We start from the raw sequence: 67033 nt of genomic DNA, 5'->3' as shown, positions 1-67033 counted from the left end.
TTTGGGATGGTGCAAAATGCAGGAATACATAGTTGAATGGTCTCTACAGATTCTTTGTAAGTGAAAAGAATTTTTTGTTATGAAGGTAAATTGGCACATGAATTAAAAATTAACTTTGCAGATACCGCTCCAGATTGGACTTCATTAGAATGGGGCAACAGGTTTCAGCAGAAACACCACTTTTTACTGCAATATTTTTACTGATTTGTATTCAATTTGACAACTATCTTCAGTCCAAAGAAAGCAACAGGAGACATTAACTGTGTCATTTGCAAAACATATACTTTAAGTCAAGACGTTTTTCTTCTAATTTACTTGCTCTTTAATAATCAAAAGCAATTAAGACTCCTCAGTAACAAATTAAAACATTTTTTAGTGTGTGTTTTACTTCCTCAAGGACCATTCTTTTTAAACAGTGCTAATACTGCAGCAGATCCCCCCCCCCCCCCAAATAAACAAACAAAAACCCCAAACCAAACACCTGTTATCATCACCGCTTTGTCCAGCCAGAATGTCACTCCTGCCAGCAGGGTCAATGCATACTCACAAATCGTTAATTCCTCAGTATTTTGAAAGCAGTTCAACACAGTCAGTAACACAACATCTGTCTGGATTGACTGACCACATCCCAAGTACCTTGCGGTGTCATGCAATGATTTTTAAAATCATCTTTTGACTCGAAATAGCAAAGGTTAGGGTATTTTTTCCTTCTGGATTTGTAGCACGTCCTTCCAAATTGTTTAAAAGTTGGTGCGGGAGAATATAATTTTTAATCTGATCAGGAAAACGTGGGGAAGCCATATGGGGAGCAAGGGCAGGAGTGTGCGTGCAAGCACATGTGAATGCAGGCACACTCATCTCCAAAGAACTGTTTTCATCCTTGCCACCTCATAGCCTGTGGCTGAATCAGTCTTTAACTGCCTCAGGCACTTCTTTGACCTCCTGCACGCAGGTAATGCTATGTTAGGATGGAGGAATTTCTGACAGTTTACAAATCTGAGCCCGACAAAAACATGGCTTCCCCCCAACTCACCTTCCAACACTTGTATTTTTCGTGATAGCAAACGTTCCCCCTTGGGGTCATATTTGCACTGAATTGTGAATACAAGCAGCAGACTGCAGACACCCACAACCCTGTTCCGGCCCATCGATTTTGTTAGCGGTGGGTCATCAGCAGGTCTTGTGCCCTTTTCCCTTCAGGAATCTTTCCTTTGGGCAGCCGCAGCACGTGACACGTTCTCACCGATCAGCAGCACAGTGCTCTGCCCGCATGGACTGCAGTGAGGTGAGTGGTTTCTCCTCCCACTGCTACTAGGAGCCAGCCAAACCTGTGAGCTCTGCAGTGCAGCACACACCCCCCAAACGATGGACAACTAACAAAACTACTCCTAGTGTAAAGACTGTCCAGCCTTGCTTCTGAGCTGTGCATTCAGGGGAAGGAAGAAAGAATGTGTGGCAGTATGTCAGCTGCCAAGGAGAGCAGCTCCGGTTCTGGCACGTTCCAGAGTCTATTATAGACCACTCAACCAGCAAGTAAAGGCAGATTAAATATTCTGTAAGCAGCTGGGAGAAGTCTCACAATCGCTACCCCTTGCTCTTGGGGGGGACTTCAACTTACCAGAAGCCTGCTGGAAATACAACACAGCAGAGAGAAACTAGTCCAGGAGGTTCCTGGAGTGTGTGGCAGAGACCTTCCTGACACAGCTGGTGAGTGAGCCAACGAGGGAAGGTGCCCCACTGGACCGGTGGGCAATGTGATGGTTGGAGGCCATCTTGGGCACAGCCGTCATGAAATTGTAGAGTTTTTGATTCTTGAAGAGGTTAAGGAGAGGGGTCAGCAGAACTGCTCCCTTGGACTTTCAGAGGGCCTGTTTAGGGGACTGGTTGACAAAGTCCCTTGGGAGGCAGCACTGAAGGGCAAAGGAGTCCAGAAAGGCTGAACATGCTTTAAGAATGAAATCTTGAAGGCACAGAAGCAGGCTGCCCACATGTGCCAAAAGACAAGCTGGCAAGGAAGAAGACCAGCCTGTCTGAACAGAGAGCTTTGGCTGGAACTCAGGAAAAAAAGGAGAGTTTATGACCTTTGGAATAAGGGCAGGTCCTGCTTGACTAACCTGATGTCCTTCCATGACAAGGTGACCCGCTTAGTGGATGAGGGAAAGGCTGTGGACGCTGTTTAGCTGGACTTTAGTGAAGTCTGACACCATTTGCCACAGCATTCTCCTGGAGAAACTGTCTGCTCATGGCTTGGACAGGTATACTCTTTGCTGGGTAAAAAAACTGTCTGGATGGACAGGCTCAAAGGGTGGTGGTGAACGGAGTTCAGTCCAACTGGCGGCCCATCACCAGTGGTGCTCCCCAGGGCTTGCTTAACATCTTTATCAACAATCTGGATGAGGGGATCGAGTGCTCCCTCAGGGAGCTTGCAGATAGCACCAAGCTGGGTGGCAGTGTTGATCTGCTGGAGGGCAGGAAGGCTCTGCAGAGGGACCTGGACAGGCTGGATCGCTGGGCCGATGCCAGCTGTATGAGGTTCAACAAGGCCAAGTGCCGGGTCCTGCCCTTGGGTCACACCAACCCCAGCAGCGCTGCAGGCTGGGGAGGAGTGGCTGGAGAGCTGCCCGGCAGAGAGGGACCTGGGGGTGCTGGTCGACAGCCGGCTGGACATGAGCCAGCAGTGTGCCCAGGTGGGCAAGAAGGCCACCAGCAGCCTGGCCTGTGTCAGCCATGGGGTGGCCAGCAGCAGCAGGGAGGGGATCGTGCCCCTGTACTGGGCACTGGTGAGGCCGCCCCTCGAATGCTGGGTGCAGTTTTGGGCCCCCCAGGACAAGAGAGACACTGAGGTGCTGGAGCGTGTCCAGAGAAGGGCAGCGAAGCTGGTGAGGGGTCTGGAGAACAGGTCTGTGAGGAGCGGCTGAGGGATCTGGGGGTGTTCAGCCTGGAGAAGAGGAGGCTGAGGGGAGACCTGATCGCTCTGCAACTGCCTGAGAGGAGGTTGTGGTGAGGTGGGGGTTGGTCTCTTCTGCTGAGTAACAAGCAATACGATGAGAGGTGATGGCCCCAAGTTGTGCCAGGGGGTATTTAGGTTGGACATGAGGAAGAATTTCTTCATCGGCTGCCAAGCCCTGGAACAGGCTGCCCAGGGAAGTGGTGGAGTCACCATCCCTGGAGGTATTTAAAAGAGATGTAGATGTGGTGCTTAGGGACATGGTTTAGTGGTGGACTTGGCAGTGCTGGGTTAACAGTTGGACTCAATGATCTTAAAGGTCTTTTCCAACCTAAACAATTCTATGATTCTATGATTCTATGTCCTGCTTCAAAGACTCCACAGTTACTCTTCTTTTGCATTCAGGTTTAGGTGTTCTTTCTAAACTAACACTTGCAATTCTTGTTTTCACTCCAGTCCTCTGCCTGGAGAAGAGAACCTGTCTTCCAGGCTTTAAAGGAATTAGATGCTAGAATTGCAGTTTCACTTTGGTGTTCAAGTATTGGAGTGAATAGTATGCATGCATCTTAAAAAACATCTGATCAGGGTTTGGTTGTTATTAGTTGATTTAGTATGTAGCTAGAGCCTGCTGTCTCTCCTTAATGCTTCAACAATAATTCTCCAGAGATGGAAATATTTCTAGATGAGCATCTGCTTTAACCTGAACCTAGCGTCCCTTTTCTACCCTGCCAGAGGGCTGCTAGTTTTTGCATCTTAAAAGGCCTGTTTTGCACCTCAGTGCAACTTCCACTGTTATCAGTTGATCTGAACTTTTACTTACCAGATTCTCTTCCACTGTATCCATAATCCAAAAAAACCCTGTTCTATTCCTTTAGTAATGCCCGTGTATACACAACCTAATTTGGAGGTGCACCCAGAGTAGATGGCTCAGGTCTAGCTGTATTAGGCTTTGCCTGGGGAGAGAGAGAACGAGAAGTCAGAACACATCTTCATCCTGTAGGGGTAGGAGAGAGAAATGGAGTGGGGCTTTTTCATTTGTCCTTTCCTCCACCTCGTGACTGACCTCCTCCGCCACTTGTCCTTCCCCAACCCCTTGTCTTTCATTGAAAGCTTGCATTGCTCCTCTGCAGAAAAGCTGGATGTCGTTCGGATCTGCCAGCTGCTCTGGTGCAGCATGCTACATACACATAAAAGTTCCACCTTTCACGTGGATCTTCTGCACTGTGTTTTCCACAGCACCCAGACAAGCACTGAAGGCCAAATTCTATTTGTGTGTGGTTTTCTGGGAGCACTGGATACAGTGGTAGGGAATCCCGAGAGCTCCCTTTGGAACCAACAAGAAACCACAGCTCCTCCTTCCCTTACAAAGCAGCCAGCCTCCCTGCACGCTCCTGCAAAGTACTGTAGTGCAGCTCTTTCAAGCTCAGTGCACAGAACTACAGACAGCACAGGCTGTGGGTGTACTCACATGTGAAGTCAATTCAGCACCACACTCCGGTGTGGATTGGGGTAAACTTGCTTCCCTCAGCTGGTCTCAGGGGTACTCGTGATGCTTCAGCGGAAAAGGGGGTGACGGCCCTGTCTGACCTTATAAGAGGTACCCAGGATCATCCGCAAATTCAAGCCAGGGTGATGACGACAATGCCTCTGCAGGAAAGGTATGTTTTGTACCCTGCACCAAGCACGTTCATATGAACAGCAGCAGGGGACTGCCTAATAGTGGTGTTTCTCCACTGGCCAGTACCAATCCCACCTCCCAGTTGTTCTGCTGGGCTCTCTTTGGTTCCAGACATACTCACCAAGATCCTAGCCACAGTAATGACTCGCTATTGGAAAAACATTATCTCCCCACTGAGTTAGAGGATGGGTTGGTGTTAACCTCTGTTTAGCTTTGCTAGGGAGCTATTTTACCTTTGCAGGCTCCAGGATCTCAATAGAGGCTAGTTAGATCTCCGAGGCTACATCTGTACTAGAAAATGGCCAGGGTACAGGTGTCAGCGCACGTAGCATGACTGACTAACTGCTGAACTGTTCCCTGGCACAGTACTGGTCAGTGCCACCTGTAACCCTTCCAGCTACCCTCTTGGGTTATGTTTTGGGGGACAGCATGTGCCAATGACTACTGCTACAGTCTGAAGGAGCCACCCTATTTTGGAACAGAAAGTTTTAATTGTACTTACAGGTGCTTAACCATTGTGCCTAACTGGAGCCCTCACCCCACAGAACGCCTGTAGAGGGGCTGCAGGACAAGCATGTCTGATACTCATGGGACACACACCAATGCATCTTTATGGCTTTTTGCTAAGCTTGACACACAACCCTCCTGCAAACATCCATTCATATAATCCGTATGTCCAGACTGCTTTCATTCAGGGAATCCTCCTAAAGCCATCATTGCCCTACACAAATGCTCTCATGCTGTATATAAATAAATGGTGCCATATCTTCACCTCATTGAACAGTGATGGGAGCCTTGGAGCAGCTGTTCACACAGCTGGGAAGTTTCAAATCTGCCAGAAATAAAGGGGCCTCGTACAGTCATCCTGTACAACTGATAACCAGTACCGTGATGTCTTACAGTAGCAAAGAGGGCAACACAAGACATTTGCCCATGTCCTTTACTCCAGCACCTGATGGATCAGGCATCATGTTTATGCGTGTACAGTCTACCCGTTAGGAGTACTGCACAGCTTCCAATTCTAGAGTCAGCAGCATCTTCTCAATGACTATTTCCAGAGGCTAGAGATGTGCTGAGATTTGCCTGAGACACCAAAAGCGAATTCCCAGAATCATACCACCACCCTTTCAGCCTTCAGAAGCCTTCCTCATACCTTGAAATGTGGGACTGTATCCCTTGATCCTACACCATGTTTAGGGTAGGATGAGGGGCGTACTTGAACTCGTGAGTTTGCTAAATTCACGTTGTGATGTTGACTAAAGCCAACCCCAAAAGTCAGATTTCCTTTTTTCAGCTGAGTTGGGAATTGTTCATCAGCTTCATGAAAGCAATTTCCAACTTGTTGACCCCATTATTTTCAACTCCTTGTTTCCTTCCAAGAAGGTATACCCCAGTGGCTCTGAACCTTCACAAGTCCCTAGGGCTTAGGAAGTCCTTAGGGTACATCTGTGAACAGGTTGCTTCAGAAGCATTTACAACAGCACATTTTCATTAATATGTCTTTCATAGCCACTAGTTCTGCCTACAGAGTGAGAATCTGGCTTGCTCTCGGAAGATTTTTTCCACACCACTACTTCGCAAAGTTTCTTTATCATTATAGCAAAGCTGTTCTTAAACCACAAACTAAGCTAAGACATTTTTTGTTCTTGATCTCAAATATCCAGGATTCAGAAGTGGCCCGTATCAGGAAGACATGGCAGTCTTGACATCATACATTCTCAAGTCAAGGTCTTTCAAACATATCCTGAGGCTGTTTGCCTCTATTGTTGGGATATCCAAAGCCAAAACCACTGTACAGAAGCTAATTGGATAACGGGTTGTAAGATTACACTAAAATTTGCTGTGGTAGAGCTGATCTGAATAATTAAAGCATATACCACCGACAAAGCTTGAGCACTGGGGGCTTATTTACAAGCGTTTTACAAGATGGGCAGAATGCCCATCTTGACCCTCATTTTCACCCAAATAAAGCTTACAGAAATTCAAAAGAGCAGACATAAGACTGCTGTTCGTGCAAAGTGTTCAGATCCAGCCAAAGCTGATGCCACATATTGATCCACCTGAACTAGAAACGGACATTCAGACTGTTACTCAAAAGTTAAAAAAAATACTTATTAATAGTCAGATTTCATTGAGATTCATAGATTGAATGTGTATTCACTCTCTCTCCCTGCTTTCTTGTAGTTTGATATGTCTTAGAACGGTAGAATAATTTAGATTGGAAGTGATCTCAGAAGGTCATCTAATCCCACTCCCTGCTCAAAGCACAGCTAAGATAACCTCAAAGTTAGATCCTCTCAAATTGCAGGCAGAAGAACTGAAGGTGCAGCAGTGTGCTCAGATGTCTATGCCTCCATTTTAAGAAGGCAAAAAGCTGGTGTCTGTGCATGTGCCATGATATTTTTCTGTTAGGGCACGAAATTATCTAGTTGGCAGACAGAGGTAATTGTCACCAAGGTCAGAGTAGATTTGTGGCCTGGGCCTCTCAAAATATATCTTCTGAAGAAATGCCTCTGTTTTTAGAAAGGTTGGGAGAGAGAAGCAAGATAAGTTAATTGCACCTAACTCAGTCACTGCCTAACGTCCACATTTTTTTCCTGGAAAAAAGCAGAGCCAACCCTCCCAACTTAGCTATTGATGATACATCAGAGGACATTACAAGCCTTAGGCACAGCCTAGCAAAGTCCTGTTCTCAGTTGAGTGCCACATAATGACAGAGAATAAGCTACTCGTTCTGTCAAAGTCACTGAACCACAGTATCTTTCTTACAAAAGCCCAATTGCTCATCACCAGGAGAAAAGGTCAGGAATACCGATGAGTAGCCTAGAGGAGGGATCAAAACAGTCACTTACAGCTGTATCCTCTTTTACTGGTACACTCAGTAGGACATAAGGTGCGAAGGGAGAAGGCTAAGACAAGTCAAAAGGATTGGGGAGGAGGAATAATAAAGCACCGAATGTGGTGAATTCCATGAATGAGAAGCCAGAAGGAAATAGCAAATTATCAGCTCTGTGTAGGACCTACAAAAGCAACTCTGATGGAGGTAAACAAGCTAGTCTACAGGTTGGAGCTATAAAAATGACAGTGAACTCAGAGGAGATGTTTGTGAAGAGCAGCCTAGTTAAATCTAATAGATGTCAAACACAGCGATGAAAAGGATTTACGTATCCATATCCAAAATTCATGATCCTCTAATTTCCCCTCAGCCACTGGTAAATGCCAATAGGCAACTATGCTTCCATTGACACTCTGGGCAATCGAAGAACAAGAATCTCTTTCTGTAGCCCATGAATAAGCATCCACAGACACTGAAAGAGCTCCAATAGGAAGGACTCACAGTAGCACTCCGAAGGTTCTTAGTCTTGCAAGTAAAGTCTGTGAGCACAAATGCCTCTATTTCCCACTAGGATAACGGGTTAAAAGGTAACAGCTCCCAGGTATACTTTTGCAGAAAACCTCTGATTCTACATAGAAATTTAACTATGTGGAGAAAGTGAAGAAGTTTAGGCAATCCTTGGTGCCCTGCTCACAAGACTTTCTGTTAATTTTTACGTGAGCAACTCTCTGTACATTGTGCAGAGCTTAAGCACTCAAAAGTGAAAAACCACAGCTGTAAGACTTGAGCTGCCTAAATCCAAAATAATAGCTTACTTCTAAACTACTGAAGCCTATTTTAATCAAAAGCAGGTCAAGGTAAGAAGTAGAGCAGCAACTTTTTGCCATCCAAAATTATAGCCTGCTCAAAAGTTAGGCCTAGTTCACATGCAAAAGAAGAATAAACTTGTTTTAGCCCAAAGTAAAATACAGAGGATGAATGTGGTAACAAGCCAACTATTCCACTATTTCATAGAACCATAGAATGGTTTGGGTTGGAAGGGACCTTAAAGACCACCCAGTCCCACCCCCTGCCGTGGGCAGGGACACCTCCCACCAGAGCAGGTTGCTCCCAGCCCCATCCAGCCTGGCCTTGAGCACTGCCAGGGAGGGGGCAGCCACAGCTCCTCTGGGCAGCCTGTGCCAGGGCCTCACCGCCCTCACAGGGAAGAATTTCTTCCCAATATCTCATTTCAATCTCCCCTCTTTCAGTTTGAAACTGTTACCCCTCATCCTGTCACTGCTACCCCTCATCCTGTCACTGCCCTCCCTGATCCAGAGTCCCCCCCCACCTCTCCTGCAGCCCCTTTCAGCACTGAAGGCCGCTCCAAGGTCTCCCTGGAGCCTTCTCTTCTCCAGGCTGAACACCCCCAACTCTCCCAGCCTGTCCTCACAGGGAGCTGCTCCAGCCCCTCAGCATCTTCGTGGCCTCCTCTGGACCCGCTCGAGCAGGTCCGTGTCTGTCTTGTGCTGGTGCCCCCAGAGCTGGACGCAGCCCTGCAGGGGGGTCTGACCAGAGCAGAGCAGAGGGGCAGGATCCCCTCCCTCGCCCTGCTGCCCACGCTGCTCTGGATGCAGCCCAGGAGGTGATTGCCTTTCTGGGCTGCCAGCGCACACTGCTGGGTCACGTTTAGTTTTTTATTCAGCAACACCCACAAGTCCTCCCCAGGACTGCTCCCCATCCACTCATGACCCAGCCTGTGTCTGTGCTGGGGATTGCCCCGGCCCAGGGGCAGGACCTTGCCCTTGGCCTTGTTGAACTCCATGAGGTCTGCACAGGTCCACCTCTCCAGCCTGTCCATGTCCCTCTGGATGGCCTCCCTTCCCTCCAGTGCAACCGCACCACACAGCTTGGTGTCGTTGGCAAACCTGCTGAGGGTGCGCTCAGACCCACTGTCCGTGTCGCTGACAACAATGTTAAACAGCACCGGTCCCAATACCGACCCTTGAAGAATGCCACTCGTCACACATCTCCACTCAGACATTAAGAATCTCCACTGTGACTCTGAGTGCAACCATCCAGTCAATTCCTGATCCACCAAGTGGTCCATCCATCAAATCCATGTCTCTCCAGTTTAGAGACAAGGACGCTGTGCAGGACAGTGTTGAATGCTTTACACAGGTCCAGGTAGATGATGGCAGTTGCTCCTCCCTTATCCACCAGCACTGTAACCCTGTCATAGAAGGCTACCAAATTTGTCAGGCACGCTTTGCCCCTAGTGAAGCCATGTTGGCTGTCACCAATCACCTCCCTAGTTTCCATGTGCTCTAGCATAGTTTCCAGAAGGATCCACTCCATGATCTTGCCAGGCACAGAGGTGAGACTGACTGGCCTGTAATTCCCTGCGTCTGCCTTTTTTCCCCTTTTTAAATGTGGGGGTTATGTTTCCTCTTTTCCAGTTGGTGGGAACTTCACGAGACTTTCGGGGGAGATTTCTGGGAGAACTTGTAGGTGTCTTTCATTATTATCAGTAGCGCCCAGGAACAGCTGTGATGTCCCACCCAAGACAACTCAGGAGGATCCAGAGAAGCAGGCACAGGATAAAGTTAGAACAGCACAGAACAGGACAGGAACCTGCTGAGAACCAATTATGTCTTTACAAGTTTTGGTAGCAATGTTCAAATACACACTGCATTTCAGACTGAAATGGGTTATGGTGGTTCTCTTTTCACAGGCTTCTTCCTCATTTTGCTCACAGGAAAGCTATGTCCAAAGAACAAACTAGGATTATTCATCTAGGCTAAGGGTGTCTGGAAAACCCCAGCTTCATATGTTACAAATGCTGCAATGACTAAGGCATGGTGTGGTCAAAGAGAAAGGATGATCTCATATTCATGGCAACAGAATAGTGCCCAAAGGAATTGGATTCTGTCCCCGATTCACTTGTGAAAGAAAAGCTCCATAGAGATTGATCCATTTTAGAGGAGGTTACAAATAGTGTGGAGTAGATCAACATGCAGTTCCATGACAGTTAAAATTGACCTAAGTCAGTTCAACCAGATACAAACACAAGCCCCACAGAGAGCACAACGCATCAAAAGCAAGACCTGCAAAGTAAAAGATACTCGTTCCTTGCTGATTTAGCTCCTGTGGGGTGAGATACGAGCAAGTGTCAGCAGAAGGGAGGGCAGAACCACATAGGCACAGTGATCAATAGTGCTTGCTGAGGCACTGCACCTACTGAGCTGTGAGAATGAAACGAATTCTCGAAGAGCTCATCACTAAGTGGGCTCTGCTCAGATTATGCACTGAATAAGGCAGGGATATTTTAAATACAATCACAAATTTTTAAAACATACCAAAACACGTAAATCCAAGTGGAAATGGGGCATTGGTAACCCCTGTTCTGGCCCTTATAAGCGTTTTACTTCACAGCGTTGAACATTTTTTCTAGTGTAGGTTTTTTGTGTATGCATAATTTATGACATTTTTTGTGCACCTAAACACAACTCCTTTTATCTCACCTCCAGGATAATCCTACAAATGCTAAGAAGCATTTATTCTCAGACAGACTAAAAGAAAATAATAATTCTGGTGTGTTTGTTAGGCCAATCTATTTTTGAGAGTTGATTCAATTAAAAACTAGAACTATGTTAGAAAAAAATGCCACAGACAGCATTCAAAACATAACACTTACACTTCTTTGACCTTTAGCAAAGTTCTAAGAAAAACTTGAGCCTGGATAAAGATAGAGCATTCAACTTCTCATGAAAATCTGCTCTTCTGAAAACTAAGAGCATGATACGCTGGACTTCTAATGACTTCAACTATAGCTACAAAAGGACTAAATGACTCTATAAAACTAAACTGCAACAGAATGATACGCAGAGATACTCTAATCTTTTGCCCTAGTGAATATTGAACATTTATTGAGCTCCTCATTTTCTGTCCTGTAATGTATTCGTTAACTTTGACAAATGTAATCCCATGGCTAGTTAGTTAAACAGAAAAGATCTTGCCAGTGAAGACTTTTCCTTTCCCACCTTTTACTCTTCATTAGTTCAAATATATATATTCTTACTAGCATCATTTCCAGTATTTTGTTGGCAGAACAATCCAGTGCCATGATGGACATTTTCCTGACATTCATTTAAAATGCTCATTTATTCCTTTATTTTATCCTGACTTTGAGTTAGGAAGTGACGCATTTCTCCTGTTTTTTTGGCAATGGTCACCTTTAAACACCACTGACAATAAGCAGTTTGGTTGGGCAGGTGTGATGAAAGAATTTTTCAGCACTACTACTGCAGAAGTTCTGGGATATGCAGGTTATCTAAAACCTTGATTTAATCAGACGCAAGACAGAGGCTGAGTTTGACTGGACAGTATCTCTTTAATTTCAGTTTTGACTAGCGACCGCTCTTGATTTCAAGAACAGGAAATACTTGTGATGATGGCAGCAGCAAGAAATTTAAACATCCTCTCAGACTTTACCAGAATTATTTACTTCTTAGTGTCAACTTCCTCTTGCATTTCCGGTTTTGTGGCTTGTGACAGTCTCCACACGGTTTAACAGCAGTTAACATTCACTATCAGAAGCTAACAGCTTTGATACACCCTAGCTTTTAGGTGCAGTTCTTCATGAATTGCCATAGGAAAGAACAACTACAGTACAGCAGTATGCACTGTTTCTTAACCTGCTAAAACTAGTCCTGTTCAGAGACTAGAAATGAATCAGTTTCCAAAGTCCAATACTATTATCTGCTCTTGTAACACACCAAAGAAGCAAGATGGTCCCCAGAAAGGACCACATGCTTTGTTCTGAGTACCAAAAAGGGATGGGGAGTTAGTGGCACAAATCTGCTAGGGTGCTATCTTCAGGTGCAGGCATGACCTTACCAAAAAGATAGAGTCAAACTAAAGGGCATTCGGTGAAGAGCAGTAGGTCAATAGATCTACCTTATCCAATGGAGATGCTACAGGTTGGCAATCCACAACAGCAACCACCACTGAAACGGTGAGACACATTTGCCCATTAACATCCATGCGACACAAGCATTTTCTGCTTCAGGACATATCATTTTTGAAACTCGTTGGTATTTTCTGCTCACATCATGCACCTTTCCTTCCAGTGTTAGGAAGCTAAGATACCAGTCCTGTACTGAGGTCCCACTCAGCAGATTTGGGTTCCTCTCAAGTGTTCAGAGAAACTGTATGATGTACTAGCATGGGATTTGTTTATTATTATTTTTTTAAATATTCCTTCTTGCACAGTCACTGAAATTTGAACCTAACCTATTCAGAAATGAATGGAGGTAATAGGGCTGAAAGAGGCTCGTGATTTCTATGCCGCCTCCCCAGAAAGCAGCACACAGTTAATTTTGCTGGAGGAATGCAGAGCTATTTGCAAAGGGGGAGAACACTCAGTGTCCAGATTCTGGCATCTGCTCTAGTACCAAAAAGACCTGCGTACAGCGAGGACTGCTGAGTGTACTGATTTGGCTTCGTTACTTGGACAGCCAGCACCCAGACGCCAGTGCTCAAGGTTATGCTCACAGCCCAGCTCAACGTGGCATAACACAATTGCGCTTCACTATTCTGTCTGTCACCAAAGGGGATCTGCGAGCCGCTCACAAATAACGGCAGAAACAAGCAAAGGAGGGCAAGAGTAGAATCCCACATCCCTTGTCTCCTAATTTAAAAGATACATTAAAAATCCTTTTCCCTGTCAAATATGTTAGAAGTATTTCACCAGACGTAGACAAGCAAAAAACTGAGTGCCAGGAAACCTGTATGACGCTCGCTCGGTCTGTGACTGTGCTGTGCTGTTGCAGTGCTGAATTTTTAAAATGAAAACAGAAATGACTCATGTCTTCAGGAGAAATTTGAAGAATTATTAGTAGACAAAATTAGAGGTGTGAGTCAACTGTCATCTTTATATACCAGGAAATTCTGAAAAGTTTTTAGACAATATTGCCACAAGGTTAAATACTAGCAAAAAAATTATTAATTGACGGGAAATGGATACCAGCAGCCATCTATGAGGACCTCTCATCAAAAAGGCATTTTTTCTCTCTGACTTACGCTTATTTATTTAATTATGTGCTGTAAGACCCACCTACTTTCATGGACACTTGGAGACAGCGTTACCTGAGGAACTTGCCATTTGAGGTTGTCACTGGCAGGGAAAATAGATATGAAGGAAATGATGAGAATGATTTATTTTTTAGATTTTGAAAGTTAGACTCTTAAGTCTGGTTAAAGAAAACTTATAAAAATCTTAAACTGTGTATCAATAGAAGGCCATTCTTGATTGCCACTTCTCAGTTTTCCTTATTTTATTGTAGTAATTGGCACTCCTCCAAACCACCACTGTTAATATTTCATACCGTTTGGAAGCAGGATAGTTCAGCTTTTGAAAGCAGTACTGATGCAAATGTAGCAATATTTGAGATAACGGTCCAGTCAGAACTGAAGTTACATCAGGAGGAAAGACAAAACGGTTCAACAATTTGTTAACCATCAAAGACAAAAAGCAATTCACACACTTTTTAGAAAGACAGGGGTCATGTAAGGTAAAAATATATCACCAGACATTCACAAGAATGCATATTATAATGTAATCATCAGCCTGTTGCACCAGATACATACAGAGACAAGATTATTTCCACATCCAAAGACGTGGGAACTAAATATTCGCTTAGTCTGGTTTTGTATACAGTTATTAGGACGTCAATAACCAGTGGTCAAGAACCCCAGTTAGAAAATGAAAACCCAACCTGGAAAAATGCCTGAAGGTAGAACAGAAAGCAAAAAAAGGAACAGCTACTCCCTACCAACAAAACATTCCAGACTCAGTAATAAGAACATTGGGTTACTTGTGTGAGGACATTGCAGTTGTTACTGTCTCAAGAACAAAACAAAACAAAATCCTGCTTCAAAAGTTTGTTTACTAAGGCCACAATTTAAAAATGCATCCTTCCAAGTGGTGCAGATAGCACAGATGAAATCATTTTTCAATATACAACACAGTTTTGTACATCCCTACCCTTTCCTAAAAGGATTTGAGAGCCTCCACCATCTCCATAGTCTCTCACTACTTTTTCCTCCTTACTGTGCTCCTCAAGCCTTATGCTATTGGCTAGCTGGAGCTTAGTACCAGCATTCTTACCACATGCTTAAATTCTCAAGAGAGTCAGTTTCTTCAGCAATCTAGTATCCAGTCTAGGACCTGTTGGATAAAACTCAACCTTTGACATCACACTTAAGGGATACGGTTGATGGAAAAACATCTCTGAGGAGAAACAGAAGGAAGTGAGTTCTTATTATTTGCAATCAGCAGATATTTTTCAGAATTCCCATACTAACCCAGAAAAGAAAACAGCATGAATTATTATTTTTGTGTAGGTCCAGCGACAAAAGTCTTCCCTGTTAATAATGTCACTTGGAAATGCAGAAATAACCAAGGACTTAAACGATCTCAAAATTATATAATCTTGGAGAAAAGTTAGAAACTTAACTGCTCAAGAACTGCTAAAGAACAAAGTTGTACAATTGATTTCCACCATCTCTCTTTTTACTGAACCATTTGTCACCTCATTCAAATAGACCTTTAGTCTCTTTTTCTGTTTTTAAATTTTTATTCCTAAGCAGGTACAAACTCCATTGCCTGATTTAAAGGAAAAAACCACCTTTTTAGAACACACTACAGAAAATCTCCACATCAGTTTTTCTCAGACTGCTCAAAGTACAGCACCTTCAGAGTGAACTCCAGCTACTGTCTGCAAACGAACAAGTGAAAACTTACAGCAAACACTGCTAAGAGACTGCAGAAATGGGATTTTGAAACAACCAGGCAGAACCTAAACTGTGACAGAAAGTTTGACGTTATCACTTCAGGTAACACACAGTCACAAGCGCTGAAGAATGACAGCGGATGGGGAATATGCAGCAAGTCCAGGAAAGCTGCAGTGAAATAGGCAACTCCTACAGCACGCCACAGAAGAAACTCTCTCTTCTCTCATTCCCAGTTTGCAGGTTAATAAATCATTGTTAATAATCAGGAATTAATCATTACTGAACGTGTATTATTTTCTTCTTTTTTTTAATTGTGGGTTTACACTTAACTGAACAAAATATTATTTTAGCGACGTTTATTCTGCTCTATTAAAAACAGATTTCTTTTTTAAGGATGACTGGTATTTAATCCAAGCTGGAATCTAGATTCCCAAATCGAATGCTTTGGGATCTTAGCAGTTCATCACCACAATACCCACTTTCTGCTCTAAGAAATGTCTGGTCTGTAATGAGCCCTAATTCCACGGCAGAAGAAGTCAAGCCTGTCAAACCCACAGGATGCCGATCTGCTAACAGGTACACAGAGGTCTCCAACAGGGAAACCTCGTGATCTGGGCATTGCTAGAGAGATACTGACCTGTGGCGAGTTACACACGCTGCTCCTTCCCCACTCAAGTCTAACTGAGTCCAGTCTCAAACCTGGTTTCAGTGTAGGAGGAAACTGATCTTTCCTGAAAAGCAGAAGGACACGAACTATTACTTGCACCATCAACTTGGTATGAGGAGAAATGTTCAAGCAGGTAAAAGCTGCACTTCCAAAGAAGAAAAGTATCCCTTCCTAATTAGAGGCAAGCTACTTTAATGCATCTGTCCTTCACTGTAGTCATAGGTGAGATATTCATGCAATTTCAGGGTTGCTATAGCAATATAAGGCCTTCAAATAGATGATGACGTACAGTCTAAAGTCATTTCCAGACCTCGTTGATGTCAGGCTCTTTGCTTCTGGCAACCCCTCCCTGAGCTAACCAGTCATCTTAGTCACTGCTGTGTTTAGCAACGTCTTGGACAATAGAGTTCTTCCCTGCTTTCAGCACAAATTAGACCTCTCTTTAACGAGACTTACAACCAACTGCTATCTGAACACATTCGTACCCGATTTCATTCATAATAAAGTCGGAGATTATACATGTAGGAAACAAGCTCAGCAGCTGATGCGCTCTGCAAGCCCAAATGAAACACTAAAGTTGGAGCAGTTCAACAGCAGCAGTGCAAAGCTGCCGCAATTGAGACACGCTTAAGTGCAGGGTAAGAGCTTGCAGCACCACAGTGTACCCACACACCCGCCAGCTCTATGAGGAGGGGAGCGCTGGCGGGAGGGATCCAGCAGCCGCGGACTGATGCGGCGCGCTGCTGGGCTGCCCAGTTCCCAACTCTGCTGTGTGTCACAGACAGTGAATTAAAAGTGAAAAGGGTTTCGTGTGTGTCGTGGTTTAACCCGGCAGGCGGCTGAACACCACAAAGCCACTCACTCACTCCCCGCTCAGCGGGATGGGGGACAGAATTGGGAGAAAAAAAGGAAAACTCGTGGGTTGAGATAAAGACGGCTTACTAGGACAGAAAAGGAAGGTAAAATAGTACTAATAATAATACTACTACTACTACTAACAACAATAATAATGAATTAGGATACACAAAATGAGTGCAGCACAAGGCAATGGCTCACCACTCACCAGCTCCCGAGCAGCAGCCCCCAGCCAGCTTTCCCCCCCGTTTATATGATGGACATGACGCCATGCCGTATGGAATATCCCTCTGGCCACTTGGGGTCACCTGTCCTGGCTGTGTCCCCTCCCAGCTTCTGCACCCCCGGCCTCCCTGCTGGCAGGGCACGAGACGCTGAGAAGTCCTTGACTTAGTGTAAGCACTGCTCAGCGACAACTGAAACATCAGTGTGTTATCAGCCTTATTCTCATCCCAAATCCAAAACACAGCTCTGTGCCCGCTGCTGGGAAGAACATTAACCCTATCCCAGCCAAGACCAGGACAATACGTCTCACGCTTTCACTGGCCTTCTGTTAATGGAGACGGTTAACTGGATTTTGAGCAACTAAGATCTCACTGCGTTTAGTTTTGGAAGCACTGATGAGGCAAACCAGACAATGTTTATAAAGGTTATAAAATGAGAAATTCTGAGTATTTTATAAAGAAGTGACTTCAAAAAAGTGTCTTCTCCTGCTTGTCTCCGGTTTGCGTGCTCATAGAAATGGCACGCTAATAAGCACCTTGATCCTTCCTGTGAAACTGCGGGGGAAATCGAGGACTAAGGGGGTAGGGGTGGATGTTTGTTGTTCTGGGTGGTTGCTTTTTTTTTGAATAACTTATTACCAAATAGCATTTGGTAAATGTTACACATTCAGTATTTTCCCTCTTGCCGAGCTCCTTTTGCAAGTATCACGATGCACTGAATACTTCTTCAAAAAGCATATAAAATTTAGCCAGTTACCATGCAGAGAAAACTATAAAAACTGCAAATGAAGTTTTGCAACACCTTTATTTCCTCTTGCTCTAGCACTAACTGCATATTTTCTTGCTGAGAGAAAGATTCATTGATTCATTAGAATTTTTTATTACCCTGATACAGTATCTCTTACACTGAAAGACTAATAAAGCTTTTAGTGGTCATCGTCAATAATATTTCCTATCACCCTTCCACATATTTTTACTCTAAAAGCAAAAAAAAAATTGTATTTATTAGTGCCCATTTTCTTAAGTAAATCAGCTTATAACGCAAGAACATTCATATCCTTGATCTCAGTCAGAGACTAATCTATAGAACAATTTGGTTTATATAATTTACTACCTCAACACTTGTCCCTTTTCAAAAGCGGTTATATTTTAATGGTCTATGTAGTTTCTTATTTTGTGGGGTTTTTGCATTACAGAGCTGTCTGAACCTTCCAAGCAGTTGCAAAGAGTTTGCTTTCCGTCTTCCAGACAGAAAGCAGAAGAAACGTTCAAAACCTAACAATAATTCTTGCAAGAAATAAAACTAGCACAAAGTAAAGATTAATTATTTCATCCCCTCTCCCTGTGGGTGCTGCATACGTGTATAAATGTCATATTCTAGTATAGGAGCAAGAAATTAATCTGTATTTAAATTGCAGATATTCCCTGTACAATAACCTGCTTTACTCAATCTACAAAGCAAGGATTTTTAAAATAGTTTTAACTGTTTTGATGATTTTAACAGATCTTATAAAGCCAGATAATTTGGGTTTTCTATGTTGTCTTGCTTTGTGCTCTATCTTGTATTAAAAAAAAATGATGAATTTGTGGCATCTTTCTATAATTGGAATGGTGGAAATTCATTAAGATATAACATAAATGAGGCTAGGCAAAGTTTTTCTTGCCTATTCTTCTACATATATTTCCACTGACTACGTTGTTTCCATTCTCAGTAAGCGCTGTGAAAACAAAGATGGATTAAAGTAGGTAAGAAGGGGTTTGAAGGATTCCCTCACACGACATGCTGAAGAACAACATTTAACACATCCAGTTAAAATGTCACAAACATTTGTCGCTTTCTACTGAACTTGGCAACTTCGTACAACAAAATTGTATTTTCATGTTATTTTGGCAGAAAAAGGCCAAGCAATTATTGTCATTGTGAAAAATCTGAAATTGCAGAAGAGTTATTTTCTTCCTAAATAAAATGTCATTTTACAAACAAACAGGTGTATCTTGGAAACTGTTTGCTGACTGTGTCATTGTCTGACTGAGCCTCATTTGCCTAAGTAGTGTAGTTACGGATGAATGTAACCAGGTGCTGTCATAAATAAGATCTCTTAATTTTCTTTGGATTGGCATTCAATTGTTTGCAGACACAGGAAGAAACGGATGATTCAAATCTTCTGAGGCTATTTTGTATTTTTTATCTTACTGCTCCATCTTGTATAGCAAAAAAGACAGATTTTATTAATTATCAAGCAGAATATGTAGCATGAACCACTTTGCAACTCAACAAGTCAGTCTAAGTACCTCATGCTTCTAGAGGTATGAAGTCCTACCCAGACCAGCAAGCCCCCTGCTTGCACGAGAGGCAGTTATGAAGCTCATATGAAGGAACGGGACCACCATCAGAGGAGGAGAAGTGACTGCAAAAGTAACAGCGGGAGAAAGATGATGGAAAAACACAGGGATGAATCTTACAGTAGCAAGGGGGAGCAAACGGGAGAAGGCGCAGGCACTGACCTTCACTGTCGACGACCTTCCAACAGAAACAAGATCCAACTTACCAGAGCCCTTTTAACATCAAGAGTCTGTATCATAATCAGAAGTTCTTAGACTCCACCTTAATCAAGACCAGAAGCTGCAGTCCTAAGACTCTGGAAACATGGAACAGAAGCATGGCAAGCAAAGGGACGATTCTGGACATAGAGCATCCATTTCAGTAGCTTTGCAGTTGCTGTTTCTGCCCCAAGTTTACTTTGGCTTTTGAATCTAATGTGGTACACGAGAGCACGGATAGGTACACAGGCACTACAGGTAAGTACACTGGGATGGCATAATTGTAGGTATTTCCTCAGCAGTTGTCTTGGCCTCACTCATGTTGTGAAAGAAGGATGAGGCCTGGCAAAAACATTCAATTTGTGGTGGCACTGCTCACTACTCGAAAGGGACCCGAAACCATCTCAGTCGGTGAGCTGTTACCTGCAAGTTTCTGACTTATTTTGTTTTCTGTGGCTGGCAGCCAAACATGGCTCAGGATGTTTCAGAACGCTCCCCGCAGGACTGAATTGGGAACCCTGAAAGAAATCCTCCACCACGCTCTCCTTCCTGTTCCCTGCCTTCCTTCAGGGACACGGTCTGTGGCCCACCCTTAAATCCAGGAGACCAGTGATGGGGAAATGAACAGTGATTTTTTTTCTCTCAAAGTACATCGTTTCAGTGCTCTATATGAATTTACAAGATGCCTTGTGATTTGAGCAATTTTAACAGTGCTTCAGTATTTCTTTTTGATGCCAATATACCACTTGAGGATTAGCCCTTTCAGTATTTCTACACATGGATAACTAACAACACGTTTGCCTGATGTTGTCAACTTCAGTAGTTCGTTATGGCATGAATCTATACTAAATCCAGATGTTTGGTCCGACATCTGTCATGAAGGACACTGTTATTAAAATATGAATTCCCAAGAGAAACTATAACTAGGGTCTGTTCATATATGATACTGATGGTTGCTCAGAGACAAAGGGAAAGAGAATGAATGAATAAACATTTACCTCACTTTGAACTGTTATACTATCAGGATTCTTATCCAGGTGAAGTGCACTGTAAGAGAAACAAGACTTTTTATAAAGGCTGTGTTGGCTGAGCAACAACCAAGTAAAAGGGAGACAGGAGACGAGCGTGACATCGAAGTGAATGCGGCACCAAGGAGGGTAGAGGTCGCTGCCCTGAGCACTATCAACTGGGAAGTCACCATCGGGCAGAGACAGCACACGAAGCTTGCAAGAGCGGCTGCAGGTGACAAGTGGAAAAGCACCTGTGACCTACATGACTTGTCCCATGACCGGCGGGTCACGCAGCAAGCGCTACATGGGCAATAAAAGTGGTATAAAAGCATATGCCAGGACTCTGAATTGATTCGGGACCTGGACACAACAGCCAGGTAACGGAGCCAGGGCTGGCGGGGAGGGTGGATTCCCAGGTAACTGCTGGGAGAGCGGCTGCCTCATGCCAAGAGGGAAAGAGGGTGCCTTTCCTCCTCCCCTGCCGCCCGTGCAACAGCTAACGAAGCTGCGGGTAGGAGTAACAACCTCAGTCCTCACCAGGCGGATCCGAGCTGCCTCAGGCGGTCTGACGGAGCAGGAGCTCAGACAGCTCTCGGGGCTGTGCAAGGTCGCTTCGGTCCTGCATCCACTGCCCCAGTCAGGCGCAGCGGAGGCACAGAGCAGGAGCTAAGCAGGGAGCTGCACCCGGGGACCGTCCGCTCCCTCCTCGCCAAGCCCTGCAGCCCCCACCCCACAGCTCCCGGTGCGGCGGGAGGACGGGCCCCTCGCCCCCCCCAGGCCGGCTGGCCGCAGGGCCAGCAGCACGACGGCCCGCACGGCAGCGGCACGGCACCCGGAGCGCCCGGGGCTCGCACGCCACAGAGGGAGGCGCCGCGGCAGCAACGCACGGGCTCCGCACGCTTCCCCGCCCGCCCGCCCCGTCTCCAGCGAGGAGTAAATCCGCGGCTACGGCGGCCTCCCCTCCCCGAGGGCTGCCTTCCCTCCGAATCTCCCTCCGGCGGCGCTGCTGCCACCGCGGCCCCGCACCTCGCCGCCAACGAGCCCGGAAGGCGAGGAGTGCCGGGCCGGGCCGGGCCAGTCTCCCCCCCGCCGCTGCCGGCGAGGGCCTGTTCCGGAGGGAGGCTGCGGCTGCCCCAGGCTCCGTGCGCAGAGACAGCGCCTCCAGGCGCCGCGCCTCAGCCGCCGGGGCCGGGGCCGGCCGGGCTGCCGCTGCCACCGCCACCGCCACCGCCACCGCCACCGCCACCGCGGACCCTCTTCCCGCCGCCGGCCCCGCGGCGAGGCGCCGCCAGCCAGCCGCCAATCACGGCCCAGCCCCGCCCCCCGGCCGCGCCGGTTGCGCCCTCCGGCCGCCTGTTGTTGTTGGGGCTCTCGGCAGCTGCCGGGGGGCGGGGCGGGGCGGGCGAGGAGCCGGGCAGGCCGGCCAATCAGGCGGCGCCGCTGCGGCCGTGGCAGTAGCGGCAGGAGCGCGCTGGGGAGGTGCCGGCGGCGCGAGCGGCGCTTCGTATCTCGCTCAGGCGGGAGGGAGGGGGGGGAGGGGCGGGGAAGGGGGGTCGCGAGGCGGAATCCTGGCGCGCGGGCGCGCGCGCGCGCCCTGGCTCTACGGTTTGGGGACCGGACCATGGCGGCAGCGGCCACTCCGCGGCCCTGGGCCCTGCTGCGGCTGGTGGCGGCCGCGCTGCTCTTCCCCGGGGCGGCCGGTGAGTGCACGCGTGTCCAGGGGAAGGAGGGAGGGGAGGGAGCGGGCGAGGTGGTGCCTGGGGCGGGGGGGAGGAGAGCGGCGGGGGGCTGCGGGTCCCCGTCGGTTCCTTTCAACAACATGGCGGAGGGGCCGGCTGGGGCGGAGTCGCCTTCCCCCACCCCCGCGGTGTCCGAGCCTGGCGGAGCCCGGGGACGGCTCTTCCCTTTGTTGGCCGAGCGCGGCGGCCGGAGGGGCCGCGGCGCGGGGCGGGCGTGCGGCCGCTGGGGTGAACTTGGTGCCCGCGGCGGCTCCCCTTGACACCCGCCGGTGTCCGCCCGGCCCCCTCGCAGCGGCGCCTCGGGTGGCGTCTGCCTGCCGCAACTTTCCCGCGCCCCGGCAGCCCGCCGGCCCTTGCCCCCGCGGCGGGCCCCGGCCCCTCCTCGCCCCCGCGGCTGCGGGCGGCCGTGGACCGCGGAGCGACTCGGTCGCGGGTGGCGGGCATCCTCCTCCGCCGCTGCGGGCAGGGCAGCCCGTGAGCGCTGCCGTCCCGCGGAGGCTGCCTGCCCGCCCCGCCCGGCACCGGGGAAAAGCGGCCGTGCCTTGCGGGCCCCCTTGGGTGGCCGGGGAGCGCGTACAAGGGGCGCTGCGGGCGGGGAGAGGCGAGCGGCGGCGGCTGGTGCGGGTACGTGTTGAGCGTTCCGCGTAGGGAAGGGGAAAGACCCCCCGAGCTCCCACGGCAGGTGCTTCGGCCCCGGTGCCCGCCGCGGTGCGGGGTGCTGGCAGCCCCTGCCCGGGCGGCTCCGGCCGGTGGTCAGTCAGACAGCTCCCCTGCCTGCCCTGGGGGGACCAAACCGTGCCGGAATCTCATCTTTGGGGAATATTGTACCGTAGGTTGGGTCCTCCAGCCTTCAGTGCCTGCGCTGCCTTGTGAGAGCGATGGGGTGTCAGGGCTGTGTTGTTGCAGAGCTAATTCATGAAACAGGGGATCTTAATAGTGTTCAGAGATGTGAGAAATAGATATTTTTCCATTTTAATTTAAAAAAAAAAAAAGTCGTTTTGTTCTTCGGTTAGCAGTTCGGGTCATACGTCCTGATGGGGTACACAACTGTTACAGACATCCCACTCTAATTGGTTTAGGTTTCAGTTTCGTGCGTAGTAAGTTAGGTGATGGTGATGACAGATTCTGTGTTTTGTAATCGGTCTACTTCTTAAATTCTTCTGTAGGTGGATTGTATGTTGCTTTGGGGTTTAAAGAGGAAGTGGAGAAGCACCACGACTTTCTTCTTCAATTGCAGCCTTAAGACATCCCCCAGTCTGGATTTTTACCGTGCTGTTTGTAATTCAATCTAAGATGGTACTTGTGCTGTGAAGACAATATTACTTAAAGAAAACATAATTTGTTATGCTAAAATGCTGTGTTAATTGCCCGTATTCTTATTGAGGAAGATGGAGAATCTTTGATGTATAAATAGTGGAATAAGCCCAAGTTACCCATGGTGGCTCTTGTGCTCTTGAAAAGGTGCAGCAGGCTTTAATAATTTAAGGCTTTCTTATGTAATGCATCCAATTTAGACGTTGAAGGAATTTTTACCTTGATTTGAGCTTTGAACTTGTCCCTTTTAATGCCTCTGACCAGTCAACAGTTTTCGCTTAATCTCAGTCGTGAAATTAAGGTTCAAAAGCTTTATGTGAAAACAAGGCAATAGCCTTCCATACAAAAGCTCAAGGATGGAAGCGGTGGTGTGCTGCCTTTTGTTTAAAAGAGAAATCCTTCCTCTCCAACAGAATAGGGAGGCATTCAGGGTTCTTGATCCATAAGTCATAGGCGGGTCCTGGTACTGGAAGGGGGTTAATTTGCCTGAATGTTATGTCTAAGTTGACAAATCAGCACAGGGTGTGATTTGGCTACTGTCACTCAGTGTTCTTACCATGGGCTGACAAAGCTAGGCATTTTCCGTTTTTTGATTGCTTCTGGTGCTGCTGTTCAGCAATAGACCGGTGTTCCTGCGTGAACGAATCATCCTGTCATAGGTTTATATGGACATCAGGCATCTAATGAATCACAGCAGCTAACAGAGCATTTGAACAGAGTCTGAAACTTGGCTTTTTTTTTTTTTTTTTAACCGTGTGAGCCATAGTCTTTGGTCTCCCCAAAATTCTGGGGAGTCATCTCTTGGAAACCCTTGCATTCACACAATTGCTTCTAATTGCAAATAAAGATGGAAATCTGATTTGTGTGCTGAAAAGAATTTAAAAGTACAGATGAAGGAGATCGTTATTCTTTCATAACTTCAGTAAAATTATGACCTAGGCTTTTAATTCTAACTTTCTTTTGTTTTTCCAAAGCATAGTCCTCTATGAAAGATGCCAGAAACAAATTTTTAACGTATCTTGCTGTAAGAGGCATGAATGTATCTGTGAATAGCTTTATGGAAGAGATGCAAAAAACCCGATAGTGCCACTTGGCATCTGCACTATGGAGAACATAACAGTGCTTTTTTGAACCTGGGATTTTTCACAAGGCTCTATCATTACTTGCAAGTTGAGGATAGTGCCTTAATAAAGTCATCTGCCTGTTGTCTCGACTGCATCGCTTTGGTTGCCAGAAACTGCTGCTTTCAGTGGAAGCTTTGCTTAACATAGATGGATGAAACGTATGTGAAAGTTGTCCTGAAAACTTGACATCCAGTGCTGTTACTTTACAACAGCTAAGCTTAGTTAGTGCCTTTGTGAGAAGAATGAGTTAGTGAAGGTCATGAAGTACCACGGTTAAAATATGTACCCACGTCCCAGGTACTGTAAGACCTAAACATTTTTGTGTCTTGCACTAGAAGCGTTCAGAGATGAGTCAGGTGTGTTGTTTGAGGGGATTGCCTGAATAAGAGAAGAGGAAGCTGGCAGCACCTCTCTCTATTAATGCTTTTTTGCTTCTGGCAAATTTTATTGGGTAGGGAAAAACCTACTAGTAAGTACTGCAGCCCTCTTGCTTATCTCCCCGAAATATGTTACTGTTTCTTGCACATCGTACCCTCGCTTCTTTAACCCTTGAGACTCTGTTTCGTGTGGAACCAGGAGTCTTCATTGTTCTTCTGGTGAAGTTCCACTTTTGTTTCAAAAAAATATATTTTCCATGGGAGAAACGTTACAATGTCACAAGAGAAGGATGTGGAGTTTCTTCTTCAGCATAGTGCTGCTCTTGGGGGTCTGAGACTATTTGGCTTTTTAAAATTTATAAAACAAAGATATATGATTAAACAAATAGAAGTATTAATAATATAAAATTGTTAGTTAGTCATAATGAGATGTGGGTTTGGGGTTCTTTTAGAGCACCTCACAAGTTTTAACTGCTGTAATACCCTTTGTAGCATCCTTCAAAAGACAGTATTTCAATACATGGTTTCCAGCCAAAAGTTCCTTGGCTGACAGTGGTGCTCAGTGCTAAACTGTCTGGTTGAAGTAGTTCTGCGGGGTGTTAGCAACTACTGTACAGTGATCTGTGGGGTTTTATGCAATTCTAAAAATAAAGGCTTTGTGCAATTGTCTTCAGAAAGACAACAGATACCAAAAAAAGACTGGTTTTGATAGGTGCCTGATGGTACAGACTTGTAAATGTTGAGTGGATAGGGTGTACTTAATTCTCTGTTCACGTTTTGTATATGGTATTAATATCTGAGCTCTTGGGAACCAGCTTATTTTAAGTCTTGTCAAGCTATGTAGTTTCAGTGTCTCATTGATACTGCCAGCCTGCTTTACCCTCGCTGTGGGCTTTCCAGGCGGCAACACCTGTGGAAGAGGCACTTTTAAAAAGGAATACAGAACTGTCAAACTGAGAGTCTGAGCCTGAGAAACTACCCAAGTAATTGTATTCAACACAAGAGGTTAATCTATTATTACATCAGATTGAGGAAATGCAATAGAGGAGTCGCTAAATGGCTCTGCTGACCCAGTTTCTGTTCTGGGCTTCGTCCATGGTTGTCTGTATAACCTTCGGTGCATTCGTTTCACTGTCTGTACTTTCATCTCCCTCCCAAGCCTCGTATCACTTGAACAGAGATGACCTTTCATTAGTCAGTAGTGGAGCTTCTTCCTAGTGGTTCCATCCAAACAGTGTTGTAATACTTAAAAAAAAATGAAGAAAAAAAAAGTTCTGTGCCATGGAAGACTTGGACTAAGACCTGAGTGAAACTTTTTTTCTTCTTGTTCTGTTTGAGTTCAGTAGTTTTGAAGGAGCTTTTTGTGGTAGTGGATTTAAAGGGTGTTTTCCAAATGTGTTGAAATGCATTATACCTGAAAAATATTACCAGCTCTGGAAGATGAGCTCACATCAGAATTATCATTCATTACCTACTGTTATCAGCCCGTTCTAGCAGTGTATGTATTCATTTCAGTGAACTGCAATACCTGATTGGTTTCTGATGCTTCTCTGAGAAGAACATGGACTACATGGAGACAAAGCAAAAGTTTATCTCTAAGAGGACAACAGTATGATATTTTTTTTTGAGATCAGTTATAAGTGAGTACACTTCCTTAAGGGAATGAAGTGGTTTAACTGCAGTTGGTCATTGACATCTCCTCGTCCCACTGATGCTAAATCTCATCTACAATGTGTTCATATCGTCATAGTCCTTGTTCTTTTGATGGGTACTTTCCAGATAGAGTGAGACATGGGCAAGGATATTCGATTCTGTTTCCTCTCCTCCTGGTATGGATTGTTGCTTAAGATGCTGAATTAGTTTTCCTGTTAGTAAAATATGGAAATTGTACTGGTATGCACTTGAGTTGGAAGGCGTGAGGAATTTTAAGTGGCGAGACTAGGAAGGGGGCTGCAGCATTTTTAATGTGTTTTTCTAAGAGTATGTCCACTAGAGAGCAGCAAAAACCCGTATTCCTAGAAGCTTTGGCTATTCAGCTGATTAGGCATTGTTTGTGGCTTTTAAGGGAGGGGGAGAGTGGCTTCAGAAGGCAGTCGCGATCTGTGTGTGACAGGAGACCCGTCAGTCGTATGGGACAGTGGACTGGAGATAGCGGCACCTAACGGGAACAGAAGTGTAGGCTGTGTCAGGTTGTTGGGAATGCTGTAGCGAGAGAGAGGTGGGAACGAACCGGGGGAGGAAGATCAGACACCAAGTGCTCTATTTAGCCACAGCAGTATCAGTGTGTTTCGACAACTTCACAGGATCAGGAAGATGAATAAGCGTAATGAGGGCGACCCAAGCCTCATTTTTCCCTTCAAGTAACTTGGCCTCTGTACAGTGACTCGGTGTAAATATATCTGACTGAATATCTGCCTCTGTCTTTAGGCATTCGGGTGCGGGTGCGGCTGTGATGAGCCAAGAATATTATTTAAATAGGAAAAAAAAAGTAATGGATTAAGCAAGTGAGATAAAGGCCTGCTTGTTAAGGAAGTTGAAAGAAATACCGATGTGTGAATATTTTAGGAAACTTTTAATGGTTTTAATGTGTTAAAAATAATTTAAGTGTAAATTACGAAAGGCAGGCCAACAGGAAAATAACTGTTAAATGTTCTCAGAGTTAAACTCCGAATCATAAGACTTTCCTTACTTCTCTGATGGGGTGCTGGGGTTGAGAAATTGCCTTTTCGAAAAGGGGTGCTGTTAAGGAGCTTTGCCTTCCTGTGTGCTAGTTCTCATTTCATATACCTTCTAATTTTTAATAATCTTCATACTAAAAAAATCACTTTGCATCCCATTCATGGTTTTTTCTCCCTTTTTCTGACAGGTCTGTGGGCTGGTGACTCTCTCTGAAACATGGGATATCTTTCTGTAGTGGGTCTTAAGAACTTTGTCATATCTTTTCTGTAACAGTGGAGGATGATTTACCATAATTTGTTTTGATTCAAAATCTTGGGGGAAGGAGGTGTTTTCAGAGAAAGGGGTGCACCTCAGAATTGAGACCTGAGAATATATATTTGAGATCAGATCACCACTTACTTAAATCCATGATATCCAATGATAGAGGGGGTGTAAAATCCGAGGCTATTCAGGCAATTATCTTAAACTCTTGCATTCAAGTGAAACACCCAATTTCAGATTTTTGGAGCAACTTTTGCTTTGCCACTTACTAATCCTCACACCTTTGGTGTGACATTTTGAATGTATGCTTGAAAGAGGCTTGTTTATGGCTTGGCACATTTTTGTGCTTTGGGCATGAATGTTTAAGATTTGAAATTTGTATAAATTTCTGTATTTTTAATCTTTGTGCATGCATGTACACAAGTTCTGTGCTAGCTTTGGCTCTCCACAGATGTACGAGTGGAGTCCGAGCATATTGATATTTTTATTGTTGCTACTGCACTGTTTTCTGTCGGGCTTTCGTCCTGTAAATGCTGGATGGAATGGAGAAAGAAATTTGAAGTAGTAGTCTTCCTTCTCCAAGAATTTCTGCAATTTAAAGAATGAAACTTGATCATCTTAGACATGATTAGTCTGTCATTCCTGCTTCCCTCCCCATGCCCCCTCCTTCACTAGTGCAATTGATGGCTTTAGTAAACCAGGAACTTGAATAATGTGTGGCAGTGTTTTCCTGTGGCTTCATAAATAACAAGTCTAAACCATATTATGCGGGTGTGAAAGGATACATTCTCAGGTCCTTCAGGGTTTGTTTTTTAACGAGCATTAAGCCTTTATGTGCCCTTTCCTCAGCACAAAATTGAAGCCACCGAGTAATGTATAAAGCATTAATCTTGGGTAGCTAGCAGCGTCCTCTTTGTTACTTACGAAAGCTATACCCAAGGTTAGTGTGGAAAAAATGGCATTATCTGTATTGGGGTTGAAAGTAGCAGAATAGCATGCTCTGGAGGATACGGTGTTACTGAAAAGTCTCAGTCTTAAGATGAGGAACTGTAATGGAACTTCTTTACCTGGAGGGACGTCAAAGGATTGCAGCCTTTTCCTTTTAATACATAACTGTATCAGGAGCGTTGACTTCAGCTTTACATTTGACTTTCTTTCATCTGCTCATCTCCTTTTTTTTTTTTTTTTTTGTCCCACTAAAAAGCCTTGTAGTGTTGTTCTGTAGTGTTACAGTTTGGTGTTTATGCAACCAAAAAGATTACAGGCCTCGTAGTGTTTTGAACTTTTCTTTAGTCATTCAGGTTCTTTCTTAGCTCAGAACATGTACCAATACTAACACTCATGTTTTTTCTCAACACAGCACTACAGTGTTACTGCCATCTCTGTACAAAAGACAACTTCACGTGTGTGACAGATGGGCTGTGTTTTACTTCAGTAACACGAACTGCAGACAAAGTCATACACAACAGTATGTGTATAGCAGAGATTGACTTGATTCCCCGAGACAGGCCGTTTGTTTGTGCCCCCTCCACCAGAGATGGAGTCATTACTGTGTCTCATTGCTGTGACAGAGACCACTGCAATAAAATTGAACTTCCAGTTCCGACACCAGGTAAGGGGGTTTGGCATATTTGATTTTTTTTTTTTTAAAAAAAAAAAAAAAACACGAAGTGCTCTAAGAGTAGAGGTTTCGGTTCTGAAGTTGTAGGTGAATTTGAACGCCTAAAGTACGCCTTAGATTCTGCAAATAAAGTTGCCAGAGATTTGGAACAAGAAATTTAATCTTCTGGATAGGGATGTTAAGGGCAGCTTTGAAGACTGACATGCAAGTTAAATGGAAGCTGTGAGTAAGCAAATAGCTGCTTTTGTCCTTTGTAATGCTTATTTTGATCCTTGAAAAAGTTACTGTGCAACGGTTGTAGCAAATAGATTTAAATAATTTGAAGATCACTGTGAAATACAATAAACTTAGTTGCATAAAAAGAAAGAAATAGTTTTACCGTTTCCTTTTCTTTTTACTGTCAGGCCCTACTCCAGGAAAACCAGCTTCTAATCTAGGACCTGTGGAACTGGCTGCTGTTATTGCTGGACCTGTCTGCTTTGTCTGCATTTCACTAATGTTGATTCTATATCTTTGTCATAATCGTACTGTAATTCATCATCGTGTGCCAAGCGAAGAAGATCCCTCACTGGATCGTCCCTTTATATCAGAAGGAACTACTTTAAAGGATTTAATTTATGATATGACAACTTCAGGCTCTGGGTCAGGTACTGTCACACTTCTAGTAGTAATTACTCTGTGTTCAAGAGCCTTGTAAGGCATCAAATTTTTTTAATATTGTCAAATCTATGTAAACTTATAATTAACTGGAGAAATGACTAGAAGAGCTACTTCCATGTAGATTCATTCAATACCAGTGAAGACTCAATATATGGAAATAAGTGGAGTACAAGAAACATAGTGGGTAGCTGCTGCTGTTCCTCGTCATTCTGAGAGTACAGTCTGATACGCAGGACGTGTCACAGTCAGCTATTGCAAATGTTTTGTTTCTTCTGTTAGTAAGGCTCAGCCCTTTACCTCTTTGTTCCGTGCAGCATATCTAAATTGCCATCTTCTGTGGTTTTGAGATAACTTGTGAAGTTGTTTTTTTCTTTAGCTTTAAACTGAAGATTCATTTTTAGCTATATAGCTATTGGTATATGAAGGTTGTTCTGACTTCTGAGTTAATATTTTAGCCAGTTCTCTCCTTACAGAAGGTATTTTTTCAGTTGCAAATAGCCGTTTCTATGCATATGGAATGGATGCGGTGTGCAGAGCACATCTGAAGGATTTTTGTCCCTTGATTTAATGAATTTTTGTTTTAATTCTGACTTCAACAGGTGTTGCTCTGGGAAGATGAGGCAATGGTCTGTTCATTGCGTATAGTCTCTGCTATTGTAATCCTGACACAGTTGCTTATAGGATTGTGGTGGTCTGTGTCACAGAAATGTGGTTTAATAAGCGTTAATAGGGGATGATGTGTCAGATAAGTCATTGTATAAATTAATTAATCTCTGGTCCACGTTAAGGAGCAAGACATCAGATTGTGTACTGCGGTGTCTTATCAGCTTTCTACTGTATAAAAAGTTGAAATAATTTAATACTGAAAATTATTCCCGCTACTTGCAAATGCATGTGCTGAAACATCCGTGCCCTTTCAGAGTACTTTCTGCAAAGAAATACTGGTGTTTGATTCTCAACTGCTGAACTCTTTAATTTCCCAGAATTGGAAAAAATCATGGCAACAAAACCTAAGCTAGTCTAGTTGGTGTTTCTATCCCAAGGGCAGCAACTGGTAAAACTGTTTAGAGTCTATTGCTCTGTCAAGTGAAATCAATGTAACTTGCTGAATATGTTTAGAATATAGGTCAAAATAAGTCATCTTTAGTCGTATCTTCACTGAAGAAGGTGAGGTTGCACCAAGTGTGTGGGCAGTTACGTTTCAGTTGAGGGTAGGTTGCTCTCTGGTTAGAACTGGAGCTTTAGTAGTTTGTGTTTATCTCAGTTTTCTCATTTATTAACAGTAGTAACGAAATCAAATAATGAAAATGACTAATGGAACTTCCCATATAATTGGGCTAGAACTTGGTAAATGCAAATACTGGACTTAATCCTCCAGTTATTTATGTTCTTTCAAGGGGTGGTATATAGGAGTAAGAGACTTAGTAACAGAATATGAAGGAGTCAAAGGTTTACATTTCTTGGAATGCAGGAAGCTATGATATACGATTGTTACACTATTAGGAGCATGAAACGCTTAATGTCTGCAGGTGCAGACTTTTCCTAAAGAAGGCTGAAAAGAATTTCTAATTTTATTTTTTTTTAAAAAAGTTAAACCTTAAAAGAGCAGGTGTGTGTTCTATATGGATAAGTAATCGTATGCAAAAGGTACTAGCTGCTATCACTTCAGTAAACCCAGGAAAGAAAATGTTTAAAGTTTTCCCTTGAAGCTGTGTTTAAGTCTTGTTTGTTTTAAAGTGCTGTTTGGTTGGTAGTTCCCTTCCACCTTCAGTAGATAAACACAGCACTTCTGCCACTTCCTACGTGGCTGCTTTCCCACACTTCTTTAGGTCTGTGATAATGTTAATTCAGACTTAGTTGTCAATTGGCCTTTCCTTTAGTTATCAGGAATATTCCTTCATCTTCCTTCTGAACCTGTCTTCATGTTTGCAAACTCTGAAAGTACTCCTTCAAAATAAGGTCAGAAGAAACTTAGGATTCTTCCTCCAGAGCAAATGGTTGGAAACTACTGACTCTTTCCTTGCCTGTTGCGAATTACACTATAAGTAAAAGCAGCACACCAGGGAATGACTTAGCTGCAGAGCTTCAGGACACTCAAGCTGGTCTATGTTCCCAGAGCACCCGACCTGCTATAGTGTTGGAGCATTGGCTGCTGATGGCCGCATCAGAGGAAGAAAACCAGCAAATATGGTCTAATTGGACTTCCCCTAAGGAAAGCTCTTCACTGATTTGTTTTTACGCTTGTAAGACTAAGTCACATTCCCTGTGAAACAAGACTGAATGTTTCCTTAAGAGTGATCTTTTAACTTCAGCTGCAGTGAGCTCCATGTTGTTTGGCTGTTTGCAAGATAAGTGTTAGCCTTATTTAGTGTTCTGTACTTCCTTTTTGCTATGGCAGTGGGACAGGAGGTGCTTCAAGTACTTACTTTCTGTACTGCTGGCAGTGTGTATGTTTGCAGTGATTCGTATCGCTTTGTCTCCAAATTAGTCAGTCGATGACTCTATAAATTCACAGTGCCCTAGCACTTGAACGGATCGTTTTCGTGTGTCCTGAAATACGCCTGCAGCAATTGACTCATTGAAATGTGTATTTTAATCCAGACTTTGCTACAGCACATTTAAACTTGAGAAGACTGTATATTTATGGAATAAACTGGGGATGGGGAACAAGGTCGCTGAAGGGAGAAGAGTCAGAGCTGCTAGTTAAAATAGTGCTAACCCTGTCAGAAACGGAACTGTGTGAAAGGAATGCTGTTGGGGTGAGAGGTTGCAAGAAACACACTGGAAATGTACCGAACAGAAAAAATAATCCAGAACTAGGAGGCACAGCTGAGGAAGTGTTCAGTCTGGTGCCCTAAAGTACGTGTTCTGCTGTTAAATTCATGCTGAGGGACCAAAAGAGCTCATCGTGGAATAAAAAGGATTCTACTACTTTTGTGTTATGGTATTCTCTGAAGAGAAGCATATAAAAAAAAAGAGAAGTGATCAAAACTCAAAACCAAGCTTCCTACTCGGAGCAGAAGGGAAGTAGGATTCATTTTCTGCAGTGATGAATAATAAACTGTTATTAATTATTCAGTCTTGACTTCTGTTAGTATTGCCCTGTTGTTCCATGATGAACAAGACCTGAAACAGAGAGAGGCTTGATGAAAGAAATTGATGAAATATCTAAAATAGATCCTTGTGCTGAAACTGCAGCTTCTAAGAGAAGGATTCCAAAGTCTTGTGAGGCTGAGAATGATTTTCAGACCATGCTGCGAATCTCTAAATATCAACTACATGTCGTATAGACTCATGGGGGTGCCCAGTTGTTACTCTCCAACTCAGAAATGACAAAGTAGCTTGGTTGCAAGGAAGTAGGGAGAATTGCCTAAAACCAGGGGGAGAAGCTTTGGTTGTTACTGGTAGTGACTTCAAGAGAAACTGGTGTTTAGAAATCCAAAGGGTCACAAAAGTCAAAGTAAAGGCGAGTCAGTTGAAGTGAATGTAAAATGTAAAATGCCTTAAAACTCATCTGTGGTTCACAGAAGCTTGAAGGGAATGAGATTTTTTCGCAGTTCCTGGAGTTGGATTTTTTTATTACCCTTTAGAGAAAGTGTTCTGGGCAGAGACGAGCAAGGTGCTAGCAGCTGCTCTTGTTGGCTGTTTTAGGACTTAATTCCCAAATTATCCACATCGGGTACAGACTTCTTATGCTTTGGACAGTTGTTGGTCCAAACTGATCAGAGCACAGTTAAGATATGGAAAAGAACTCTTTTGTTAAAGTCTCGGAAGAAAGCTTCTTTGAGAGTGCTTTGTGATGGTGTCTGAAGGGGATGATGAAGGCTTCAGGGATAAATTGGATAACCGTGGCTGAAGACAAGATGCCAAATGTTAGGAGCTGCTGTTAAATTTAACATGGGCTTGAATTTTCTCATCCTCCTGATGAGCAAACTGCCTGTCATCTTTCTTCATGCACGGTTGCAAGAAGCTGTACTCCAGGTGCTTGAAGTACAGTCGTGCCCAACGGGCCCGTCAAAGGTTAACGCTGTCGCTGGCTCCAGTGAGCTACTCTTTAGGCAGCCTGGTTTACAGTAAAGCAGTTGCTCAAGTTCCTGGCGATACAGGGCTCTGTTTTCTCTATAGCAAAGAGAGGAGACTGCTCAGTTGCAACAGGAATTCCGTAAGGAATTCCTACGGAGGCGAGAAAAACAGGAATTCCAACCTTCTGGTCTTGTTCAGCAGCGGTGGTAAGAGAAAGCACAGGTGAATCTTATAAATGTTGTGAAAATCAGTATTAGGAGCAAGGCGGATAGATCAGTTAGCAGGGTTTTTCTGGTACTGTGAGATGTTAAAATGATGATTGGGGCTTCATAATGTGAAATGGAAGTGCTTCACGTCTGGAAGGTTGAGAGGTTAGTACGAGTTTAGAGGTTAGCTAATAGCCTTGGAGATCTTTTTTTAAACAAGAAGGGATGTCTGTGGATGGTACAGCAAGTTGAGAGCAGTGCATCTGAAAAGGTACAAACAGTTTTCTGAAACAGCTGTAGGAAAAAGAAAAGTTAGGCATATCACCCATTTCAAGTACACAAAATCAGCTTGGATTTTACCATTTGCCAGTGGATTTTGCAGTACGTAAGTGCTAGGGAGGAAGGAAGCTTTCTCTGATCAACAAAGTCAAAATTTTACGTTTTCAGGTTGAGTTTGGTCCCGTGGTTGTTCTAGTCTGGCCTCTTCTGCGTTTCAAATATGCGTCCATAAAGAATACAAGCTAGGCTTCCCAGGTGAGCCTTTACAGTTTGGGGGCGCAGCACAATTGACCCTGGGACACCTATCAGAGCAAAAATGGTATCTTTTTCCGTAGGAATTATTGCAGCGCCTGACAATGATTCAATGGTATAGTGTCCATTTTTTTTCCCCTTTCCTTTCTCCTTGTAGGTTTGTTCTCAGCACAGGTTATGCAGAAAATCCCTGTAGGTCTAGAAGTCTCGAGGAACTGCTCTGAGCACTGCTGTGCTTTAATTTGCAGTCCTCAGGCTGAGACACAAGCGTGACAATGCTGCTGGCCAGATCAGATGTCCTTCTAGTGCTGTTATTAGCGAAGAACATCCGGAGATGGGCAGGAGCTAGCTATTTGAGCTATTAGTTTGGATTTATTTTCTAGAGCACAAAGAAATACAGGTGTTCTTCTCTCAGCTATTGGAACAGTGATTATGGAGTAGTAGTTTACTTCGGTTTTGGTTTAACTGATATAATCGTGCACCAAAAGAGCTTATTGTGAGCAGGTAACCCGGCTGATGCATTTGTCCTGCACTGTAGCATCACCACAGAATTCTGAGACAAGCCTTGCGGTTACAACAGGAAAGATTTAAAATAAACAAACCCCCACCCTGGTTGGGGGATGCCTGTGCTTCTTGTTTGTTGTATAAACTTCCTGAAGCATGTTATGAAGTGCTGTCAGTTGGAAGCATGTAGGTGTTCCGAAGCTATAAAACCTTCATGAATGTAAGCATTTCTCGTGTATAATTATAGTGAGGTGCACAAGAATGGCCTGTAAATGGGAGGCTTGCGTTGCAAGGATGTTTTCCTATGTTACAATGGCTTGAAGAGTATTAAAAGGCTGCTGGCATACCTGGGCACGAGTGTGAGCTTGTAACAGTCAGTGTTGCCGATAAGCATGGTTTAACTTTAACTAAGAAATGGACCGAGTCATATCCAGTGATAAATGGAGTAAAGGAATCGGTAGCAAGAGCGGTCTTGAACTGCTTTTGCCAGGAGAGATATGGGCAGGTCCTTTTCTAAAAATAAAAACATAAAAAAAAACCAACCAAAACCCACAACCAAACAAAAAAAAACCCCAACCAAACAAAACCCCCTCAATCCTAGTCCTGACTGCTTCATGGTTTGTTTCTTTTTTTCATTAAAATAAAACTATGGATGAACAGCTGTCAAAATTCTAAACTGAAAGGAAGTTTGTGTTGTCTTTTTAACCACAGTAGAGGCAGTTTGTAGCACTGTATCTTTGTTTTACTGGCCTTTAAAGTTGAAGGCAGCATCTTACATACTTGTTAGCAGTTCACAAGAAGCTGTTAAAATCTTAAGAGAGTTTATGTGCATTTGAAGAGAAGTATTTTAATAGAATATGGATCTTCTGTTTAGTGCTTAGGAAAATGCTTATCTTGTTACTGATGTTTAAGGTTGATGTTAAATCTTCTTTTTAGGTTTGCCTTTACTTGTGCAAAGAACAATTGCAAGAACGATAGTACTTCAAGAAAGCATTGGTAAGGGTCGCTTTGGAGAAGTCTGGCGAGGGAAGTGGAGAGGAGAAGAAGTTGCTGTGAAGATCTTCTCTTCAAGAGAGGAACGCTCATGGTTTCGTGAAGCAGAAATTTATCAAACAGTTATGCTACGACATGAAAACATTCTTGGATTTATAGCTGCAGACAACAAAGGTTAGTGATACTATTAATTCCTTTTGCTGATTGTGTACCCAGTCAGAATAGGTGGTAAATGGAGGGGGAAATAAAGTTGTGAGGATCCAGTTAAGAGTAGCAAAAAATATTTTTTTCCTTCATTGAACTAGGAAAAGGCTGCCAAACCCTGAAATGCTCTAGTAAAAAAAGTACATTTTCCTTTGTCTGGAAAACATGCTTTGTTTAAATCTAAAAAAAATAAATTATTGCGTATTTAGTGAGGTGTCATGTCTCCAAGCGAGTTAAAATACTAGCTAAGATTGGCATCAAAAAGGAGATGCCCTTTCCTGTCAGCCCACACATCTGTGCCTGCACTTCCCTTATAGCCTAATACGATAGACGTGTGGGACCGGGACCGGCAGAGATCATGTCGAATCCTGTTGTCCTAGTATGAAGTAGGAGGTAGAGGATTCATTTTTGAGGCTGACAGATGACGTTGTTCATTTAGAACTCCAGTTAGAAAAGAAATCGGAAAAAGGGAATTAATTATTTTTTTCCTAGTATTAAAATACCCCGTACCTGTTCCCTGAAGCTCTCCTGTTAAGCCTTTAAGTGTCCACTAAGAGGAACAGTTTAACCATTTTTTCAACTGGATTTGTTGCAGTTTCTAGGGTTTCCTGCAGTCCCATTTAAGACATGAAAATCTGGCAAAACCAACAAAAGTTTTGAATTTCTTACATTAAGGGTAGCTAAAATGCTATTTCATTCAGTTATTTTAATCTGCAATTACATGTTTCACCACAAGTGGCCTTTGATTTTTTTGCGAAGAAAGCTTTAACAGAAAATTCTGTCGCCTTAGGGAGGAGCCAAGAATCCACACACATCCTGGATTGTTAAAGGGCTCTCAGGTTTGTGGGAAACTCGTAAATGGGTTTAGTGTAGTTGAAGTATGTAGAGTTCTTTTTAATTATCATTAGATAGTGTCAAGTTTCTCTATCTGTATAAATCTGTAGAACTGGAGCGGAACCTGAGTGGTTGTGCACAAAACTTCCCTGCTCCAGGAAAGGCTTAGCTATAGCTAGCAGATGTTTGTGCAACTTGTTAACCTCTAAGAGCTTGCAGACGTGCAGCATACCAGGCAACTTTTTCCTGCAGCTTGTTATGCTTACCAGTAGAAACTGCCTTACTTTCATGTCTAAAGTTGTACTGGATATTAACAGCACTTGCTAATTAACAGCAAGAGCTTGAATCTGTTGTGATGGACCTAGTGGCATATCTGGAGCCTGGGTTTAAAATTAGCAGATGAGTTGCATGAAAGACATAAATGAAAATCCATCTCTACAGAAGCCTTAGGTACTATGTTGCACTTAAAAGCATAAAGGAGATATTGCAATACCTTAGCTATAACTTTTAACAAAATCTATCTGTGGTTATGCTATCAGTCTCCTGTTCTGCCCCAAACCTGTAGACAGTTTGTCCCAAAAATATACTTGACTGCTGTGCAGAGGAGGAGGTATGAGGAAGGTTTCCTAAATGAGTGGGTTCCTAAAATAATTTTCTGGTTGCTGGCTCAGGTTCCAGATGCAGGTTCCATTTGACTTGGTCATCTGTATGTTCCTTATAATATAATATAATGTGATATAAAATTGTTTCTGGTTACTATTGTTAATATGCTGTACATGCAAAGGAAAAATCCTTAGTTGATAGATCGTGACGCCATTTGGGGCCATTTGAGGGAATTGGTTTACAAAAAATGGATAAAGACATGTTTTGAAAATGCTGCTATTCTTGACTCTATTTTCTAACAGCCTTGCTGTCTGAGCAGTTGTGGAAAGCTGGATTCTTATTTTTAACCCATCAATGCAGGATTATCAGTATAACCACCTGCATTCTCTCAGGAAACATGTGCACACCATTCTTTCTCTGAGTTAAGCATTCAGAATTCCCAAATATTGGAGGAGGTGAATACTTCAACTCTTACTTACATACTTCAGGCCACCCGTGTCCCATGAAATGGACGAACATAAAGGGACCATTACAGAGGCAGCTCTTCCAGTTCAGCAGGTGTGCTGTCATGGCACTCTGAAAGGAGCGAGTATCTCGCAGCGTGGCTTTAGAGGCCAGCGGCTTAAAAACACGTGTGAACAGTGTGTCACGGTAGGTGCTGGTGTTACCTGATAGGTGCTTGTTAGGCACCTCCTGCCAGATGAAGTATGGTTCACAGCAGGAATAGCTGTAGAGGGTTTGCGTCTGTTTCTCCGCGGGGCAGCCTGCGAACGCGCCCGGGGGTTACTGCAGCCTCGCTGGGATGCGCAGAGTCATTAGGCGGCGAGAATCTGACCGTGTGTCTGAGACCTTGCAAAGGTGACTGCAGAGGTACGGCAGGACAAGGAATTACTTGTGCCATCCCCACTCGGTGCTTGCTGAAAGCGTCCGTGATAAGATGGGGAAGAATTCTCAGGAGTAGGTTCTCATGTATCCGTCATGAATGCTGGGGACTCCTGTCTCCTGACATGTAGCCTGTGGTGTAACTGTGGACCAGTGCCATGCTGCAATTCTTGCTACTAGTGAAGGTATTAACTATTTCTCTCTTCTTAACACAACTGCGTATTTGTCACAACTGCTGGGGAACATCTGGGTGGCCATTGTAGTTGTAAAATTGGGGGGGGGGGCGTGTAACTTCAGGCAGAAGGGTGCATGTGTAGATTATAAAGTTTTTGCAAGCACAGGGAGATGGGCTCAGGTGGTGGAGCCATAAAACCTGTGACTGGACTATGGTCATCACTCCTTGTCCTACTACACTTTTTAGACGTTCTGTGTGCCTTAATGACACATTCTCCTCCTCTGCTTCCCCACAGCTGTACGGTTTCAAAAGCAGCTGGTCCAGTCAGTCTGCTTTCCCATCCCAAAATTTCCTGGGAAATAGGTGCTGCTCTTAAGCCAGCTTGAGGGCTGTCAAGCAGCGAGTGATTTGAACTGCCGTTGTGTTCTGTCAGGCTAGCATGTGTGTGTGTTCTGGGGAGCTCTTTCCTTAGTCGGGAGTATCTGCCGACTGCTCGGTCAGGGAAACTGCTTTCCGGGCCATGTGTTGCCATGTTTTGAACCACCTAAACAGAGAGTTTGGGTTTTGGGTGTGTTTTTTGTTTTATTCTTTCTAATCTAAATACTTAATTGTAAAGTGTATCAGGAACTATCTGTCTGCACTATTCCATATCTGTCTGCACTATTCCACTAGCAGAAAAGCAGTGGCACGACCTCCCTTGGCAGTACTAAAAGCTTCCCTGGATGAGCTGTCTGTAACCATAACTGTCTGTGCTCATGTTATGAGTGAGGTGAAGCCTTGCACTGCACACTTTCAGGTAACTTTGTGCACTAAAATACTTTGGCCTCTCCATTCCTTCCCCTTAACTGAAAGCTGCACCTCCCTAGGTGAAAGGTTTGGCTTCTGTCAGAGTACCTGACACGGTAAGTAGATCCCCCAGAATGATGTGAGGCAATATGCTGCAGAGAAATGATCAGAATTCCTTCATCTTGAGAACAGTAGTATTTAAGCCATTTATTCTTTTTGAAGCTCTGGCCTTAGCCTGAGAAGAAGGAATTTGACTGGAAGATCTTGCTAATCTACACGGCTCAAGTGCTTTCCATCGGTGTAATCAGATGACTGTCTCCATATGCTAGAGTCAAGCTGTGTTTCACTAACAAAATACCAGTCCTTGTCCAGCCACAGACAAAAGTGTTCTCCCCGATGTCTCCCTGGATATCTCATTTCTAAGAGCTTTCTAGTTATAGATCCCATCTGTGTCTGATCTTTTCACTGCTTTTTCCTCTGTTTTATTCTGTTACATTATCTGTGTGCCAAAAAAGGCTGATGTATCTCGCTGTCTGCTTTGAAGCACTTACTGCAGGACACTAGAGAACACATGCAGTTAGGCAATTTCTGTAACTTCTTTTAAACATTCAACTTGGAACATAAGTATGCGGTTCAAAACTCTTCTATCAAGCAATACTGTCACACCTTAAAACTTAGTATTTGGTTTAAAAACAAGCACGTGCCACGTCCAAATTTTTGTTTTGCTAGTGCCAATGTGAAAAGAGCATTTTTAACTTAAGTGGGTTCAGTCAATTCAATTTTAATTGAAACTTGATTATATATTTGATAAAGCAATTGTTATAAATTCCTTTCTTCACGAGGCAGCTTGTCTAAGATGGATGTTGCGTGGACTTCAGTAATGTTTTTCTTAGTCTTCTAACAGCAAATCTGAAAGCTTCTTTACTCAGAATTTCAAATTTTGTTAAACTGCAAAAGAAAAACCTTTTACTTCTGATTGATTTTGATGGTCTAAAATATTTTCAGAGTTCTTGTAAACGGATGAAATAACCATAATTAGTATCTTAAATAGATTTCCAAGAATATATTTACATTTTTGTAATGCTCTTGAATGTTCTGAAATTGCTTGGGATTATTGATCATGATGTGTATATGAACTAAACTGGATTACTTTGTCATGGAAGGCTGTGCTACTGTATGTAACTGCTGCTGAGTGTAATTAACTTTTCTTACCTGATAATGCAAATCCTGTGATTGAAAGCTTCACGGCAGATGCTGTTTACTGTGCAGCCAAAAATGCTCAGGGTCAGGTTCATTGTTACTTGGTAATAATTAACTATTGTCAACAGTATGAGAAGACTTAAATTCATCATAATGTGTTTGCTTAGATTGCTAAATGAGTGAGGAGCTAGCCAAATATAGCAAGGTAAAGCAAATGTAGTAGGTCCCATCTAATAGCTGCACACTGTACTTACTGTTGCATTTCAGCTTGTCTGTAATTAATATTATTCATGTAAGCTTGGGTGTAACACTGTCCCTTAAAACCTGGTTGGAGGGGCAGAAATCTGACACATGATAGGAAGGAATCATGGCTCCTTTCAGAATGCATGGTCAGCCCAGCTTGATATTTCTCTCCTTTAGAAGGAAGGTGAAAACAGACTGAATGTTAAGACTTGCAGGTAATGAATAAGATAAAACTGAAGTAGCGGGGTCTGTAATCAGCAGTGTGTTCTCTTCTTAGGTGGGCACCTAGAGTTAAGAGGGGAAAAACTTTATACAAAGACACTATAGTCTTGATGCAAAGCGATGGTAATTCTTCGGAAACTTTGTGGCATCTTTAAAAGAGCCGTTTAAACACAACAGGTCTGGTAGACTACTTAATAAGCAGGTAAATTAGTAATCTAATTTTGTTGTCTAGATCAGACACCTGCTAAGGTACCCCGTTCATGAGAAACAGAAGAAATCAAACAAAGGATCAAGCAATGTCTGTGTGTAGTGTTAATGCCCAGGAGAGGATTATTTCAGGCAAGGTAGGGTCATAACTGGTGAAGCAGTAGAGTAAAGCTGAGCAAAGAGAATATTCTAAACTGATTAAGTTAGTTTATTTTGAACTTCTACAGCTTTTTGGAGCTCTCTGACTGTACCTATTCGAGAGCACCTTTTATATGCCCGTGAACACAGACCTGTTTCTAACGGTTCTGTCAAACTGGTTCAGTGAAGCTGATGCTGTTGGATTGGCTTGTCAGAGACCATAGCGCTCTTTGGGAAAAGCCACAGTTAATAGTGTGCAGAGTTCCGTGGTTTCATGGCTGGATATACAGAGTAGCAAGGGAAGCAGCAGTCCTAACTGTAACATAAGTGAAGATTTTTTAAAAAATCATCTTTCATTGCCTTTTTTGGTTTTTTAAAAAAAAGCTTATAGGTCACTTTTATTGGCATAAGAATTTTCCCGCTGCAATAGCAGCTTTTTAACGGTCTTTCACAGGTTAGAGCATTTGACTCCTTTCTTTAGCCTGTTCAACGACTTAGTTGAGACTGTTCTGTGAAGGTAGCAAGGCAGAACTCTCTTGCCCTAATCTGAAATTTTTAATTATGGCTTTTTCATATTTATTTTTTTTAAGTTATTTTTAATGGCATCACTGTCCTCCCTAGAAACACCCAAGTAGAACAGATGGTTGGAAGTTTGGGTTTTTTTCTTCTGCCCTCACCCAGCTGAGGGTTTAGAGTATTTAAGGACAAGCACAAGTACTTCTGTAAAGGCAGTTCTGTCGATCTGTAGATCAGGCATTTTGTACCTCTGGCTTTTCTGGGCCGAGCATGTTCTTTGAGGGGGGTGGAGGAAGAGGAGAGGGAATGTAAGAGTCTCCTATTTTGACACTAAAAGTTTTTCAGCGTGTTTATGATACGAATTAACTTCTGAATTGGTTTCTCTCCTTCCTATTCTTCGTATTTAGTTCTTGAGTATGCACTTTGATAATCCTTAGGGACTACCACATAACGAGATCTCTTTTTGGTTTGTGCTGAGTTTTCTTGCTTGTTCTTAGGGAATAATGGCTATGTAACTTCAGGATAGAAATCCACCTGAAACTTTTTACGGGATAACTTGTCTTTTAAAGAGATGAAAGACTTCTGCAAAAGTAGCTAGCTATGAGGACACTTGTCAGGTCTGCAACATGAGAGTTGCTTTTATAAGGAAACAAAATTGGAAAATCTCTTTGGTGGCAGGATTGTTCTTTTCTGGGTATATTTTTACTTCCGAGGTCAAAAAAAAAAACCTTTTGCCCCCCTCTTGATTTGAATTTCTTTGATGGTCTTTTCTCCGTGGCTTAAGCTTCAAGGTATTTTGTGTCCATTAGTTTAGTATTGTGAACAGTTTAGTTCTTATCTGTCATTTGTATGCCTTGGGCTATCTGCAAATGTGTTATGGCCTGTCTTGTTCTTCATAGTTCAGTGAAAAATTGTACAGCAAACTGGTTTTCTCAGAATCAGTGTTTTTCATTCTCTTCACCCTTGTGCCTCCTGGAAACCTCATTTTTGGCCAGCAACTTAGAGGTGGAATTTGACTTGGTTCTTGAAGTAATGTATCCGGTGGTTGTTTGCGAGGTTCTGCTCTGGGAGGAAAAATCCACCAGCTGCTGGTAACTGTGGAAATTGTCTCCCAGGCTGAGGCTGTATAGGTTGTGGAAAGCCTGAGGGGAGTTACGGGGCAAAGCTTGAAAGACGTATTCTGGTTTTTATGTGCAGCCTGGACAATATTCTACTAGACCAGCAGTGACAGGATTAGTTTTGCATTATGCATTCAGCACTGTTCCCCCACAAACAGAAAAGCTAGAGGAGGGCAGGGCCTGCCTAGTTCACCTTGGAATCGTAGTGGCATTGCCTTTCCATGATTTGTCTCTTAGTTTAAGTGAAAGAATACTCACTAAGCCCTTCAGAAAGTCTTGCATGGTAGTCCCAGCCCCTACAGAGGCGTTTAAATGTTACAGGGACAGAAGTAGATTTAAGAGTCTAATTGACTGAGGTTACTAACGAGTATTGCACTTCAGAAGCAGCGTACAAAGGTGGCACGTATGGTTTGCTTGTCTTTTGTGTGTACATGCAGTATTCATGCCTGTGTTGTTTTGCAGACAATGGTACATGGACTCAGCTGTGGTTGGTGTCAGATTATCATGAGCATGGATCACTCTTTGATTACCTGAACAGGTATACAGTAACAGTGGAAGGAATGATAAAATTAGCTTTGTCCACTGCCAGTGGTCTTGCTCATCTTCACATGGAAATTGTTGGCACACAAGGTAATCTTAACAACTATTCAGCCTGTCATGTGGATAATACTGGATTTTTTGAAAATGACACATACATAGCTCTTTCTGTATAATTCTCTTCTTAATTAGAACATTCAGCCTTTTCAGGGTGTCGTTGCTTTCCACACAGCTACTTACTTACGTGATGAGAAGGCAGCTGAACTCAGCACAGATATCCAGGATTGATCCCTTGTGGAGCTGAGTGAATTGAAAAATGTCTGTTTGGGACCTGTGATAATTTCTGAACTAGTAGAACTTCTTAATTTGGAAGGTTTTTTACCTTCCTTTCTATGGTATATCCAGGTTTTGTGATGTAACAATGCTTCTACAAAACACCTATTAAGAAGGCACTAAGTAATGGTTTCTGTAGTAACTTTGGCTTGAGACAGCACTATGGATCTGCTTCCAGAGATGCTAGAAACTTTTGTGTGGCAAGTAGTATGTGTACGTAATAAATGCTTGCAGGACGAGGGAAAGAAGCAGTAGAGCGGAGTAATACGGTAGGCATGTAAGGCACTTTTCTGGACAGCCAGCCCGTCCACAGTGAAGGACTTCAGGAGTTACCTTAATGCACGTGAAGCAGCAGAACTGGAAGAAATTCTGTAACTTCAAACAAATCTGTATCAGGCTTAGAATAATAGCAATTATCTTTTTTACAGATGTGTTATTTCTTTTTTTTTTTTTTTCCCCTTACAGGCAAACCAGCAATTGCCCACAGAGATTTGAAATCAAAAAATATATTGGTAAAAAAGAATGGAACGTGCTGCATTGCAGATCTAGGATTGGCAGTTAGGCACGATTCAGCTACAGACACAATTGATATTGCCCCAAACCACAGAGTGGGAACAAAAAGGTAAAATCGTAAAGGTGACTAATAAAATGCTTTGTTTTTTTTCTTGTCCCATTTAGAAGACTTTTGTGGGTACAGACACAAGCAGCAGGAAAATGTAAATAACGGCAGGTAGAGTTCCCAGGCAGCTGGTAATTTAGGTAGACAGTAGGTGCTTAAAAAGCACCTTGAATCTTAGCATGTATTACTAGTATGTGTAAAATACCAAAACCTTGCAAAATATTGTAGGGCAGAAGTATATATTAAAACACTTAGGAGATCTCATGAATTACAGTTTTAGAGACTTCACTGCTGTATCTTTATTCTTTTTGCCCTGTGTTGCATGGAAATGTTGCTTGCAGCCCAATCTGGAGTGTAAGGCAGGATACTGACAGTGCAAGTGAAAAGCTGGGTCTTTTTCAGTGTGAAGCCTACATGGTAGGATGTACAAGGTGCAGAGTCAGGCTTTCATGGCATCATATTTTTGAGAGGAATACAAGAACTTCAAACAGCGTCATCTTTGTCATCTAATGTATAAATAGAATTATCAATGGGATGAGTTCATATACTCCCTTTCTTTTAAAGGCTTACTTCTGATTTTGGAAATATGGATTTTCTTGTCCTCAAAAGAACTCAGAGCTGTTTAACCCCAATACAAGTGCAATTAAACCTATTGGCTGCAATTTATCATTGCTGAACCTTCAGACAGTAATAACTGGAAGCTGTTCTGAAGCGAAGATCCATTTCCCGTAGCAGTCTGTGCAGCTGTACGGCGTACAGAGATAGCGGCGCTAGCGGGGACCCGCAGCGACAGGGTTGCGCAGTGTGGGCAACTTCTTGTCCTTCCGCCGCCCGGAGGTTCGTAGCTCGTGTCGAACTGAAGCTTGTGCGCGCGTCACGGAGAAGTGTGTGGAAGCCCAGTGGTTCGCGGCTGTGACTGACTTCAGCGTGTGCCCTAGCAGTGTTGGAGAAAATTCCGTGATGATGTTGCTCAACCTCCAATCCATACATAAAAAAAAATATTTTTTTATATATCTCTTTAGTGAGTGATACTGCGGGGGAGGGGGGGCAGCAAGGTGACTGGGGTTTTACAACGAACCAGGGTGCCCCTTTAGCAGTGGCTTTTTGAAAGAAAAAAAACTTTTTTGAGGCTCAGTGAATAAAAGCTTTTAGAACATGACCTGAAAATTTGTTTTACTGATAATTATATTGCTGAAATTACTTTGTTCTAAAGCTCTACTGTGCTAGTCCTTGGCCAACTTTAAAAATACCACACAGATGGTCAGATGAGATTTATTTTCTGAGTTACTACTGTGTTACAAAGTACGGGGCATTATTCCTTCTCAAAGTCTCCAGCAGTCAGTAGTAAAAGAGCAGTCTGCTTTGGAACTGGTCATTGCAAACGTAGCTGTGTGCAGCACACATACCACGTGTGAGTTAGTGTTTCCTACTACGTCTGCATGCAAAGAAAAATTGCATAAAATCAGTTGCTTTCTTTAGTCTTTGGAGAGAGCATGCTGTCAGCTGCGTCTGGAGATGACACTTAAAGATCTCTTCTTGCATAGATACTATTAAATTGCTTGTTCCTCTGCCTTGTGCCTCTTCACAAGAGTAGAGCCGTGGGAGCTCCAGCTTGCTGCAGTGGGCAGCGGCAGGACTAAGTCTGTTCCCACATTAAAGCCATTGGCCACTGCTACCTCTGAAAACTTCATTCTCATAAAAGGCTTGGTCCCCTCTTCCTCCCTCTTGTACATTCTTAGGTAGGTAACTCCACCTATGATTAATTTTCCTTAATAAATTTCAGATCTTACCTCTTCAGTGAGAGTTTTAACTCACGTTGATTGCTGCTGCTGGTACCTCTTCTGCACGTGGAAGCTCTTGCGCGCGCGTTCAGGGAGACTTGACTAAGTTTATATTTTTCTAATGATTGTCGGTTGCAAAAATATGTGGTCTAGGGAGCCAGCAGGACTCGCTCTTGGGTGAGCGATCTAGGTGCAGAGTCAGACTGATGAGCCTTCTTTCTAACTGAATGAATCTATTTCTTTTCTGTTCAGAGGCTTAGCGTTACCAGAGGGTGTGAACTGCATGCTTTCACAGCTCAGCCTGCAGCATGAAGCAGGGAATGTGAGCCTTAAACTGTGAAGGAAATAGAATCCCTTTCTCACTGCCTGAGGGAACTGAAAAAAAAAACAGACTTGTTCTCTCTTTTTTTTTTTTTGTTTCTTTTTGGGAAGTGTGGCCCAACTGCTACTCTTGGTAGTTAAAACAGGCTGTGTTTAAAAGAAGTTTGTCTGCAAATTCCACCTTAATGTGTGTGCTTTTCTGCAGTTTACCTAAGCCATATATGAGCAGAATTACATCTGTGCTTGTGGAGAACAGGCTTGGTGAAAGGATGATGTCACACTCAACATGTGGTGTATAGGTCCTGTTTGACACCAAGCTTCCTTATATGTTGTGCAAGAAGTTTAGGTGACTAAAAGGGGTGGGGGGGAAGAGGGCATGAATTCCGCTTCATTGCTGCATTCAGGCATTTTATGGTCTTTCCTCTGAAAACCCTTGTCCTTAAGATGATTTACAGAAATCGAGGCAATCTCCTTTGCTTGTGTAAGTGGTTCTGGCTGACAGTCTTGCAACATGGTTGGACTTTTTGGATTGGGGTTTTTCCAGCTCCATCACTCTTCTTGTCCCCATGTGATCTTAAGATAGGTCAAATACTCTTTCCTCTAGACCCAAAGCTGATCACTATACTGTCAAGTACCTGAAGTAGCATAAGAAGATTATCCAGTAGTGCAAAATCCTTGGAAAGCTTTAAAACACTCACCACAATCTTGCATTCTTGATTTAAAAGTTTTTGATGCAAGTGGCCCAGAATAATTTGACGCTTGTCCGTGTCAAAGATTGTGACGTGTAAACTTAACTTAAAACTGTGGTTCCATTCAGTAAATACTGTCAAAGTAAACCTTATGTTCCTCTTCAGACAGTTGTCCTCTGCTTGTGGGGGATTTCGATATGCCTGTACAGCGCTTAGGGGAACTCTCACGTCAGCAGCCCTAGTTGGAGTTCTGGACTATTGGTTGCATTTTTGCTCTTTTGTTAATAGCCCTTGCTTCCTTGTATGTATGTCACTTCCATAAGACACAGTAGTGCTGAAAGACCTGGTAGTCCTGAAATTTATTTCAAGTAGTGTGTCTTGTGTTCTACGTGCCACCCTTGTGCTAGGAAAAGAAAATCCTAGTATTACAGTGACTAAGTGAAATAGTGCATAGGCTTCTGTGGCCGTTCCAGAGGCGGGGCTATTGCCTGACACTGTATTCCCCACCAGTAATCTGCGCGTGTTGCTTTTTTACCAGTTAACTGTGCTCTCCAGTGCCCTGGTGTCATTGTTTGCCTGCTTCGTTAATATGTCAGCCTGAGAATGACGGGGCAGTGATGTGGAGAAACACACTGCGCTCTGCTAAACAGTACACCTCGGACTGGGCTGCCAGAGCTGTAGCAGACGGGGAGCGCGGTGCCACCGCTGATGTTGGCTGATGCAGCAAATACCGTTCATTCCTTCCCGCAGCCAGCAAGGAGGCTGCTGTCAGTAACTCTCACAATGTGATCCACACTGACATTTTGCTTGGTGTTGATTAGGCCTAGTCACTAAACAAGGTAACAGTCACGTGGATGCCATGACCAGTTTTCAGTCCTTGTTTCTCAGTTGAAAGTCTGTCACAGATATTTATTTTTTTTTTGGTTGCAGGAGATGTTGATAAAGTGAACTTTTCTTGTGAGCACAGTCATTAATGTATAACCCAAATAGGATTTATTATTCAAAAGAAAGGAAAAAAAAAAAGGTCTGGCAAGGTATATGGTGGGACTTGCAGACTGTATGATGAAGAATCAGTTACTGCAACGTTAGGGAGCCTTTGTTCCCAAGGAATCCTTAACAGTGCTGCTCTTTTAGCCAACCCTTCATGCCTCTTCCCCCTGCAGTCTTGCTAGGGAATGTTGTAAGTGGCTGCTTTATCTTGGCAGCTTCCAGGAGCTGGGGCTTCCTCCGCCCTGACCGCTGGAGCCCAGCCTGGTGTGTCCAAAGGGCTGGGGCTCTGTCCAGCCCAGGCCCGTGGATCTGGCTGCTGCTTTCTTATTTGAGATTCAAAGAGTAGTGAGGCTGGGCATACCCAGGCACATGCAGTACTGACAGAGCTGATAGCACATGGTGCACAGCAATCTGTGCAGTCTTCAACACCCACATAAACCACTGTCAGAACTTGAATAAAATACAAGTATAGACAGCCAAGTCTCCTGCCTTCTCTTCAGCTGATCAGGTTTAAAGTTTGTTAGTGAAAACACACGCTCCCTTCCTGTAGCCTCATAAGCCCGTGCCTGTTCATGAATCCCTCAAATATCAGCACAACCCTTGGTGTGTCTGATGCCCTCTTCTGTGCTCCACAGGTCTCCTGCTCACCAGCTGGCCTGGGTTAAGGCACAGTAGCCAACAGATGCGTGTGCTCCTCTGCACACCTACATGCATGGATTCCCTCAAACACCAGTCCAGGCCCTCCCCCTGTCAGCCATCCCTCCGTGGGCCACTGTTTGCTGGCTAGACCAGCTTGAAGTTTGCTAGTGGATTGCACCCATGCACACCTGCCAGCCGTACCAGGTTGGGGAGTGCAAACCTGCTGGCCTACCTCAGCAGCTGGTGCCCAAGCGCGTAGACCTTACAACCTGCATGCAATTCCTGCTCCAGTTGCTGGTGCGGAGCGGCTCTCACTCTGCTTCTCTCGTCCCGGTTCTCCCCTATAGCTGGCACCTGTAAGCATGTCACTGTGAAGCTTGTGGCCCATGGTCCCACCTCCCTGGCTGAAGGAGAAAACCCCGTCTGCTCCAGTTGCTTCACCCACTATCTGACTGCAGTTGCAGACCCAGAATTTTTTCACCATGGTCCCCCCGCAGTGGCTCCAGATACATGCTCCTAAGACATGTGGGCACATGCTCCTGGGATCTGCAGTTCTCCTTCCAGCTGCTGAAGAAAAGGCCCTCCTCCTCTCCAGTGGCTGGCATGCCAGGCCCGAGGGTTAACTTCATCCCAACTCTTGAGGCCAGGTGCTAGCCCCGAATTCACTCGTACCTGCTTCCAGTTGCTGGCATGTGGTTGTTAGAGCACGCATGCCCATGAGGTTGAGAGCAAGATTGCATCAAAGGGTAGTTAGGATTTAGTAAGAGGATAGGATGTGCTGTGGTGAGCAGGGGCAGGGCTTGGTCATACAAACGTAGTGATTTGCAACTCTTTATGCAGCTGGCCCCTTTGATATCTTTTTCTATCTATTGTCCTGCTTTTGTTCCTCCCAGTTACCCTTCTCCTGAACATTTCCCCCTCCCTGGCAGTGCTCAAGGCCAGGCTGGATGGGGCTTTGACCAACCTGGTCTGGTGGGAGGTGTCCCTGACCATGGCAGGGGGTTGGAACTGGGTGATCTTTAAGGTCCCTTCCAGCCCAAACCATTCTGCGGTTCCTTGATAAGCATTGTGTAGTCCCACAGGCCTCCCTGGAATATCCACAATCCTCGTGTTCCTCTTGTTTCCCATTTGTTAGCAGTTAGAACATCCAGACTGGCCCTCTCTAAAGCTGTGTCTGGCATTTCTTAATAGCCCATCAGTTGGCAACTGGACACTTTTGTTCTTTGTCATTGTCTCTTGTTATCCCACGTCTGTCAGGTTTATGGCTCTGTTTGTTCATCTTTTCACATTTTACTTATTACTCCTATTCCTTTGCTTCTTCCTCTCAGTTTACTTATTATCCCCTTTGCACTGAAAGGTCTTTGATTGAATAACCTTAATGAAGCAGGTTATCTCCTTTTCCACATAAATATTTAAATGTGGTTTTGAGCTGACCAATAGCACTGAGCTTTCTCTACAATAAGTATTTATGAAATGAAATGTTTTCCTTTTTTCATTTTTTTTATTTTTTTTTGCAAATAGGTATATGGCACCTGAAGTTCTAGATGATTCCATAAACATGAAACATTTTGAGTCCTTCAAACGAGCAGACATCTATGCAATGGGATTAGTGTTTTGGGAAATAGCTCGGCGATGTTCCATCGGTGGTATGTGGCACTCTTTACAAAATTCGAGATACTAAGGATTTGTAAGTAACTTACAGAACCTGAATAAGCTTGAGTAAACAGTTTGCTCTAAAGACCATGCAAGGTAATAGCCAGTATGTCTCAGACTTTCTAAATGTTAATCCTGTAAATGAGGGCTGGTTTATTCGCCCTCTTTGTAAATCGATGAACATACCTGTTGAAGAGATTAGGAAATATCCTTGTCTATAGTAAATTTTTTTCTAAAACCTTTGCATAGAGGGGAGAAAAGGGTGAAGTTAAATGTCCCTGAGAGCAAAGGGGGAAACACCACAAGTAAGGGCTAGCTATAATGTGTTCAGTTAACATCCATACCTTACTTAAAATAAAACATACTATTATAAATCATATGCTTCCAAGAAGCGTGTCTTTAGTACAGCATATGAAAGATTTGACGGGGCTTCCATCTTTTTCCAAATATATAAATTTCAAAATTAAAAATTCTTCAAGGGTAATGTAAACACTCCTAAGGTATGGCTAAGGATTTGGGTTTTGATTTCGCAGTCATTGTAATGTAGTTCTTAAAAATGAAAAGCAAAAAAAAAAGAAAATGGTAGGGTACTGATAAGGAATGTAGTAAAAAGTGAAGTATATGTAATTAGTGTTAGCTAAAATAAAGTTATTTTCAACCTATTGCAGGAATCCACGAAGATTACCAGTTGCCATACTATGACCTTGTTCCTTCAGATCCTTCTGTTGAAGAAATGAGGAAAGTTGTGTGTGAGCAGAAGTTAAGGCCCAATATTCCAAACAGATGGCAGAGCTGTGAGGTATTAACTAACCTTCCTAGAGCTGCTTTAACAGACACCAGAGCTGTTACTGGTTTCAGAGGCTTAAAAATTGTACTTGGTATTGAAGGGAGAAGGGTTCCTTCTAGGGGCGCTTCATTTCATTCAGATCGTTGTGGATTTATGGAATGTCTTTGATCCTTGGTTATACATTAGTCTTTAATGTAATTTCCTGAAAATTAACGGCTCACGCTGCATGGAGGAGTCTAGGATCCCCTCCTGTGAAGCATAGGTGACACTAAATGTCAATTAAAGCCAGTCTTAATTGTAGGGAAGCACCACTGCAAATAAACGGTGTGGCTGGGGGTTGTACTGCGTCTGCTGGGGACACTGAGTTAACGCTGTTCGTCCTGCTGGCCCGTGCGGTGCCGTGTTTGGGATCTGTGCCCCGCGCGGCCTGACGGCACACCGTGCTCGGCAGTAAAACGGGGAGGGGGGAGTTTTCCGGGGGTTGCTGTTGCTCAGGGACTGGCTGGTGGTAAGCAATTGTTCTTCTGTCACTCGTTTTTCTTTGGTTTTGCTTGGTTTCTATAGCCAGCTGTCTTTATCTCAACCCACGAGGTTTCTCACTTTTGCCCTCCTGATTCTCTCCCCATCCCGCTGCGGGGGGGTGAGCTCCCTACTAGGTTAACCCCCAACGGGGAGAATAGAGATACCTGATCTGAACAGGTCTGTGCTGGTTGCCTTGTAACGAGCCTGATCCTCTCTGCCCAGAAGTGGGCTGGCTAGTTTCAGCCCGGCAGTGCTGCTTGGTGGGAAACACGTGCTGTGCTGCCTCATGCGAGTGCTCGCTCGGAACTCACTCCCTCAGGGGTCTTTGCCCTGTCGTTGTGTCGTAGAGGAATATCCTACAGACTGGCCAAAATAGTAACTGCCTTTAAGGAATTTTAATCCAAAGCGGTGGCAGCCTTAGTACTTTCTGTGTCTCAGAATTTGTGCTGTTTGCATTTACTGAAGGATGAACACGGTTATTAGGAAGCTGAGGCTCTAGTAAGCCAAAGGCCTGGAGCTGAAGTGTGTGTGCAGCGACCGCTCCTGCCCATGCCTCTGTCGAAGTGCTTACCCGATTCTGGGGTGAGTTCCTTGTGCTGGTAGTCCCCACGCGGGCAGTAGCAAGCACAGCAGCGAGCTCTCGCGTTCCCAGCCAGCTTTGTTCGTCCCGCTTGCCCCGGGAACCCAGCTAGGGCTAGAACCAGTGCTGTCTGATTCAGAGCTCGGGAGAATAGCTGTGGGAGGCTACAGTAGGAGTAAGAGATGGATGAGGTGGGATATATTTTAGATGGAAGCGGGAACTGGGTTGTGGCATGTGTGAAACGGATACATGGGTGAAGGCCTGAGGTAAGAGCTTGGGCAAGAGAATGCAGGTGGGCGAGAAGGGTGGTGATACGCTTCGACAGACAGTGGAGTAGTTCTTTAAATGCTGCCATTCCAACCCTGCAGACTGACTTAGCAGCTCAGTGTAGCGCAGCTTTGAGTGTAAAATCTCGGAATGTAGAGCTATTATTTCACCTTCAGTTTTTATGTTATTTGCATCGTTACTTGTGTAGTAGCATTTGCAGATTTCAAAGAATGGCTGTTTGAATGATAAAAAGACTCAAAAAATTTTCAATCATTACAGAGCTTCCATTTGAGGAAGACAGCTGATAAACTTCTGAATTGCTGTACGTTGACCTAACTCCTTGACTGGAGGTACAATAAAAGAGTGTATTTTTGTCTAATGCGAAAATTCAGAAAACAGTTACAGACAAGCTACTAGTTTTTCATTAAAATACCTTTGTTGGGGCTGAAATTCTACCCAAAAATACCAGTTCTGCTCTACGGTATTTTAAAGAAATTTATTTCCCTGTAAATAAAGCAAGGATTTGAATTTTTTATACAACACACTCTTCCCCGCAGCTGCAGTACTGCTAGTAGTCTTCAGACGTGCCTGGAGGGGCTAAGGCAGAGCAGAGGTGACGTGGGCCGTGCTGGAGCAGCAGTACCGGTAATTCCTTGTCTTCCCTTTGCAGGCCCTGCGAGTCATGGCGAAAATCATGCGGGAGTGCTGGTACGCCAACGGCGCCGCTCGGCTGACCGCTCTGCGCATCAAGAAAACGTTGTCGCAGCTCAGCCAACAGGAGGGGATAAAGATGTGATCCTGGACTTGCTGCCGAAGGATACTGTAAAATCCATATCTGCACCAGAGGGGCGTGTTAGGAAGGGAGATTGTTCTACCTCACTGGGGGAACAGAAGGATATCGCTGCCTTTTAGTACTTCATAGGAATGTCACTTACTAGGATTTTTGTGGACGTGCTAAGCAGTTGTGTTGGGTCCTTTCTGTGCACTATGAACCTCTTTCCCAGGTTACTTACAAAACATTGTGTAGTCTAGTTTTATTTTTATTAACCTCTGATTTTTTTTATTTGGAAAGTTGATAGCTGGTCTTAACTTCTAGTTAACTGTGCTACAAATAGGAGGTCACTTTTAAAATGGAGCTGGTTCACTGTGTCGTTCTAGAGTGCATGGGTGGCTCTTTAAGCAGCTTTATTCCTGGCCAGTACATTGACTGTTCGGAACCACTGTCACAGTTCTTTGGTTCAGATTGTGAATGTACTGTTGGGATATACTTTGCTAGCTCTTAGGGCAGTAAATCGTTTGGTCTCTTACCTTGATTTACAAATTGACCTCATTCAGTTGTGGGAACATAATTTATGCAACTGTACTTTATACATGATTACTGGGGGTTTTCCACTTTTTCAGAACATTACATTGCCTTCAAAATAGATTGTATTATGCCAGCAAGTGCCACTTTTGAGTCTTTTAATGCAAAACAGTAGGAGCGTACAAAGCCTATGGTACTTTGGTTTCAAAAATACAAGTTCAAAACCAACTGCTCCTTTGCCTAGCTAAGATCTAATTCATACTCGTTTCGGTGAGTCCATAATTTGTGGAATACCTTTAATTTTACCAAAATCTGGCCCTTTAAACCACTGTAGGAGTTTTAAATTGTGTAAGCTAGTTAATTCACTGACATATTTTGTAATTGTCAAGTCATGAGTCATAATTATATATAAGATTTTTTTATCAAGTGGTACTTCTAAAATGCTCGGAGTACCTATCTACTTCAGAAAAGTAGCAAGAGGAGTAAGATGTTCTTAAGGGAGATTTTGCTCCATTAAATCAAATATGAAATGCATATTTTCTTGGCAGTTCTGCAGAGTCTTAAGGCTCAAAGAAGAGTATTTGCAATTAAATGAGGATTAAGTGCACCTGTAATTAAGGAGAAGTATTTGGGCTTTTGTACTAGAAAGTTCAAAGCTGCTTATAAATTTTATGTGCATATATTTTGTGTGTGCCTCATACACAGAAAGTGGTGAGCTACAAAAGTGGTGAGCTGCAGGTCTTTGGATACAAATACCAGAGGATTCCATCAATCCTCCTCATAGTTACAAGAACAAAGCTGACGGAGGCTTGTGTTGTCATGAGAACACAGCAGATATGCATGGCTTTAGTCAAGATTTGCCTCAGATTCTAAGGATATCCCAAGATTTTCACAAACTTGTTTAGGAATTGAATTGCTTCCTGCCCAAACGTACAGCTTCTGGAGGGGACTGGGGGAATTACTATGGCAAATTCTCTTTAAAACACTGCTGTTACCAGGTTTTGGGGGGTTTTTTTAATTGCTGTTTTAGGACGAGTCTGCTTGACTTTGGTTTCGTTAATGCCCAGAACACACAGTTGCAGTTCAGTACCTGAATGTGCCTGGTCGATAAGAGGCCACCTGACCGCCCAGGCCCTGGGACGCTTTGGTGTCCATCCCGTGACGCGACACCAGAGCAGCCTTAACTCTGCTTCCTCTTCATTCTTCAGCCTGCAGTCCACGGAGAGTATGTCACAATGCTAGCGGCAGCGGCAGGGCGGCTGCTAACAGAAGCAGAGTCGAGGTTGTGTTCCGTGGTGCGTGACAGTCCGTTCAAGCACGCAGACGGACGGCTCCTAGTCAGGAGAGGCTGTACAGGTGACGTGAGACTTGGCGCTTCGCTGGCTCTTGTGTATTTGCACGTTCTCCGTGCTTGCTTGGAGGTGGGTTTAAGTGATGTGGGAATTACAGGCCTTCGGAGCTTGAACTGACAATAACGTGATGCTTTGCTCACCTTTATGGATGAGTTACTTAAGCTGGAAGAATACATCCAGGGGAAGAGGAAAAAATAGGTACTTAGAAAATAATTGGGTTTAAACGTGTGTACAGCTGTCACGGTTATGTTAGGCATGATCTGGCCAGTCAGGCTTATGTGCTTTCAGGCCTCTGTCAATCAAGCTGGATCAAAAATGACTTCATGCAGGTATATTAAATGAGCCGTGCCTTTGTGCCAACGGACGTCTGTGCACCACAGAGTTCCTCAGTTATGGCTGTTCTAAAAAAACGATTGGCTATAACTGAGCCCCAAGTGTGTCACTTGGCATGCCTCTGACGAGTTCTATGTAGCTAGACAAATAGGTAAAGAAAACAGCTCGGCACCAAAGCAGAATTTGCTGTGTCTCCATGCGAGCTTCAAAGGCTTCCTAGTTAAACCCTTTGTTAACTTCAACCGTGGAGTTTTTCGTGGGTGTGACTGGGCCTTTACCCTGGATACAAACGGGATAGTTCCTACTTGAGACTCATCAGGCTACTGGCATGCTTCAGATCTTTGTAGTAGTCTTGGTGGTAACATGAGAGGGCTTCCAGTATAATTCATCAAATAATTTCATTAGTGGCTTTTTTTTTTTAGCACCTACAAAACCTTATCGCCATAACCTTTAGTTTCCTAAAATACAGGGAGCCGTTGTGTTGCGTGTAAAAGAGAATCCGCCGCAGCTGAACAGCACTGGGTGCACACAGACGGTTCAGTCGGCTGTACAGTGGTTTGCAACATCTTTCCCATCTCAGCCACCTTCCACTCTTCATTCTCCTGAATTGCTGGCAAATAGTCTTACCTGTTCTAATTTTTCACTTTGTCACAGAAGCCTGCAAAAGCAAAGCCCAGGAAGGATGGTTGGTACAGTGTGTGACACTAGGAACTGTATTTTGGGACAACCTTATTATTCATACTGGAATACGGAGCAGGAAAATTCTGAATAGAGCTGTATGTATCCTCAGTTCTGACACCTCAGCTTCAAGCTTTGTTCTTCTTTTCCATTATATAAAGTGAACACCTTTTACAAAGGCTGTGTCTGTATATATTATGTAACTTTAAATGTTACCTGTGTGAGATCATATCTTATATATATGGACACAGGTACACATACGTATTTTTTAAATTAAGATTGTAATATCACCAGATCTGCTCTTGGAAATCCAGGGGGACCAAAATATTTTAGCATTCAAAATATTAATTTTGTATCATTTCAAGTATATACCAAAACAGTTTCTGATGAATACTGATGCAAATGTTTATTGTAAATATGACACACGTTATACATTCACTTAAGTTTTGTCGATTTTTAGTCAATTTGACATTTTAGTAGCATTGAAGCCTCAGTTTGGTTTACAGACATGTGACCAGGTGGATGTGGACACGGAGAACAAGGAGCTTTGGAAATGGTCTCGAGCCGAAAAGCTCGAAACATTGTTTTTTGAATGCTGGAATTCTTCAGGGACCTTCCAACCTTAAAGCTGGAATTCTGGGATGTTTCTCAAGCTGACTTTACAAGTATGACACCCTGTCACCCTCCAATGGTTCCACTAATCCTAAGAAAGACTTTGTACATAGGTAAAGACATTGGGATTGACGGTATGGGGACATGAAGGTGTCAAATGAAGTAAGAGGCTATTTTATTTTTTTCAGTAATGGTTCTGAGTGTGATTGCCATGAAATTCACCTTTTAGTTCCTTGTTTGTATTGTGCCATTGAAATGATTGCAAGGTGTTAATCATTTTGTGTTTTAAAAATAAAAAAACTTCACCATATCAGTTGCTTTAAACTCAAATTACCTCTTAAAAGACCAAGGTACATTTACCTCGTGTATATAATGTTTAATATTTTTCAGAACATTCTCCAGGTTTGCAGTTACATGTTTCTAGAAGTATGGGTATTACTAAATTTACAACGTCAGCGGTACTAAATGTATCATCTGGTGCCCCAAAACACTTAATTTTCTGTATTTTATTGTATTAGCAAGTTTGCTGCTTTGTCACTGTAGCACCTGCCCTTATGTAGCTGTGTGGATACTGCCTTGTAAATTTTACTTTTTGGATGATTGGAGGATCCTGTACAGATGAGTGTCACTTTTTTAAACCTTACAAAATTGTGCGTTTCCCTTACATTTCTGAAAATATGTATTGTATTTGTAGAGTATACATTTCAATGGATTGTAAATAGGTCAGTAGAAGAGTGGATGCTTCTGTTAAGTGCTAACACTACAGTAGAGAGATGAAAGCAGTGAAAATAAAATAACTTTTTTCAAAATGCATGAGTTGTCTTTCAGAGGAAGCAGTTGCAGGTAGGTATGGGTTTGGGCGTGATGGTCTTACCTGGGAAAACGTGGGTTTTCTGTGAATTCCTTTCCTCAGAAGGCCTTTCTGCTGGTATAAAAATGATGAAGGGGCCTGCTGATGCCGAGGCAATCCACCTCCGGTGGGCTACACGTGTCGTGATGAGGTGCCTGGTCTTCCTTGCGTCCTGCAGTAGTGTTTGAAGTACCTCGCCCGTGTCTCTGATCTCCCGGACGAAATAACTACTGACAGATGTTCCTTCTCGCCCTCTGTATTTATGTGGAAGCAGCAGAGCTGTGGAGGATTCCGGGCTATTGAAGCAGCCGACCTCAGCATCACGGGACAGCAAGTGAGGTCAGCTCGTGTTGGAGCGGGCTGTTCCTGTGCAAAAGTCCCTTTTAAGCTGGTGGTACATTTCTGCAGGGAAGGTGAAGATGTAGACGCAACAAAAAACGGGACTCCTTGCCCTTCCGTAACTCTGGTGCATCCGTTAGTTTTGGCTCGGGTGACCAGACAGAATTACCAAAAAGCACTTCTTCCAGCACTCTCTTCTCCAAAATGGGAGGCCGTAAGGTGTCGGGAGGAAGCCAGAAGCTATGTCAGAATTCCGTGATTGAACTCTTTGTTGGGAGCTGAGATGGTTTGGTGGAGAACTTGCCTCTCTCCCAGGAGTGGCTAAAGGAGGCCGCCTACCCCTGCAAGCACCGGAATTCAGTCAAATCCCGAGTCCCTTTTGTACATCTCCTGGCAGGGGAAGTGCATGGCCTGGAAATGGCATCGTAACGTTGCTGGCTACCAAGCTTGGTTTTCACTAAAGTGTCTTCGGTGTCTCATGCTTTGAGGGACTGAGCCTGACAGCTGGAAGTCCCTGAACAGCAACCAATGGCTGCGAGTAACTTGGGTGTGGGGACGTTTTAAGATTTTCTTAGAGGAGATGCCGAGTCCGGGAGGTCTGCGTGGTAGTTTGGGTCACAGGTCGGCGCAAAGAGCGGCAGGCTTTCAGCTCCTTGGCTTTGCCCGGTGTAATTTATTATTTTTTAAAATGTGGGGCTGTGAAATAGGTTCTTTTTAATACCCGCTGCTCTGAAGTAATGAGTGTTTTGTGTAGGTGCAGCGTCACGAAAGAGCGTATAAACAAACCGCTGTTACGCCCAGCCAGGTAAGCGCTGCGGTTTTCCCTTTATCCGTTCTTGTGAAGTGGGTGATGGAGGTACAGTAACGCTCCAGGTAATTATAGCGTGGCGTAAGGGTGGGCACGGTAGAAAATAGATTCATTTCAATAGGAAATTACAAAGTTCTTACTCAGTGTTCTTACTAGCTGGCTTTGGCTGTCAAGCTGTGATGTTTTAGCTGGTACGAACCACAGGGAAGCACGTGTGGATACTGCTTTGTAAATTTTACTTTTTGGATGATTGGAGGATCCTGTACAGATGAGTGTCACTTTTTTAAACCTTACAAAATTGTGCGTTTCCCTTACATTTCTGAAAATATGTATTGTATTTGTAGAGTATAGGCTCCGCGGCGTGACTCCCTTCCGGCTGGGTGACGGCTTTTGTGGCGGGGCTCTGGGGGAGGGCCGCTGGCGAGCGTCAGGCCGCGGGCCGTGCGTCCGCGCTTCCATCAGTGAGCGCGCCGTGCGGAAGGCGTGTTGGTTGGTTTGCGCTGCTTGAAACATGGTTTTATCTCTAAATCGGTGCGTGTGTGTTCATCGTTTTGTTGGAGAAGAGTTACTCGAATCAAACACTGCAAATGCCCTTACTGACGTGAGGGACTGCTGCCGTTTTGTGAGTTTCATAATTCGGTCTTGGAGTGGCTGGAGTTGTTCCCGAGTCTTCCAGGTTGGAAAAAAATGTAGGTACAGCATTTCCTTCGTTAACTTGACTGCAAATAAAGTGTCCAGAAGTCCCCAGGAAACCAGCAGCGTTAAGTCTTCCTGACTGTTTCTTGAAAATAAGATTTAAATCCCGAGTCTCTGAGATGTAATTGTACCCGAAATCGTTACCTCTCTGGAAGAGGGAAAAAGCTAGAGTAGGCGTGCTGGTAGGGTCCTGTGCAGAATTGCAATTTTGTTGGTATTAAAATAGGTGTATGGAGATGAAGATGCGACATCCTTGAGCGGTGTTTCTCATGAGCTCAATTGCAAAACTGAGAAGAGCTCCCCAATTTCCAGCAGCAGAAAGGTTGTGGAAGCTGTTGAAGAATCGAGCACATAACTTGATCCTCGCTTTTAATTTTATGTAATTACGGAATGTATTTGTGTAGGTTTTTAAATCAGGGGAGAAGGGGTTAGAAATGCGCCTTTCAGTGCAAGGAGGATGCAGGATTTATGGGAGGTGGAGGGGAGGAACAAAGGGCCAGAAAAGGGAGAGGTTGAGGTGATCCGTAGGGGAGTGAGGGTGGGAGAATGCAGGGACAAGGGGATAAAAAAGGCAGGTGGCGTGCACACAATTGGCCAGTCGAAAAGGCAGTGTGGCCGTGCCCTGCCCTGCCCAGCCCGCCGTGCCTTCTTTTTAAATCCCTTTCTGCTCCTTTTCCCGCGCGAGAGATGCAGTTGTGGGGGCCCGGGGCTGTCCGAGCGCAGCAGCGGGAGCCAGACCACAGGTGGGGGGTCCTGTGTGTCCGTGGTGCCGCTGCAGGAGGGACCAGGGGGAGCCGGCCTGGGCGCCAGCCGCTGGAGTGGGACCGGGGTCACGGGGCCTGCGTGTCCGTAGTGCCGGTGCCTGGAGCAAGCGCGGGGTCAAGGCGCCAGCAGCTGGAGGGGGACAGCAGCCCCAGTGCCAGCAACTGGGCAGGCTGCGTGCCTGAGCCCAGCTGCTGGGGGATACACCCTGTCCCTCTGTACAGACGTGTTCCCACTAACACACCTCCGTCCTGCTCAGCCAGACAGGGAGGAGGACACGGCCGCTGGTTCCTGTGGGGGCTCTGCCTGAGCAGCCTGTGCCTACTGGGAATACATTTTCAGCCTCGCTACTGGCCGAACTGGGGATGCAGAGCTCTGGCAGCTTTACTTCTCTTGGACTGTTGGATCCAACATGGTACTTTCCTCTCAACAAGTACACCTTGGAAACGTGTTCTTTTTCATCGGTGCATGAAAACGGAGGCAGCACAAAGGCAGCAACATAACCACGTGTGTCCCTGCCCCAGCGAGGCTGCGGACACTTGGTGTGGCTGTGCCCAACGGCGGCAGTGACACAGGTGACGTCCTGGATGCAGCTGCCATCCTAGGGTTTCCGATGGAGAGCTAAGCATGCTGCTCCTGAAGAGAGCAGTCCATACAATTCCAGGCAGGATGGAAAGGATGACCCACGTCATCACCTCAGGGCCAGCAGAGGACACAGCGTTCCCTTGTACTTTCTGTGGAGAAGACAGAGGCAGGCTCTTCTGACAAATGTGCAGCAGAAAGGAGAGGGGGTGGCAGTCACAGGCTGGGAGCTCTGACTGGGCGTAAGGAAAGCACTCTTCGCCGGGGGGTGCTTACGCACGGGAATAGGTTGTGCAGAGCAATTATGGACTGTTCTTCCTTGGAGACTTCCAAAATTTGACTGACTGTGATTCTGAGCAGTGTGGTTTAGTTAGGTTACTCATAGAGGGCTGGAGGGATGGACAGAGATGTCGGGCTCTGTTGTCCACCAAAAATTGTTTTGCCACCTCCTCGTGGGAGTACAGGCTCTGTCTCCTCGAAGAACCTGGTGAAGGCATAGCAGAGGACTTTGGTTCTGCCTGCCCATATCAGAAAATTTTTGTGACTGCCGCCAGTTATCTCACATCTTAAAGATCGGTGTGTTGCCACCAGCCTGAGTCCATCCAGCATACTGGGAGTTTGTGGTAGGCCAAGGTGTCATGGGTTGAGGCTGGGCCGGCCACTAACAAGTGACAGACTCTCTCTGTTAACCCCTCTCCCCTCCCAGAAGGGAAAAGGAGAGAGAACAAGGGAGAGGGACTTTACGGTTTGGAAAAGAAAACTAAACCAGCTTTAATGAAACAATAACAGTAAAAGAAAAGATAATAAGAATAAGGAAATAATGAAATCTACACAAACAGATACAAAACCAATACTGAACCCAACTCCCCCCACCCTGATGGCAATACGTCACCCCTGGTGCTGCAGGGCTGGCACTGGGGCAGTCCCAGGCTGGACTGGGCAGCAGACAGGGACGGGATGCAGGAGCTGGGCTCAGGCACTGGATTCAGGGATGCACGGATTGGGATCGACGACAGAAGGACAGACAGAGTCCTCCTCAGATGTTGGCCATCGAAGAAGAGAGAGACCCTCGTGATCCCTCAGCTTTACACTGACCGTGACGTCTATGGGGTGGAACACTCTGTGGGTCAGGTTTGGGTCACCTGTCCGGTTTGTTCCTCCCTGCAGGGGCGACCTTTTTCGTGCTTGTGACCCTTTTCCCTCCCGGCACCCCAACACGGGGTACAAAGTTTAGCAGTGACCTTGGTCGCTACAAGAACAAGTCCAAGCCAGGGCCTCTCTGCATCCCATCCCTTGGTGCTGACTGTAACCATCAGGGGTGTCACTGCTGGGAGCAGTCACCGTCTGGAAAAACGTGCTGCTGTTTCAGAGAGTGCCGTTAGTTAGAGGAGACTTGACTGAAAAGTTAAAGCACTAAAGCAGAATTAGTTCTGGTTTAGCCCAAACCAGGACACCGTGCCTAAAAGATCCACGGACTGTTAGTCTCTTCACTGCAATGATATTGCCAAACTGCTATTTTCCATTTCTTATACCGTCGGTAAGCACTCCCCAGTTCTTAAAACACTCAGAACAGTACTGAACTTCAGGGAGGGAATACTGCGAAAAAGAAAGTTTTACAACTACAACGTTTCTTTTCTAACCTCCTCAGGCGGTGTTGTCTGTACGTACAGCATGCTCACAGCCCTCTCTTTTAAAGTCCAAATCTGGTCCTTTGGTGAAGGGGATTCACCAGAAGAAGAGGTGGGTGTTTTGCTCCCTTTCTTGTTGCTGCAGTTGCACGCAGGAGGCTTAAAGTACAATACTGAGGAAATGTGTATGGTAAAATTTACCTGAGTCACAATCTCAGTGTAAGTGCAAAAACAGGTAACACATTTTGAAGAAAAGTTCCAGGTAAGTAACCTGTCTTTGTTCATCATTCTCTAGCCTTTGAGTACCAAGGCAAGAGAAAAATTACACAGTTCAGGCTCTTCATTATTTCTTCATAGGATCACAGAATGGTTTGGGTTGGAAGGGACCTTAAAGACCATCCAGTTCCAACCCCCTGCCCTGGGCAGGGACACCTCCCACCAGACCAGGTTGCTCCCAGCCCCATCCAGCCTGGCCTTGAGCACTGCCAGGGAGGGGGCAGCCACGGCTGCTCTGGGCAGCCTGTGCCTGTGTCTCACCACCCTCACAGGGAAGAATTTCTTCCCAATATCTCATCTCAATCTCCCCCCTTTCAGTTTGAAACCGTTACCCCTCGCCCCATCACTACCCTCCCTGATCCAGAGTCCCCCCCCACCTCTCCTGCAGCCCCTTTCAGCACTGAAGGCCGCTCCAAGGTCTCCCCGGAGCCTTCTCTTCTCCAGGCTGAACACCCCCAACTCTCCCAGCCTGTCCTCACAGGGAGCTGCTCCAGCCCCTCAGCATCTTCGTGGCCTCCTCTGGACCCGCTCGAGCAGGTCCGTGTCTGTCTTGTGCTGGTGCCCCCAGAGCTGGACGCAGCCCTGCAGGGGGGTCTGACCAGAGCAGAGGGGCAGGATCCCCTCCCTCGCCCTGCTGCCCACGCTGCTCTGGATGCAGCCCAGGAGGCCATTGGCTTTCTGGGCTGCCAGCGCACGTTGCTGGGTCATGTTCAGTCTTTCACCCACCAGCACCCCAAGCCCTTCTCCCCGGGGCTGCTCTGGACCCACCCATCGCCCAGCCTGTGTCTGTGCTGGGGATTGCCCCGGCCCAGGGGCAGGACCTTGCCCTTGGCCTTGTTGAATTCCATGAGGTCTGCACAGGCCCACCTCTCCAGCCTGTCCACGTCCCTCTGGATGGCCTCCCTTCTCTCCAGCACCCTGACTGCACCACACAGCTTGGTGTCATCATGTATGACAGCCCTCTAAAAAATACGCTACGCTGCCTTGGCGATAGCGATAAAGCAGTGAAGCAGGGCTGCTTGGCTGCTTTTAAGTGGGAGTGCCTGTCAGGCTAGAGAGCTTTCCATCTGCTTGGATGCAGGGAGAAGAATTTTCAGAGACCATCTGTGACATGAGCTCCCTCACCTGTGCACCCCTTCATGCAGAACACTTCACAGGTGATGGCTTTTACTTTGGCCCCTTCCTGCTTGGGATTGACAGGATGAAACATCTGAATTGTGTGCTTGAAGTCTGCAGAATGAAATGTCTCTGTTGGTATGGTTTTTAATGTTCAGAATCTCTCCTAGATTTTTACACGTAAAGCAGTTCAAAAGTGTACAGTAAAATACAGCAAACTTTCATGCTTTTGCTCTTCTGTATTAATTTTCTGTTGAAATAAGTTGCAATTGCAAGACTTCAATGAGTGACTTACAGAAGTAGCCTTCTGTAATGGTTTATGATATCATCCGTGGAAATACCTAAACACTAGCTAGATAGAAATCCTTTAATGAAATTGCTTAGGAGAAAAAGGAAGGAGGGTTACAAGACTAGAGATCATTCAGCATTATCTTGAGTGAAAGGATCATCATCATGTCATCCCTATTTTAGCTGTATAAAAGATAGCCACTCTGGTTGGAAAACTTAAATCCTATGCTTTAAAATATGCTTTTTTTACAGTGACCCTTAAGAAAACCAAACAGGTAGAAAAAGGGTCAAATCAGAAGACCAGTGATGGCCCTTTGAAGTACTAGCTCGTTAGCTTCAACACAAACCAACATCGATTTCCTTCAGTGTCCATCTGTTAGACGTGATTAAGGCGGCAGCTGCGTCCTGAGGTAAATATAAAACCAATGAGATGCTGCAATCTTTACAAATCTAAATTAGTTCAAGTTTCTCATTTAGAGGTTGACGCAGTCCTGGGTTACTGTAATCCTTACCCAGGGCAACTGAGCTCCTGCAGATTCCATGTTTGATCAGAAAGCCAGGAGATTTCTGATTTCTGAGATTTCTTCTAAAGAAGTTTGGAGATAGATTTTTGGTTCTGCACTCCTGAGGGTTTTAGCTGCATGCCCATGCCTTGTCTAAGTGGCACGGCAAAACCGAGCTGCTCTGCCCAAGGCACAGACAGACATTGTCCCACGAAGCGGCAGTAGCGCTTCTGGACTAGCTCTGTGTTACTGATTCTTTCCTAAGACTTTGTGGCTCAAGCAGCGTTCTAGTCACTGGGGGTTTTGTGTGGTTTGGTGAGTTTGTTTTTCCTTTAAGCGCTGTTGGAGGTGATTTCTGTAGGCTGAAGTTCGGGAAGCTGTCATCTCTCGAGAGGATCTGTTTACCATGCCCAAGCTGGAGCACAGTACCGTTATAAATTATTACAGATGTTCTACATGTGAGTGGCTGGTTGGGTTACAAACCAATCCCTCAAATACAGGCTTGTGTGCTCTTCCTGGCTCCCTGGCAGCCTCTTTCAAACTGTCTCCCTAGGTGAGTCCTGACGCTCGGGAAGTAGGAGCCACAAGTCTGAGCAGCACATGTGGTCGTGGGCCTGAAAGAGGTGGCCAGGCTGAAGGGACATCGACTCATCCAGTTTTCACAAAGGAAATGCTTTGAAGAATTGATGGAAGAAATCGAAGCTGACCCTTAAACAAAGGTGTTCATGTCAGTTCATGCAATGGAAAATTTCCGTAGCAGCAAGAAATTGGTATTTAAAATCCGAGATGATCACGGAAAGGAAAGGCGGTGAGACAGATGGCCCATCACTTGGTGTTGCTTAGGCACAGTTTAGTATGGACTTGTGGCTTTTTACCCAGGCAAGTGTCTCAAATACCCTGTTCAAAACTGCACTGAGGCAGTGACACACACTGATAAATTAAGTCATCTTCCCTGAGGAAGGCTTGGGAGCCATTTGATGAGCTAAAAATAATTCTAGAAAGAAAAGCATCGTAGCAAAGAACAGAATGCAGGTATTTTTGAAGTTCTCCATAAAGAAATGGCAATGCAAGACCACAACTGTGATCTTATGCAATAAAAATCCAAAAGATGTGAAAATGACAAATTAAATCAAAGATGAAAAATGAAGGCTAAGAAAGTGAGACAGAAACCAAGCTGTATCGCTAGCAGTTCTCATACCATCTGTGCGTATGAGGAGGTGCTAGACAGAATTTTGTTGATGCATCCTATTTTGAAGGCAATGTTGAAGATAACGCAAGTATTGCATTGTCTGGACTGTTATTTTTGTTCTTACAGATGGAAAATCATCCCAGAATCAGTTTGTTTTCACACAGACTTTGAACAACAACAACAGAAAGACCCCAAAACATGGGCTGTTGTAATCTAGGCAGCTAGAACACTGAGATACAGAGAAAGTGCAGCTCTCCAGTAGGGAAGAGAGGAGTGAAACTATCACCACTGAAGGAAAACATGCTC

At 44.5% G+C, this 67033-nt stretch overlaps 1 protein-coding gene across 7 annotated transcripts; it reads left to right on the top strand.

The window, feature by feature from the left end:
• Nucleotides 1-22155: 22155 nt before the first annotated feature.
• On the top strand, nucleotides 22156-58000 carry TGFBR1 (transforming growth factor beta receptor 1). Of its 7 annotated transcripts, XM_086472680.1 has the most exons (10): nucleotides 22156-22234; nucleotides 29389-29640; nucleotides 30054-30296; nucleotides 36510-36740; nucleotides 44157-44324; nucleotides 45030-45186; nucleotides 51125-51249; nucleotides 51925-52055; nucleotides 54083-54234; nucleotides 55924-58000. In XM_086472680.1, the coding sequence occupies exons 1-9, from the start codon at nucleotides 22156-22158 to the stop codon at nucleotides 54206-54208; spliced, it is 1512 nt and encodes a 503-aa protein (XP_086328806.1). In that variant the 3' UTR covers nucleotides 54209-54234; nucleotides 55924-58000. The 7 variants fall into 7 exon arrangements, with proteins under 7 accessions (XP_086328806.1, XP_086328805.1, XP_009948025.2 ...); XM_086472679.1 differs by having other exon boundaries at nucleotides 54083-58000; XM_009949723.2 differs by lacking the exon at nucleotides 22156-22234 and having other exon boundaries at nucleotides 29398-29640; nucleotides 30066-30296; nucleotides 54083-58000.
• Nucleotides 58001-67033: the final 9033 nt, after the last annotated feature.

Source organism: Leptosomus discolor, chromosome 13 (genome assembly GCF_034619465.1).
Source record: "Leptosomus discolor isolate bLepDis1 chromosome 13, bLepDis1.hap2, whole genome shotgun sequence".
In the NCBI taxonomy this organism is placed as follows: domain Eukaryota; kingdom Metazoa; phylum Chordata; class Aves; order Leptosomiformes; family Leptosomidae; genus Leptosomus; species Leptosomus discolor.
The sequence above is the reverse complement of the archived record's forward strand: the minus strand, read 5'-3'. Positions and strand labels throughout refer to the sequence as shown.

Coding starts and splice junctions, on each gene's coding strand:
- TGFBR1 (XM_086472680.1), top strand. CDS start 22,156: ATGGCGGCAGCGGCCACTCCGCGGCCCTGGGCCCTGCTGCGGCTGGTG. Junction 22,235..29,388: donor GCTCTTCCCCGGGGCGGCCG/GTGAGTGCACGC, acceptor TTCTCAACACAG/CACTACAGTGTTACTGCCAT. Junction 51,250..51,924: donor TCGGCGATGTTCCATCGGTG/GTATGTGGCACT, acceptor AACCTATTGCAG/GAATCCACGAAGATTACCAG.